Consider the following 70,665-nt stretch of genomic DNA (forward strand, 5'->3'; position numbering starts at 1 on the left):
TTCTCTGTAGGATCAACTGTTGTCTCATTGCGTAAATGTATCTTGCTTTGCCAGATAATCGACTAATCATCTCATCTGATTGTTCCCCAACAGGACATCCCTTCCTCCTCAAGTATATTCTCATCAACTCCTCCCATTCATGAATGGAGCATTTGTCTGTACCATCTCCTCTATATGTAGGAGGTTCCTTTATGTCTGATTGCATGATGAACTTAATTTGACTGAGATCTACATATCCTACTGACTCTGAATGATGATCACTTATCTTTTCTGTACTTACTGGTGGCTCATAAGTACTGGACCTGCCACTCTGTAGTTCTTCCCTAATGGAGCTCCCTATTTCCCGGGCTAGCTGAGTGACCAGCTCAGCTAGACCATCTACAGGGGCATTTGGATTAACACTAGATGAAGGGCTTTCATCCAATTTTTTTGTGGAGCAAAACATGGGGGAACCTCCTGCACCTACACACTTTACAGGGGTTTGATCAGAGTATGAGAAAAAACTCCCCCTCCCAGCAGTGAATTTGGGTTCATCACCATTATAAGATGCCATGCCACTAAAGTTACATTAAAATGTCTGTTGATGAACACACTTCTATGTTGGTTAACGATAAACAGCGCTCTCAATACATCGTTGTCAAAAAAATATAAACAGGAAAAAAAGACTGTAGTTCCATTTTTTGCCACAAGGCGGCAAGAGTACTTCAATGATATAATTAGTCTCTAGAGCAGCAGCGCCGCGGTGATTGAGCTGACGTCGATCAACGATGAATCCGTGTCACGGCACCAATGTAGCCGGTGCTATACTGCACCGCTGTAACTCTGCGTTGTGTGTGGTTGATTGAGACTATAAACGTGGACTTTGGAGATCAGGTAGTTTTAATCAAGCAGAACTGACTCTGCATCCTGCATCTGCATCCAAAAGGAAATAAAACATTTGTAGAGCACATATGTTCTGAGAATCGTCGCCTCTTTCTACAACAGATGCACAATAGGAGGGACTGGGATCATTCGAGGAGCTAGCCATCGTTCACACATACAATAGCCAGCTAATACCTTAGCTAGCTATTAACCACATGTTGAATTCAGAATATTGATATCATCCTAAAAAGTACAATTACAAGTGCATCTTAACAATACCATCCACTTATGAGTAACCTCTAAATATACATCATTATTCATGAACAGAACACTGTGTATGACTTTGTACTTAAAAGAATCAAACTTTTCTGAAGACAGAAAAAGCGTACCTACCTCTCTCAGTGCATCAAAATGACTTGAGCACGAGCACGCAGGGCAACACGTAAGTACACCTCCCCTTCTCCCAGGATGCAGGCATGCATAACAAATCAACACAACATATTGATATATGAACCTGGTGAAATTCACATAGTACTTTAACAACTGTTACATATACTCGTCAGACGTCATGATATGTCATCAGAAGTGTCCACTTAATTTGATGGCTGAGGGGAGAGGGTGTGTCTTAAGTGTTTTGAATGCAGCCAATGAGATGACAAGTTATCATGCACATTTTTTTCACTTGAGAAATACTGCACCAAGCATCTTAGTCGCACAATTGTACATTAAGAACTCCTGGGAAAAACATAGAAATGAATTACAGATTTCTTGATTTATCTTAGATACATTTGGACTATTTTGAGGAAGTGTTTCTGGCGATGTTGTTGCCATGGTTGCTCAAAAGGGACAAACAGTAAGATGGCCGTTTTTTGTTTTTCAAGCAAAGGTCTTTAGGGAGTATTTGTTTATTTTATTTAAGTATGCGAGCACAGGTGTTCGCTTTATGGAACGCTGTTTGAGTCTTTGCAAATAAAAGCTTACAGATACAATAAGCTTTTATTTGACAAGCGCCACCATGGGGCTCCCGAGTGGCGCAGCGGTCTAAGACATTGCATCACTGTAGTCCCTGGTTCGAATCCAGGCTGCATCACATCCTGCCGTGATTGGGAGTCCCATAGGGCAGCGAACAATTGGCCCAGCGTCGGCCAGGGTAGGCCGTCATTGAAATAACTATTTGTTCTTAACTGACTTGCCTAGTTAAATAAAGGTTACATTTAAAAATAAATGATTAAAAACCATTTCGATCAGTAGCGCTATCAAAGATATACAATACTGCATTGGTAATAAGGTATTATTTGTTAAACCGAATGAGAAAACATATTTGTTTTGACATTAGATCAAGATCAAATGAACAGGATCAAAAATGTTTGCAAATATCTTTGATACAGATGTTATTAGCAACTTCTGTGGTAGGTAGCTTTAGCATGGTACCTAGCTAGCACAAAAGCAATCAGCCTGAAAACAATGACCAGTAGAAACTGCAGTCATTTTCAATATTCTTAGCAATGATTTAGGAATCCATGTGCGTAAGTATTAGCTAGGTAGCCACTTGTTGTTCTCCTATTGAAATAACTGGCTAGCCAGCTACTTAACCCTGTTGCCCAAAACTAACTGTTATAAGCAGCCAGCTTTCTTCATCTGGCTAGTATGGCTTGGCCAGACCGGGATGTGTGTTGTGAAGTTAGCCACAATAATGATTAGCCACAATAGTGGAATTTGCGTTTTGTCTTCAAAATAAAAGTCCCTATTTGAAAGTGATGCAGAAGGTTACAATTGGTGGAATCATGACATATTTAGACTAGATAATGTTGAACAAGTTTGGAGTGTTGGAATGTGGAGCAATGAAATGGGGTATCAGTCTACTGGGTGAAACCCACAGAACAGAACTGTGAAGTGTTTATATTAGTATCCTGGCTCTTATTGCAGGACTGTAACTGTGTGAAATCAACTCTCCAGTCAGCCTATTGTGTGTATTGACATTCATATTGCACTGTACAGCCTTACCTAAGGATTGGGGATCAATGAAATGGGGTATCAGTCTACTCAGTACCCAAGTGCTTTTTTTCCCCAAAGTCCTTGAGTTATCAAGCTCCAAAACATCCACATTGTATTGTTTTTCCTTATGGAATAGTGTTCAATACAAATGTGGCTCAATTCAGTGGTTTCAATGTCCCACAATAAGAGCTACGATGTTAATGTTCTGTGGGTGTCACTGTGTAGACTGACACTCCATGTCATTGATCCACAATCCATAGGTAAGGCTGTACAGTGAAATAAGTATGCCCCCAATGCAATTCTAAAGTCTAATACATCCAGTTGATTTAAACAGATTTTTTTCTAATTAAGAAATGATTGTCTTTTGCTTAATTTATATAAGAACATTCCAAACTTGTTTAGCATTATCTATTCCATTATGTCATGATTCCACTATTTGTATTCATTTGTATCACTTTGAATGAGGTACTTTTATTTTGAAAGTGAACCGCAAATTCCGCCTGTGTGTAATACTTATTGTGGCTAGCTTCACATATGTGGGTCCGACCACCATTAATCAAATACAAACTTTCTTAATAATTAGGAGTATTTTAGATGATGGCACCTAGCTAGATATTTAGCTAAAACTGTTTTTGGGGAAGAACATTGTTTGCGTCCATCAGCTAGCTGGCTTTTTTTATGACCAGCACTGTCCAGAAGCTTGGGGAGACGTGTCTGCGCTCGTGCGGCAGGTCCGTCAAAACTTTACCAGCGTCATAGCATACATATCGGTGATTCGCTGTGACATGTGTAACAACTACGTAAAAAATCATGAACGTGTTAAATTATGTGACGTGCAGTCATTCAGGTCCTGATTGGTCAAATAGTGTTATTTGACGTATCTTTTTTGACACGCAAAGACCCAAACAGGGTTCCATATCGCTTCGCCTAGGAGCAAAATGAGTTATGCTAGGAGCAAACAGAGCCTATGTATGCGGACCCTTTCGTCACGGTCAGAGTTGGGATGATGCAGCAGGAGAGAATAGAATATACATATTTGACACTTTTCACAATACTGAGCCAAATTAAGTCAAGCTGTAGGCCTACTCGGCTGGATATCTGTTCACTCTAACCTCTCCCAATCTTATACTATTTCTGCTTCAGAAATGTAGCGTGAACAAACCCTTTCTTAAAATGGCAGATGCCTTGTCTCATTTTCTTTATCCAGGGCAACAGATAGGATCTGACACGCGCATGTGTGAACCTTTAATTGGTGTTGCTTCCATTTACTGCCCGTGTCATATACCCTGCAGCTCTTGCGCATCACGTTTTCTATAGGAAATCAGACCTTGGTAAAAAATGTTGTGTGCGTTTTCATGACCATTATTAGCCTAAAACATTGGAAAGAAGGGATAATCCGATTTCTGCGTGAAACGGAAGTCTGAAAGAACCTGTAAATTGCATTTCAATTAATCCCACCCCAGAAATGGTCAATTGCAGCACCTTGACCAAACGACTACATAAGGGACTATAATAGCCAGCCTGGGTAATGTAATTATAAGTCAATGGTCACATATAAAAACACATCTAGTGCATTAAGCCCAGGCTATTGCTACACGTTTTCCCAACGACCACAGGGCTCCATAAATATAAAATATAAATATTTTTATGGAGCCAAACTGTGTGCCTCAACAGCCTCTGCAGGCATAACCATGCATGTGGCCCCTGTTTGCCGTTAGCCCCAGGAGTGTGTGATTGCAGCTGCAATTGGGGTGTTTTTGCTTGGGAGCATTCCTGCTCCTTCATGAACGCCCCCTGCCTCAAGCATCTCATTGGTTCCTGCATGAATACCTGCCTTGAGAACTACATCTTCATGCTTGTGTGACACTTTTGAATGTTGGTAAAAAGAGAAATAAAAGTATTATCTGAGTTTTAGGCCCCCGACTCCCCGGTACAGGAATTCTGCTAGCTAGCTAGCTAGCCTACAGCGGGAGACACCAGTAGATCGTGTCCTTTGCTCCCGCCTGCTCTCACCATCATTAACAGAACTGCGGGGAAACGGTGCCCGACAGGCGGGGGGAGGACACTTTCTACCGTTGTTGCCCTCGCCTCTTCTTCATATTCTGTGGGGTTTATCGGCAGTTGGCATCCAACATTATGCAACCTACTGTACTGGAACACCCCCACCTCCTGCTTGACTAGCTTAAAAATGGAACAATAGAAGTATAAAGAGGGATTCCTGCAGATGAAGGAATGCCTACATGCAGGAACTCCCCAAATCGTGGGCCACAATTGCACCATTCTCTCTAGCTCTACACCAGGGCCTAAAGCCTGTTTGCCCTTTGGCTTCTTTCTTGTCAGTTGGTCTCTCTCAACCCTTTTAATGTTCTCCATTGTGGGAGTATTTTCCCCAACATCTTTATCATAGACCCTTCTGCTGATTCTAACAGCTTGTTGTTATTTGATGTTTCCTCAGCTCTATTTTTAGTCTATGAATAAAGGCTGTGTGTGTGTGTGTGTGTGTGTGTGTGTGTGTGTGTGTGTGTGTGTGTGTGTGTGTGTGTGTGTGTGTGTGTGTGTGTGTGTGTGTGTGTGTGTGTGTGTGTGTGTGTGTGAGAGAGAGACAGACCACTGACCAGACATGCGTACACTCTGATGTAAATAATGACGTAATGCAGTGCTTTCGGGTGCATGCCTGGTACGTGTGCTCTTCTGTGACTTAAACTCATAGACAAACCAAGCCAATATGGATTAAACTGTCATTAGCAAAAATAAGCTAATTAAAAATAAAAAGAGGTCAAGTTCATCAGATGGCAGGACTTCAATTCCATTCGAAGACAGTCAAATATTAACTTCTCCTGTTGGTGTCTCTCTTTTTGGCATCCCTCCACTCTCCAACTCTGTTTCTCTGCCATGTATCTCTCTCTGTACGGTTTTGCTGCAGTCGTATTCAGGCTGATTTGATTTGTTACTGCTGTTCTGCAGCGGCCGGCAGGAATCAGGAGGCATCCAAACACAGGAACAGACACAGGGACAGGAGTGGAGGGAACAGAGATGACCACAGTCACACCCGGTGCTCAGCACGAGGTGAGATGATGATGTTGAGGGCTCAGGAGTTACAGGCGGGTGTTTTGAGACTAGTCTTGGGATAACAATATTATTAGGGGATACTTTTTTTCTCTATTAAATTGCTCTTCTTGTGCTGTAGCCTAAATGCTTTAAATTGAAATGAAATATGTCTGTATTGATTAAAGCATCGGTATGTTTGTGACTAGAGAATGTTACTATAACTCACCTGACACAGGTAGTGTTTAGCAAATGTTTGGATGTCTTGATGTTAAAAGTGTGTGAGTTATCTCTTACCATAAGCTGTGGGGCAGATCTGACTCTGCATGCATTTACATATCTTATGAAAGTAAAAAAAACACTAGCTCATTGCGTGCTGTGTGCATATAGTCTGCATATATAGTAAGTGTGCATCTCTCTGTATGTGTGTGTTTGAGCATAGACAAGACCCTCCAGCTCCTCTTGTTTCGTAGTTTATATGTTGATTAACAGTGTTTCAGATAGGTAGACATAAACCACACACAATGCCCTGACCTCTGACCTCTAGCTACAACAGATTGACAGCAGGTTTATAGAGCTGTCTGTCTGACCCTGACATGGATGGATGACCCCCAGGTCAGCTGGATGTGTGTCTCTTCCCCCTTACACACAGACAGGGTCAGGAATCATCTAGGGAAATTTGATGTCTTACTGACCGGAAATCAAACTTAGAAAATATATTTCTATGGAATCGTACCCTTGTCACATGCGTGTGTAAAGATCGACTGTGTGAGCCCACTGAGCAAAAGCCTAAGCATTAGCTCTGGCCTCTGTGTGTGTGTGTCAAGTGTGGTACTGATTCTACCCTCCAATGAGCAGTCATGACCCCGCCTTACATCACCAGGACAAGGCCACTCACCAATGGGCACATGTCCCCTTCTCGCCTGTCGTCCAATCGCAACTGTCCAGCAAGTAAGCCACCTGTAGCATCATACTTATCTGTTTCTTAACAGAGACCAAGCTAAGCTACCTACTCCTGGACTAAAATGCTATCCGCGTCTGTGTAGCTACCTCTAATACTGGCTGATCTACTGTAGTTCGTTGTTCATTCAGCAACAGTATACTTCAACCTCTCCACTGATGTTAAATAAGTATGAAACACATGCTCTGAGTTTCTCTTCGGTTCATAATTGCCTTCTATGTGCTCACTGACTCTCCATCTTCTCTCGTCCTCGTGTGTAAGGGTCACCGCGGATGGACAGAGTGCAGCTAGTGAGAGGGAGGAGACAGAGAAGAGTCAGGGTATGAGTCACACACACATTCAATAAACCAATATGAACTGTGTGTGTAGAGACCTAGGAGAGTTCCTGTGTGATAAAGAGCAGCAGCTGGAGCGTTTTTCGGAGGGAGGAGGATGGAGGAGCAGAAAAAAAGAGAGGAGAGGAGACAACAGTAGGAAGAGGAGGAGAAGGTCAGAGGTCAAACTACTATGCACCCTCGTTTTTTTTGTCCTCAACGACTCCTTCCAACTCCCCCACACCCTGTTTACCTCTCTCTCGCTCTCTCTCTGATTTGGGTTGAGTATGGTCTGCCTGTTGGGTTAGATTAGATGTGCTTTAATGGTGAACATCTCAACTGATGATTTGAAATTGATTGGGAGACAGCCCATCATTGCAGACAGACTCTCCCGTTTATGTTAATAGATTAATGATTGGGCGGTCTCTGTGGCTGCACCATGATGTCATCGTTGACGTATCATGTGTCATTTCCTGGAATCAGACAATACATGATATATATCTGTCACACGCACATGGATATGAATATTTGATTATGTGTAGGACCAGATAGAGTTTCCATATGATACAATAGGATGTGATAGGATATGAGGCCAGTTTTAGCCTATAGAATTGATGTTGGTTTATTACTGCAGAATTATCAATTAGATATGCAAACAATATGAGTTAATGTATTGATAAAAAACACTGTTGATTAATCTGTCTCTGGTTATTTAGGCGTGTGTGTGTTCTGCTGTAGAACTCTGTCTCTGGTTATTTAGGTGTGTGTGTGTTCTGCTGTAGAACTCTGTCTCTGGTTATTTAGGTGTGTGTGTGTTCTGCTGTAGAACTCTGTGGAGGTTCTATTTTAGTCCTGGCACCGGTCGGGTTCTGGGTTGCCGTAGCGATATTGTCCGCTATCACCTCAGATGACTCTCTCTCTCTACCTCTCCTCCCCCTCTGCCTCTTTCTCCCTCTCCCCCACCCTCGGCTTCCCTCTATCTCTCTGGATCTCTTTATCGCTATCTCTCTCTTTTCTTCTCTCTTATTGATCTTCATCCCCCTCACCCATCCCTCCCTCCTCCCCTTCTCCTCTCCTGCAGTGGTGTGTGTGAGTCCCTCTTTCTCTCCCAATCTGAGGTGGGGCTTTCCCTTCCTCACAGAGAATACTGCAGCCTTTCCCCAACATACTTAAGATACCCAACAACTTATACAGAAGATTTATAGCAGCTCATGCAATGCATGTGAATTGAAATATGTATAGGAGATTGATTGAAATGAGAGTGGGTGTGTGTGTCTGTCTCTGGTAAATGACATCAGAGCCTCTGTCTCTCTCTCTCTCTCTGCTGTAGATCTCAGTAGCTCAGACATGCAGGAGTTAACCCAGCAGAGAAATACAGTCACTGAGCAGATGAAGAAGGAAGGAGGGATAGATGGAACGATGGAGGGAGGGTTGGAGGAAAGGAGGGAGTGAGTGGAGAATACAAAGGAAAAGAGTGGAGAAAACAAAGGAAGAGAGTGGAGAAAACAAAGGAAAAAAGAGCATCTGCAATGTGACAAATGCAACCTGTGTCAGTACCATAGAGTACCCTCTGTGTGTGAATATGTCCCTATGACGTGTCTGTGTGCACTCAGTTGGGTGTCGTCAACAGAGGGGAACGGAGTAGAGGTTATATGTTGTCCCTCTAGCTGGCTAAATGCTTCCTCAAATAGAATCAGTTATTAAGGGGGGGGGGGGGGGGGGGGGGGGGGGGGTGGGGGGGGGGGGGGGCAAAAGGGGAGTGGGAAGAGAGAGAAAAAAGGGAGGGGAAGGAGAGAGAATCTAGGGAGAAAGAGGTGAGCAGAGAGAGAAAGGGTGGAGTGAACAAGTGAGGGGAGGGAGAGAGAGTGACAGAGCAAGAGAGAGAGAGAAACAGAGCTACCTAGAGGGAGCGGCAGACACCGGTGGAGACAGGGATAGATAGAGAGGGATAGATAGCGAGTCTGAGACTCTGGTATATTTATCAGTGAGCAGCATACAGTGTGAGTGATTGAACGAACTGACACACTTGGAAGAGAGAAAAAGTGGCGAGGCTGCAGTTGCTCTGGTAACCATGGCGCAGCCGTCTCCATGTGCATCACCGGGTGTTCGTCGCCGTAGCGACGGCTCTGTGAGAGAGTGTCTATTTTTCCCCGTTTTGGAACGTAACGAACAGGAGAGACTGGAGGCCTTGGTGAGAAGACGGGAGAGAGGGGGAGAGAGGGAGAGACCGATGGGGGAGGACAGCAGAGACTCTATGGAGAACAGGCCTAAACGCTGGACCTGGGGAGGACCGCCTGGAGGGGGAGAGGGTGAGTACACTGGGGAGGAGGAGGGTGGGGGCATGGGAGTCAAACCGGAGGGAGAGACCGGGAGGGGGAGGGGAGAGATTGACAGGAGGTATGGAGGTTTAGGAGGTATGGGATGACGTGTGTGTGAGGGGGGACAAAGGAAGAAAGGAGAGGGGTTGATGGGATGTGTTCAGGATGGGGGAAAGGGTGAGGACAGTTTAGGACAGCTACACGGAAAAGGAAACTAGAGAAGAGAGGGGAGGGATGGATGAAGATAAAGATAATGGGGGCAGGTGAATGAGAGATAAAGGACAATAAGGAGAGAAACGAGGGGTGAGAGAGGGAGGACAGAGACCAGAGGGGGAGGACAGAAAGAGGAAAAGGGTGTGGAGGCTGCAATGCAGGGGAGGACAACGCTTTGTCTTAAACTCATCAGCTTGGGAGAGGCTGCTGTGTGTGTGTGTGGGCCCATAGTATTATGGCTCATAACATCACTCTGTGATGATAAGAGAATTCTGTCTGTGTCACTGTCGTTTACCCTGCTGTTACAGGTGTGAGTTTAGCCGAGGAATCCTGTGTGTGTTGGGTATATCTCTGTTTCTGTGAAATGCTGCTACACTCCCTCAGTAGTGTGTGTGTGTTTGCGTGCGTTGGGAAACAGGCCTGATTCCTGGGAGGGGCCTGAAATACGTATCTAACCACACACACACACATTGACACTATATTTACTGCGTATGTAAACATCCATTGTTGCATTAGTGTCTGTCTCTCTTTGTCTCTCCACACACACCCCTTGTCATATGTGTAGGCCTGATGTTATGGCACTGTTAAGGCTAAGGGGATTATAGGATTTGCAATTGCATTTGTATCTTTATCTGTGTATTTTCATGGTATGTGTGTGAGTGTGTGAGTGTGTGAGTGTGTGAGTGCGTGCGTGCGTTTATTTGTTTTCAGCGATGACGCTCCCATCAGTGAGCAGTACTGGAGCAGTAACCAGACTCTGTGACGCATTCATAATGCAATCAATTATTCACACACCCCATCAGGCCTAGGATGAAGTGGAGAATCGGCCCCTCTTATAGAATACACAGGCTACCACATTCTTCAACAATACCTTATAGAATCCTACAGAATAGCGTCTCTAGAGTACAAACGCTGGTAAAGCCTGGAGTATCAGCACCCATTCTATTCTTCTTCAATTACTGATCAAAACATGACTATATTTCACTGGGGTGATAACCAGTGGATGGACAGTAGATCTGAACTGAGATCAGTTGATGCTGCATCATGCAGGGTATTAGATTACACAGCTCCAGTCTGACTGCAGTGCACCGGGTGCGTGTGTCAGAGACTCATAGGTCTGTGCGTGTATACAAATGCTCCACGTAGGTTTGGGTACGCAGTACATAAGTGAGTATAAATTCAACACTCGGGTGTGTGTGTAACGCTTTGCTTTCTCCGCTCTGACACACCTGCTACCAGGTCACTCTAAGACCCCACCCTCTCATGCTATTGGCTCAGCTCTGCCTCATCATCCCGCCTCCGCTGCCAGCCCCAACCAATCCAGGAACGGTACAGACCACCTGACACCCTTAGTGTGATCCGCTGCCTGCATGTGTGTGTATATACCGTACATGTGCTGTTGTTGTGTGGCTGCATGCATGTTGTGCTTTGTGTTGCCAGTGCAAGACCGTTATTCCCCCTTCTGGGCAATAAAATATTACATTGTATTCTATTGTCCGTATTCACATTTTTGTATATTTTGGCCCAAGTAGCCTATGTCCCATTTCATTGGTATGCTATGTGTTTTGCAGTGAGTTCTGCTGCCTTCCTGCATGGGAGTGTTTGTGAATATGGTTATGGTTGTGTTCCCCACACATCAAGTAAATGTGTGTGTGTGTGTGTGTGTTTGTTGTCTCCCTTTGGTCTTTGGGGTCCGTCAGCCCCCAATCCTTGCCCAATCAGAACAAAAAGTTGATGTACTTCCTGTCTGTCTGGCCTATGGCGATGCTTGGTGATGCACAGTGTTCACAGTAGGGGGTCCAACTACCCCCCCCCCCCCAATCAGGATCTGTAGCAGACTGCCCCTGTAGCAGTCTAACCAAACACACACACTTTATAGGATATGCAGCAGTCTGGTTAAAACCCTCCTCTCTCCTTTGTGCTAGACGGTCTGTGTATCCTTGTTTATCCATGTAAATATGGAACATGCATTAGTCTCTTAATATACAAGACTGAAGTCAAACTGAAGCCCAATCAGTGTGTGTTTGGTGGGATTGATGGTTTGGTGTGTGTGAATTTGTGGCGTAGTTGTGTGTTTTAGATAGTGAGTGTGTTGTGATTTATTGGTTGAATGGTCTGTTCACTAACCAGAGTGACATTTTAGTTGGAGTGTTCTGGTGGTATGTGTTTGTAAAGCGTGTTGTGTGTCTCGTATTTGTGTGTAATGTGATTTGTGTCACTGTTGCACCAGGTACAAGTTGGCCCTAATCACAGATAGACATATCTGACCTTAGCTATTTTCTCTACCTACCTCCCTGAAGTGTGCACTCATCTCTCTCTCGTGAAGATTGGTGTAAGCAATTAAGACTTTCCACCATATTTCAGCCCATTCCTAACCTTCCCCATGAGCGGAAGTGAATGAGTTCACACATCAAGGATGAGGGTAGATAATGTGAATTCAGTATTAGTGGTTAAAGATGACTTGTACCTCTTCATGTCCCTATGGGGTGGAACGTCTGACTCTTTCTCCCATCATGCATCTCGCTGCAGTGTGTGACTTCCTGACACCGCCCTCCTCGGACCAGCCAATCACCAAACGGCTCTCCAACTCTTCAGCCTCCCTGCACTCACCAGATAGAGGTGTGTGTGTGCGCCCGCGTGTGTCTGTGCGTGTGTGTGTGAGTCGATTCATGAGGACGTGTGTCTAGTGTTGCCAAGCAACAGTATATAATATGACTCTCTTTTATGTATTTCTCTGCACCCCTCTGTTGGTGTGTTTCTTCGTTGTCCGTCTCTTTGTTTGCCCTATGACTATGCAGTGTGTGGTGTGTCCCCTCGTTTAGCGTCCCCAAGCCCCCAGCGGCCGGCCTACAAAGGTTCCCCCTCCAGGAAGACCAGTAATGGGCCCCCGGAGGACAAGACCCCCAAAACACCCACAGTCGGTACCATGTGTGTTTGTACATGCATTTATATTACCACATTAGAATTCTGAGCAAAACCTGACTTCTTCTGTTGTGTTTTTAGACAGAGAGAGGCCCCGCCCCCTGTCTGACTGACTCTTCAATGAGACGCCTTGAATCTCCAACCACTCCGACCCGAAGCTCCTCCCCCAGAGCCCAGAGCAAAGGACTGGGCACGCCCAAAAGGTACAGAAATGTGCAGTTGCACACACATAGGTTATCTGAACATTGTGGGAGTGTTGTGGGCCATTGCTGACCTTGTTATTGTGCTTATTGTTAAGTACTGCAAGGTTGTATGAAAGGTTCAATTAAAGCAGTAAGGGTTCTTGGGTAAAATCCCTGAGCAAGCCAAGCCAGTAAAAAAAGCCATAATACAACCTATATTGTGATAATTGTGTTATTTGTTCATACGCCACCATGATATACAATAAGGTCGTCACAGCAAAAAGACAAGTCAACTACACATATGTTTGTTTCATCAAAAACCAGAGAGCAACATCTGTCCGGTGACGTCCACAAAGCAAATAATGCATGAAACAAACAGTTATATGACCTGCAGCATGGTCAAGCATGTTAATGTTTCCGACAGTTTACTAAACAACTACTGATTTAGAACCACAGAGTTACCGCAAGTCAGCAAGAAGACAACAGGAGCACTGCCTCCACTATTCCAGCACAATTTAAATTTAAACATCAACAAGGCTATATATGCTTAGTTTAATACACTGAAAACAAACTTAAAAATACCAAAAACAATTTTGTCCAAACAATGTTTCTAAATATCATGTGGCTGTCCATGGTAATGATTTCTGTCCGTGTGTATGCACACGTGTGTTGGCAAAACGGTCTATGTTCTATGGCTCTGTCATACAGTATACTTTTAGTTTTTGTTTTCATAGGCTACCTAGCTAAAATATTTGCTAGCCTAACTTCCTGGCATGGGCAACAATGAACCAGCTAAGTTAGCTAGCTAGTTAGTCTACTAGGCTACATATTGAACTTCAATCGTCAGGCCAGTGGCACAACATGTTCATTTATGGTTAGATCAGAATCACCGTCATAATCATTGGCCTGTACAAAGGATTAAGTCAAAACCACAATCCAAATCCACATCTCCATCCATGGCTTAGGAAAGGGACGATTTAGCAAGCTAGCTACTGCAGGACATCAACACAAGCAGACCAGAAACACATTGAAAATGACGTTTTGCTTAGGAAGTTTTGCTTAGGATTGGTGTGAAGCCAAATTCACACTGGCCTCCCTTGGGGTGTTTTTCTGCACCAGGACAACCCACAGTTGAGCTCAGCTCAATGCTGATTGGCTATTTTCTAATGTTTTTTATCAAGGAAGGCATCAATCAATCAAATGCTACTGCAGCAACATGTTATACTCTTTTGGTCCAGACAGCATCAGATACATGGGCTATACATACTGAGACAGAGGGGCACTGTTTCCCTCACTTGGATGATTTCTCCGGTGAGATTCAGAATCGAAATGTATTGTTTTTATTGGTGAAATATTTGGGGAAGCCTGGCTTCCCTTGGCACCCATGAATACTCACCACTGAATGAAAGTTGATTGTTATTACAGGGTGAGGTCAACTAAGAGTCGCGCCCAGTCCCCCTGCTCTCCAGGACAGTATCCTCCCTCCCCCCTCCGCCAGCGAACCCCGATAACTGAGGGCAACCAGGAGGCCAGGGGTCATGGAAACCTAGAGAGGAAGTCCTCTAAGCTGGACACACCAGAGAAGAAGACCTCCAAGTCCTCCAGCAGAGACCTTGCGGCAGGTAAGGTGTGTGTGTGCGTGCGTGTTTGAGCAGTTAGAGAGATGATCAGTGAGCTCAGAATTCACTACTGATATGCTCTGCCCTTGAGAGGAGAGAGAGGTGGATGGAGAGAGAGGTCTGTAACCTGAGCCACCCTAGACGAGAGAACAGAACGCTTCAGAGAACTGCTTTCATCAGTGTCTGCTGTACCCCAAGTCATCTCTGTCTCTCTCCCCCACTGCTTCCCTCCTTCTCCTGTCAGAGTCTCCAGGTACGCCCACAGGCAGGAACGTTGCCGGGACAATGGATGCGGAGGAGGCTTCTAGGCTGTTGGCTGAGAGGCGTCGTCTGGCCAGAATACAGAAAGAACAGGAGGACAAACTACGACAGGAGGAGGAGAGGTGTGTGTGTGTGTGGAGTATTTTTATTTTATTTTTGTTCTCCCCAATTTTCGTGATATCCAATTGGTAGTTATAGTCTTGTCCCATCGCTGCAACTCCCCTACGGACTTGGGAGAGGCGAATTTCGAGAGCCACGCGTTCTCCGAAACAAAACCCTGCCAAGCCGCACTGCTTCTTGACATACTGCTCGCACTTGACACACTGCTCGCTTAACCCGGAAGGAGTCGCTAGAGTGCAATGGAACAAGGAAATCCCGGCCGCCAAACCCTCCCCTAACCTGGGAAACGCTGGGCCAATTGTGCGTCGCATCATGGGCGTCCCGCTCATGGCCGGCTGTGACACAGCCTGGGATCGAACCCGGGTCTGTAGTTACGCCTCAAACACTGCGATGCAGTGCCTTAGACCGCTGCGTCACTCGAGAAGCCCATGTGGAGCAGTGTTCCCCAATTGGTGGCCTGAATTTAGGCCGCGGGTGATTTTATTTGCCTCCCAATGTTTTCTGAGCAAAAAAGCAAACAAACTATTTTTTTTTTTTTTGTAGGACATTAAAGAATGTCAAAACCCCAGCAAATCATCTCCAAGTGATTGTAATTTTGGAAAAATGTTCCAAAATATTTCAACGCATAATAGAAATATATATGTGATTGTATATAAATGTAAGCAAGGCTTGAAATGAATATGTTTTAGCCAGATATTATATCTTGTGGCCAATTTGCAGACAACACATGATTTGAAATGATGTTCCGGCCCCCTGACCATCCACTCCAGAAAGAAATCGTCCCGCAGCTGAATTTAGTTGATGATCCTTGGTATAGAGCGTCTGGCAAGAAGGATGTGGGTATTTAGAGTGTATAAGGTGTGTGCGTTTTCTCACTGAGTGTGTGTGTGTGTGTAGGCTGAGAGCGGAGGAGGAGCAGAGGAGAGAGCAGGAGGCACTGGAGCGGCAGGCAAGAGAGGCACAACAAGCGGAGGAGGAGAGAGAGAGATGGGAGGAGGAGAGGAAGACCAGAGAGGACGAGGAGAGAAGGACAAAGGAGAGACGTTGGAAAGACATGCAGGATCAGCTGGACCGAGAGGTCAGGGGTTAAGTCTCAGGGGTTAAATGTCAAACCAAAGAGGCATTACTGCAGCATGTAGGCCTGTCTAAGATGTCTAATGACAGATAGTCAATAAAAAAATATAGATCTCCAAGGCCATGTTGCTAGCAGTTTCAAATCCATGTGGTTTATATATATTGGTCTGTCTGCTACATTATGCTTTTAGCCTTGAATAACCTCCCTACTTCTGCTGATCTCATGCAATCTGACCCCACATTATGTCTGACCCACAGCTTCCTTAGTTCTTATCAGTTCAGGGCATTAATGTTTTGCTTGTGTTTGTGTGCAGAGAGAGGAGGCGTGTCTGCGTGCTCACAGGGAGACAGATAGGAAGAGGCAGGAGAGAGAACTGTTGCAGGTACAGGAGGAGCAGGAGAGACTGCAGAGGAAGAAGGTTAGCACACCTACCCCCCCTCCCCCGAACGCTGCCATTTAAGCTGTTTTCCTAAACTCCTGTGTGTGTGTGTGTCCACAGCGGATTGAGGAGATCATGAAGAGGACACGTAAGAGTGAGACGGACTCCTTATGCCCAGGTATATACAAACAAGAGCGTGCGCACACACACACACATACACAGGGTGTACTGTCTGCAGGGTGACTCAGCAGACAGTGAACCGGCCAGGGTTACAGCTCCCCCATGTGGTGGAGAGGGGGGTATGTTGGGTTGTATTGTTTGCCTTACAGTATATATGACTCTTGACCATTAATGCATTAAGGTTTTAAGCTACTATTAATATGGTGTGTCTAACCCCCTCCTCTCTCTCAGGTGTGTGTGAGGTGAACGGGGGCCAGGCAGGACATGTCAGGGAGTTGGATCAGGACGAGTCCCCCATCATCACGCTGGGACCCCTGGAGAGTAAGAGCTGTGGAGGGGACGAGCTGTCTGACGGGGTGCAGTCTATGGACGTCAGGTGAGCTGCACGCACACACACACAGGTCCCCAATTCTTAACACTCATTTTTCATACTGTGTGTCTTCCCAGTCCAGTGTCCAGGGATGAGTTGGGTAGCGTTCAAGAGTTCTCTCCCATCAGCGATGGGTTAAACAGCATGAGTAACACCCAAACCCTTGAGCACCTCCTGGATCTCACCGCCCAGCCAGAAACGTCCCTTTACCCCATGCTGCAGGCCGGCAGTGCTGCAGCCCTGGGAGACCTCAACAAGAACCTGCTGATACAGGATTATAACCCCTCCTCCTTCACTAGCTCCTCCCCAAGCTCCGCCCAACTTCTCCACAGCCTCAGCTCTGGCAAACTGGACATCTAGTAACCAGGTAACGGGTTTGGCCCGGGGAAGGCCGTCATTGTAAATAAGAATTTGTTCTAAACTGACTTGCCTGGTTACATTTTAAAAACTCACAAACGAACACACACTATACAGCTCTGCTCTAATATTTATTCTCCTCTTCCTCCAGGGCGTTGGGTAGGACAACTAGCTGTTGGGTGCAAAGAGGAGCTAGGAGCAGCAAGGGGGTCTCTCCTCTCCTCCTGCTTCCCCCCATCAGAGAGAGACCAGCTCCTTGCACCTCCGCCCTCACCATGCACCCCCGGCTTCCACAGAGAACAACAACCGCTCAATGTATGGCTCGCCCTCATCTATACAACTCAACCACAGGAGGCTGCTGAGGGGAGGACGGCTCATAATAATGTCCGGGAACGGCACAAATGGAATGGCATCAAACACCTTGAAACCATGTGCCTGACGTATTCGGTACCATTCCACTAATGCCGTTCCAGTCATTACCATGAGCCATTCTCCCCAATTAAGGTGCCACCAACCTCCTCAACATATCTACCGCTGAATTCCCCCTTCACACACACTGACATGTACACACATGGTTAATACTCTCCCGGTAAAGTAAAGCTTTTTCTCTGTGTCCTGGCTGTATGATATTGTGCATAAAGGTGTGTCAGTGTTGAGAGGAGGATGACGTAATAGTATGGTTGTGTTATCCTCCTGTAGCATTAATTATGTGGTTAACACTGATCATGTGACCCTGTAGCAACTTCATTGGAGAACACCTCTCCTCCTCCTGTATATACTATAGTCACACAGCTGTTAACTAGCTCTAGGTAGAAGTTGCCCCTAACCACAGATCTAGGATCAGATCTTTCTAACCCTCAATGACTTTAACTATTGGGGAGATTAAAATATAGTCTGACCCTGTATCAGTGGTTAGTGGCAACAGTCGTTAGAACGTCAGGTTGTAACGACTTTGTTTGGAGTTTCTGTCTGTCAGTGTTTCTAGTGGTGGAAGGTTATATCCCACCACCACTGATGTGCTGGACTACTGTTTGCCAGAACTCAGGAGTCTATTCGACTACTATTGGTACTTAGAACTCAGCTAGCCAGTCTAGATATGTTAACCTCCTGCAACTGGAGAAACCTACTCATCTACAGATGTGGATGATATAGTAAGACAAAGGTCTGGCCTCAGTTGATATGCTTTTGTCCACCACCGCTCCACAGTGGTGCATCAAAACACATGTGGAAGACTGGAGCATCTCTGAATATAATCTCTGCAAAAACAAATGAAAACTGTGAATGGTGTCGTATTTTTTAGCTATCTACAGGGTTGGGGGATATTGAAAAGATGTGGCGTGTGTTTTTGGCTCGCTGTGTGTACGCTAGCTGTGGTGTAGTTAGTGTGCACGGTGTGGTTGTGTAACAGCTCTGAAAACACTAATCTCTGCTTTGGAAACACTGCTCTCCTTATCTTGCCTCTGCTCTGAACTGGACTGTTTATGCTGCAACTACCAGTCAACCTACAGCAGGGGTCTTCACCTGCAGTCCTGGAGGGCTACTGCGTGTGCAGGCTTTCGTTCACACCTGATTCCACTGATCATGGTTCATACTGAAGACGGTGATTAGTTGAATCAAGCGGGTTTGGGACAGGGCTGAAACAAAAGCCTGCATAGCCAGGTCAGTAGTTCTCTAGCACCAAAGTTGGAGAACCCTGTCCTACAGTATCTCACCAGTCTGTGTACTCACTCAGTCAGTCAACTCTGTAACAGACTCTGGTGTGCAACCGCTATATTCACTATGACTGTGGCTTTAACTCATGGAGATTTATCTCACTACAGAGGACAATTCACAGTCTGCTGTCTACTACTGCTGTGAATTCTATAATCATACATTCTCGCTGTACTGTAACTGTCTGGTTCAGGTCTTACTGTAACTCTTGCCTATGCTTTGCTCTGGGGTAAGGTGTAGCTCAGCATGTGCGCTCCCTCTCCTCGCTGATTCAATCTCTGTTTCAGTTCCCCCTGAAGGGCAGTGTAAGGTGTCAATCATTCCTCATGACCCAGCTAACCCTGTGAGGGGGAACACTCTGAATTGTGTGCATTAATGGCTGTAATAATGATGCTGTATCTCAATTACTGGACTAGAGTAGGCAAAGGCCTGGAATGTCCACTTATCTTTGCTATCTTCAGTGCATTGGACTCTTGATTTAGCTAACATGTATTTCCGTCCATCTCTCTTCCTGTACTCGTTCATTATCTCATGCGTTCAGAGGCTGTTAACATTCATTGTATCCTAAGGGAAAATGTAGTTAAACTTAAGACTTAAGGTCAGAATGTTATTCACTAAAAGTCACTTAACACAGATGTCACTGCAGCTTGGCGGAATATATAACTGTAGATGTGGTGCATGGTTCTAACTGCTGAAAAACAACAATAAAACATCATCAAGCCATGTTTGGGACTTTGTTTATCAACCAATGGCACAAACAGATACCTCTGCATTGGTCCGTCTCACATGGTACACCTTGATATAAAACATATTTATAAAGATATGAGATATAGAATACAGTAATGTAAGGAAATATGTCTTGTGAAAAATAAATTATTTTACCGTGAGGTTTATTTCGAAATTGTACGGGACACACCATAGACTTAGTTAGACGACTCATCTTTGTATCGGTCCCATTATTACATCTGTGAGAGCACGGGCAGCGCCATTGAGGCCATCTCCAGTACATTTTCTTCTTCGATTGTGTTTGGAAAAAAGCATAAAGCTTATAATGGTGATTTACCGCCACCTGCAGCGCTGGACCAAATAGTGTGTGTCATTAATTGACTGTGGCCACTAGATTGGCAGTGATATAGCTTAAAGCCATGTTCAAACCAGTTAACCCAATTTGAAGAAAAAGCTCTGATCATTGGCTGATCCCTCCCAACCCATAGGAATCACCACCCCCAGTTGACTACTTTACAAAATGGTGGAAGCCCTCAATGGCAATGTCCATGCAAAAACAGGTTATTTCTAGGTAAAGTATCTCTATGGGACACACCTAGCGTGTATTCATTCTGCCTGATTCTGTTGGAAAATGTTTATTTAACAGAAGGAAAGTGAAAGAAATCGGACAGGCCCTACCAGAATTGGTCCAATAAAAACTATTGTTTTGCTCTTTGCTTCTTAAACGGTTTCTGTAATGAGTACACCCCTAGTCTTGGGCTATGAAGAAACAACTTGCATAGAGTTTCTGGAAACATTCACGCTTACTTCCAGTGTCAAAGGCAGATGTGCTGTTGATGTTTTTGGAGTTATGAGCACGTTGTTTTCAATGTAATCTACTCACATTCGCATACAGCGTTTCTGGCTGTTGCCATCTTTCTAGATCCGGTTTAAAAGCGCGGATAATGCCTGCACACGAGCACTTTGCGTGATGGAAAAAACGGCCTCTGAAACAATTACTTGAAAAACGTAATTGATGTTTTGTGTGCAAAGGTGACTTGAAATAAGACGTTTTGGACGTCATTGATCACGTGCCTCTGTATTATTTGTCGCAATGGTCGTAAACTACAGCACAAGCGAATAAGAAGTCTGCAAAAATTGGAATCGTTGTGAATGCAGATTAACGTTTTTGGGGTCATCATGATTTCACAGCCGAGGCTTTGCAAGAAATCCTGTCAGTGAATGTTCCGCTATTACATGCCCCTGGGCCTGTGTAGGAATGTAGTTTGGAATGGACTGTGATTGAAGAAGTGGGATGGGTTTTGTTTATTGACGTGTCTATTTTCTGTATTTTGTATGATGTCGTTTTTCTCCTTTGCCCGCATTTATTTTTATTTAATAGTTCCTTACCCCATCCAGCTGGGGCTCCCGAGTTGCGCAGCGGTCTAAGAAACTGCATCTCAGTGCTAGAGGTGTCACTACAGGCGCAGGTTTGATTCCAGACTGTATCACAACCGGCCGTGATTGGGAGTCCCATAGTGCGGTGCACAATTGGCCCAGCGTCATTAGGGTTTGGTCGGGGTAGGCCGTTATTGTAAACAATAATTTGTTCTTAACTGACTTGCCTAGTTAAATAAATAATAAAGCTGTTGTCGGTAATGCGCCATTAAACGTTGGATGCCGCCGTTTAACCACCGTTAAACCCAATGGAAGAAAAAGTGCTACAGGCATCAATACACTGCTAACCTAAAATGTTTTACAACTAACTAAGACCACTGCTTGTCATTTCCAACGGGAGCAAATTAGTCGTAGTGGGCAGAACAAGCACGAGCTAGCAATATTCTATTGACGCGTTCTAGCATTATCTGCATATTTTCGTCAGGGAATGCCTACCTTATCCTTCTAAACAACGTGATTCTTAAAAACGTTTGCAATGGTAAAACATAGAAAACTTTGTTCAAAACATATTTTAGATTTGGCAAACTTTGTTCAAAACATATTTTAGATTTGGCAACAGAAAAATGTATCGAAATCAAATGTTTCATGGATGAGAAAGTGGGAATGTCTGTCTGTCTGTCTGTCAAAATCTATCGCGTTCACCTTCTCCCACTGTCGGAACAGGTGTTGTGCAGAAAATCCACCCCTTCTAATTTCCTTAATTTTGTGGCTGGAGTCGAACAACTATGGCTTAATTATTACCCTTATGCCTTCAAAAATACTAGTAGAATAAGACAAGGGAGAGATGACTAATTTTGGCAAAGATATTTATTTATATACTAATACAAATCAGTAGCGGATTTAGGTACGGGCGGCATCTTGCCGGGCCGTACCTAAAAGCTAGAACCGCCACATACACTTGAAACAAATGGCCAAACCGAAAACTGCAGACAAAAATGATTTCTGCTACTAAGATCAGTGAAATGTAGTTTAAACGGACAACGGAGTGAAGAGCAGATATCTCAACTAGCAAGCAAGTCGCAGCAATGTGGGGGGATTTTCGGCACAACACCCGCCAGTGGGCTTCCTCTCAAAACGCCAAGCGGATGCTTCACATTTATACATCCGGTGAAATATCTGTCTCATTGTTCTATCTGCAGCTTAGCGATTTCGACGCATACATCGGTGCTCCGGTGTCAAACGTAACATCACTACGTATTACTTCTGTCTAGCTAGTAGTGTAATCGTGTGTGCGAGACTGGTGTTTTGTTGTTCGTATCTTCTAATTTCGACAGAAACGTGCAATCGGGTAAGTGCCATGCTAGCTTGCTACATTGCAATATTAGCAATGCTAGTTAGCTAGCTAGTTGGCTACAACGACAAAATAGTCCCCAATTAACCATTCAGATGTTTAGCTATTTGTGTCAATCTTCAGTAAACAACTGCACTGTAAAAAAGGTCTATTTTGAGCTGCTCTCATCGTCCCCAGTGGTTTTCTTCGTGGTAAGTTGGTTTTTAGCCTGGTCTAGATAGCTAGCGTAACGTGGCTTTGGTCAAATCAAATTTTATTGGTCACATACACATGGTTAGCAGATGTTAATGCGAGTGTAGCGAAATGCTTGTATTAATGCGAGTGTTATGATGTTATACATTTCAAGCCCTTTGTTGCCTGCCCTAAGTTAAGCAACATGGGAAAGAAGGAGACTCTCATAACCAGAGTTTTGGTGGTATTATCTTGCTGTATCAACTGCCAAAATGTAAACAAATCTGATGTTGATGTATGGTGTCACGGCTAGGCAACGGTTTGTGGTGGTCATTTCACTATCTCAGTATGTTACTCATTCATACTCTTTCTCTTTGTCCACTGATTTCTCAAGGTGGAGAGAATGTCAAGGCCACGATCGCCACATTATTCTCACAGGTGAATACCTTGCACACTGTTCATTTGACATGCTAGTCCAGTGTGTGGGTCAATACATTTCCTTCACAATGTTGGCTCAACTCGGCACACTGTATGAAGGGTGCTTTACAGTTAAAATATATGATTGTTTTTTGTGTTATTACAGAGGCAGTCCACGGAGGCAAGATGCCCGGAGGTTCCCTTGGGACGACCCAGACTTCGACCCCCAGCAGGTTTTGGCTGACCTGGGCAGGCTGCCCTGGGAAGAGAACCGCAACCCTGGGGAGTCTCACGAGGACCAGTGGGTCCGCTTCATGGACGAGATCCACCCAGATGGCCACAGAAGACCTATGCCTAGAGGGAGCCTTCGGCCAAAGGGCCACAGAAGACCTATTTCCCCAGGTCTCCACAGGCCTGACCAACACCTCCCCCCAGAGGACTTCCACCATTGCAGGACCCCACCGCCCCCCCACGAGCTGGGCTACGCCGAGCGCAGGAGGCTCTCCCCCCATGATGGAGGAGGGGGTGGCAGAGGAAGAGTGAAAGAAGAATTCCAAAGATGCGAAGGAAAGCTGCCCCCCTCCCCGCAGAGGCTACCCAGAGAGAGGCTGCCATCACTGGCCCCGCAGCACACTCACTACAGTCCTAGCCACCACCAGAGAGCGCCCTCTGCAGGTTGGAGGAGAGAAGAGGGGGACTATAGCCAGGAGAGGTCCAGGGACCGCAGCCCCAGGGAGAGGGTTCAGGGTGGGGGGAAGTGGGAGAGGCGGGGTGAGGGTGGAGATTCTCCCGGTTCCTATAGAGACAGGAAGAGAGACGACATGCAAAGAGAGTGGAGCACCATCTCTGACCGGAACCGGAGGGAAACTGTTGAACCGGTGAATCCTGGGTAAATTTGAACAGTGTTCCGCTGGAATTTTATGACCAAAAGCCTGAAGAAAATTGGAGAGGAGAACCCAGCTTCCTGTTTTTCTAAGTGCAAACTTCACCCTGCTAATATGTCCCTTCTGCAATAGTGTAACGAGATAGTAGTTGTAGATTTTATTGCATGGCTTAAAATGCATCGCATGTTATTGTCTCTGTGATCCTCGAGAACCACTTAAGTACATGACATAGCTGAAAACGTTACTATTATTACCCGCTGCAATCTAGAGGCTGTGCGAGCCTGTGATCTATTGGCCCTTAAATTCTATTCCTATAATACATTTTTTCCTAAATAAATCAAAAGCTACATTACAAATCAATCCAACTATTAGCTGTAGTCAGCGTAATTGTATGTCATCTGTCAGTGCTGAACCATGTCACCTGCTCTTTATGTCGACACAGGTACGGGAGGGAGACAGAGTTTAGGGAGCGCCGCCCCTCGTTGGAGAGGCCCCGGGAAGGGTACGGAGGAGGGAGGCCACTGGGGCGCAGTGGCCCCCTAGGGGGCCACAATGGCCGGGGGCCTAAAGCCCTCATCGTGGAGCATGAACATGGTATTATGAACAGCGGAGGGCCAGAACCGTACCACAACCACAGCCACGACCGGAGCCACAGCCACGACCGATTCAGTCACCATCACAACCGGGTCGGAGCCTCTGAGGATCGGTTCAGGAAGTCAGGCAGCAGGTCCAATACTAGAGAGGAGGCCAGGCGCCAGCCTGCACATGAGAGGAGGGGGCCTATACATGAGTCCAAAAGGGGCCCTGTCCATGAAAATAGGAGGGGGCCTATACATGAGTCCAAAAGAAGCCCTAACCGTCAGGGGAGAGCCCGGCCTATAGGCTTCCAGGATAGAGGTAGTCCCACGGATCCCAAGGCCAGAAACAGTACATTCTGTGGGGCAAGGGAGGCCCCAGCCCGGGGTGGCAAGAGACAGATAGGGCCCTCCAGGAACCAACCCCAGCCTCTCCTCCAGGGACAGCAGGGGTACCAACCACGGGGTGCCAACTCCCAGCACTCCCCTCCGGCGCACCAGAGGTACCAACCCAGGGGAGATGACTGGGACATGGAGCCCAGAGAGGAGGAGCCCGGCTGGGCAGAAGAGAGCGACATGGAGCCCCGCTGGGAGCAGGATCAGGGACAAGGGCCACGAGGAGGCCGGCCACCGGCACGGTGCAGGATGGGACCCAGGAAACCTCAGCTTAGAGATCTCAACCCCAACTGGAACCAGCAGCAGAACGACATGGCAATGCCTCGCATAGGCGCCGGCAAGGAGGAGACACTCACCATCAAAGTGGACATGAAGCGCACCATGGGCCAGAACAGGTAAGGTGTTTCGGGCAGCAACGTTTAGGGGTCAAGGGTGAAAGGTCATGCTTCTTTTTAGTGCTTGCTTTCGACTGCAGGAAGACATATAGTCAGAAGCTCTGAGGATATTGACAGCTAGAGGAGGAAAGATTCGTCAAACTGATTTCTCGATTGTACAAAGCAAGGATTCTACAAGGCAAGTATTCTACTGTGATGGGATGCAATTTATATACCTACGTCAAACTAATCCTTCATGGTGTTGGGCATCACTCAGTGATAAACATGGAGAATTGCCAAAGCCTTCTTTCAGCAGAGTGGCCATTTTACATTATTGTCCGACACATTCTCAAACGCGTTATATGAAGGTGGAATCAATTCTTGACAGCAACTCCGAGCATGCAGTTAAGAACAAATTCTGGATCTCCTGAAAAATGTGTTCCTTGCTCATCCAGAGGAGCAGAAAATGTTAGACCAGCTTCACAACAATAGAGAACAGCGATGGTACAGTAGAAGGCTACCTATCGGCTGAATAACCTAATGGACCTGTAGTTCTACTTCTAACACTCATCTGCTCAGGGGAGAGGTTTTCCTCATCAGTTCTTCAGAAATCTCCCTTTCATCCAATTCAACATGATTGGCAACTCACAAAGGGAGTGGTTGCAACTTCCCTAAGAGCAGCCCTGACAACCAAGAGACCAACCAGCTGACGTGTGAAGAGACACCAGCTGTATGTTTGCAAAGATTTACTGTCATCAGACCCATCTCATCCTACACAACTGAAATGATATTAACAAGCACAAGGGAATTATACAGAGCAAGGAGCCTGCATGGTGTAACGTGCTGAAGGACCTCTGGGAGGTTAAGACTGGATGAAGAGGAGTGGAGAAGACCTTTCTGCTACTCACGCTTACTGGACAAAATGGAAAGGTCTTGCTGCTAACCGAACTGCGCTAACTGCAGAAGCGTCTTTCTGTTATAGTGAAGGATTGCACATATACATATTGTGTTGGTGAGCCTGATAAGATGTCAGTCACTGACCCACTGCATGGCCGGATCAATGTCTTGGTCTGGGGCTGACTGAAGACCATTTGGGTGGGGAAAGTGCCCTGAACTTCAGGAACATCCATTTGGAAACACCATGTTTGTTTTCAATGCCTTGAAACACTTGGAATGATCAGCTCTTTTTTTTTCTTCTTTTTTTTCTTCTTTTTACCTTTTATTTAACTAGGCAAGTCCGTTAAAAACCCTCCCCAACCCGGACGATGCTGAGCCAATTCTGTGCCGCACTATAGGACTTCTGACCATGGCCAGTTGTGATACAGCCTGGGATCGAACATGGGTCTGTAGTCACGCCTCTACCACTGAGATGCAGTGCCTCAGACCGCTGTGCCACCCGGGAACTCTTGATCAGCTAATCAGAGAAAGACCCCTGTGAAATGACTTATTTCAGAAGCACAGTGTTTTAGTGCTAGTCACTGCGATAAGCAATTCCCCTTCTCATGTTCTGCAAGATGATACACCAAAACACCAGCTCTAGTCAAGACAGTCAAATAGTTTCAACTTTTGTCTTTCATTCAGATCAGTGTTTAAAGGTAAGTCAACATGTTCTTTCCGTCATTGAGTGTGTATTGTATCCTGCAGGCTCCTAGAGGATCATTATACTTGATCTGTTAAAGAGGCAGGTTTTTTTCTAGGACAATTTTCATTCTTCATCCAAAGTGGTTCATGCGAGATGGACTCATTCCCACTGTGAAGCTTTCCAAAGACTTTAAGCGACCTCAAGCCTGGTATTGCTCACCCTCATCAACCATGATGCTCTTGAGTGTCAAAGCCTAAAGGAGTTTGAGAAATGTTAATAATAGACTGGGACTCGATGCAACCACTGCATCACAAAACCTTTAATTCTGAGGCCAAAATCGATCCAACATTCCCATAACGTTTACGCCACAGATCCTCGGATGCCTGGCCCCTGATCTACTTGGCTTTTTTGACCACAGTGTGTTTCAACCTGCTCTCCTTTAAACAGAACTGTTCACTCAAAGAAATTGAAAGCACAGCACTGAGTTGATCTCACCTCTGAAGGACAATCCAAAGTAACGATGTTGGCCTTAAAGCAACCGAGCGCTACAGGTTCATACTACAACTCGCTTTGAGTTCTACCAGACCAGAGTTCACCGCTTGATGCATGACGACAAGTAAAGACTGGATGCTACAGCTTAACTCATAGGGAGGTGAACAGACGAGGGAGAATCCAAGTCAGTGGATAGAGAAGCACAGTCATTAAACCCTTCAAGAGTAATCCATGAAATGAAGGCTTGGGTGACCAAGCAAGAGTGGAGAAGAGCAGAAGGCAATGTGAAGGTCTGGCGATGATCAGGATGATGTCCAGTCAGAAAAGCAGTGCTTGATGAATGTCTGCCGATAACCACCATGATGAAGAGTGAAAACGACTTTGGGACTTAACACGTGAAAATAAAGCTTTTGGTTTGACCCTTAGAAGCTATTCCACTAACTGTACCACCACTATTGACAGTGGTACTTGTGGACTTCTCATGCAGTAAGAATCATCAAGCTCTAAGAACGTCTCTTCTCCAAGAGGCTCTCAGAACCATGACTATTGATGAACTGTCATCCATTTTGCACCAGGGAAACGGAGCTCTGTCAAAGTACTATGACAGTGAGGGGAAACCCAACCCAGTGAGGACTAAGGTATTCCTGACAGCGAAACTGGACTCAGCCTAGTGAAATGGCCCCAGAATTAACACTTGGAAAAAAATAACTAAAACCAATGGTTCAAACCTCAAACACAGCCAATGCATCAGCCAATAGTTAGTACAGTGTGGATGAATCCTTATGAAAACAGAGTATTGCTCTCAAATAGCCCTTAGTAATAAGGTCTCCTATACTGATGGGATCTGCCCTTCGCAGTCTACACTACATACTCAAGATGCAACCTGTTCACAGCGATAACGACTCCTTTAAGAGACCATACTGTCCACATTGGACCATTCAAGGACGAGCCATACTGTCCAATTTAGACCGATCAAGGACAAGAACCACAATGCTGACCTTTCACCACAGCAAGTGGATCACTAACATCCAGAAGTTGATTGACGAGAAATGCAGAGTGAAAAAAATGGAAGAAGCATGAACTTTCACCTTTGACCCATGCCAGTGTCCTTTACACAACCTCACACTGGCACAGGAAGTGGTAAGGGATGTAGTCGAGGTTAAATGCTGTTCACTTGTAAAAAAAAAAAAAAAATTGCAGGGCGATTTAACACACCTTTTACGCCACATACGCTTTTAGCATAGGCATTTACGTTACCACCCGTTATCTCAACTGACATTCAGCGTTTCGCTAATACATCCCTGGAGACGAGAAATGTCTCTCTTCCTGTTGCGTTTCAAACTCCTATAGGCCTTATTTGGACTTACAAATAATTCAAACCAACAGCTCTTGTAGATGGTGTACTTAATCAGCCATTTTTCCTAAAGCTTTACAATGTAAAGGTAAGTATAGTGTGTTTTACAGATACTTTGGTCAAGGTAAGGTTGTTCAGTACAATATTAAGCTATATTTATGTAAGAGATCCAGCAGATAACCACAACTCCCTACAGCAAATTTAATTAAGAACAAATGACTGCTGTCCCAAACTACAGTTGTTACTTAAATCACACCCTTTCCACATGTTCCATTAACCAGCTACAGCAGTACACGCTCCATTAACCAGCTACAGCGGTACACGCTCCAGTAACCAGCTACAGCAGTACACGCTCCATTAACCAGCTACAGCAGTACACGCTCTCATTAACCAGCTACAGCAGTACACGCTCCATTAACCAGCTACAGCAGTACACGCTCTCATTAACCAGCTACAGCAGTACACGCTCCATTAACCAGCTACAGCAGTACACGCTCTCATTAACCAGCTACAGCAGTACACGCTCTATTTATCCAGCTATAGCAGTACACGCTCCATTAACCAGCTACAGCAGTACACGCTCCACTAACCAGCTACAGCAGTACACGCTCCACTAACCAGTTACAGCAGTACACGCTCCACTAACCAGTTACAGCAGTACACGCTCCAGTAACCAGTTACAGCAGTACACGCTCCAGTAACCAGCTACAGCAGGACACGCTCTATTTATCCAGCTACAGCAGTACACGCTCCATTAACCAGCTACAGCAGTACATGCTCCATTAACCAGCTACAGCAGTACACGCTCCATTAACCAGCTACAGCAGTACACGCTCCATTAACCAGCTACAGCAGTACACGCTCCATTAACCAGCTACAGCAGTACACGCTCCATTAACCAGCTACAGCAGTACACGCTCCATTAACCAGCTACAGCAGTACACGCTCCATTAACCAGCTACAGCAGTACACGCTCCAGTAACCAGCTACAGCAGTACACGCTCCAGTAACCAGCTACAGCGGTACACGCTCTATTTAACCAGCTACAGCGGTACACGCTCCAGTAACCAGCTACAGCAGTACACGCTCTATTTAACCAGCTACAGCAGTACACGCTCTATTTAACCAGCTACAGCAGTTCACGCTCTATTTAACCAGCTACAGGAGTACACGCTCTATTTAACCAGCTACAGCAGTACATGCTCCATTAACCAGCTACAGCAGTACATGCTCCACTAACCAGCTACAGCAGTACACGCTCCACTAACCAGCTACAGCAGTACACGCTCCACTAACCAGCTACAGCAGTACACGCTCCACTAACCAGCTACAGCAGTACACGCTCCACTAACCAGCTACAGCAGTACACGCTCCACTAACCAGCTACAGCAGTACACGCACCACTAACCAGCTACAGCAGTACACGCTCTATTTAACCAGCTACTAGTACTATTATGAATTAGCCTTGATTGTCCAACACAGTTAAGCCCTGGTATTCAGGCCTGATCCAAGAGGGTAAAGGGACTACTGCTTTTTTCCTCTCCATTGCTCATCTCGCTCTCATCTACCCTACAGCCAGCTGTGCTACTCTTCAGACCGCCAGCTGTCGTTGGATCTGGTCAATGTGGGCCGCCAGCGCCTCGACTTCCTACCCATGCTAGAGCATTCTGGGACTTACCGGGAGTCCACAATGCACTCTGGGACTTTTGCCCAGGAGATCATCACCCTGGTGCACCAGGTCAAAGGTTAGGATGCGAAATGCAGAAATACTATACACAACACAAATATGCGCGTGCACACAGTCACTTGTACACACATGCACAGCCCATAGACGCTCCTTCACACACATTTAAACAGAACCGAAAGATATTTCTCTCTCTCCCCCTCTCCAGAGCATTACTTTAGGGGTGATAGTGTAAAGCTGACCGAGCGTTTCTGTGGCGCCCAAGATGGTCTGCCTGAGGAGGAGCAGGAGGAAGAGAGGCCTACTCTGAACAGGTACACACATGCCTGGGTACCACGGTGATGAGACTCTAAGAGCCATGGCTTTTAAGTCTTCAATGTGCTGTTTATAAACTGTATCTATATTCTATTCCTTCTCTCCTCTCTAGGCGGTTCAAAATGAGTCTGTCAGAGCCAGAGATGGAACCTCTCTTCTCCAAAGTTGGCCGCATGCAGGTACAATGCATGTTTTTAAATGGGGAATGATTGATATGTCGATGGATGGATTCATTGGCTGATGGATTTATTGATGGTGTATTAATGTGTGTGTGTGTGAGATCAGAAGCAGCAGCAGGCGGTGAGTGACCCAGGAGACCTGAGACATGACCTGGAGAGGAGGAGACAGGAGAGGCTGGAAGGGGTGAAGGTCACCATCCCTGGAGGCAGGCTCTCACAGCGCCCCCTGGTTGCTGGGAGGTACTACTACACACTAAAACACAGTGACGCCATGATGGGGTTTGTGGTCCTCCACAATGAAATCGGGGAGCGGACAGTGGATCTGTCTTTTTACTATAGTACGCTCGTACATTCGTCACGATTTTTCAGAGTGCACTGTTGTGATTTTAACAGCTTGAGTGAATGATGCGTCTTGCCATAGAGATCTGACATTTACAAAATTACATTGACTGGCCAGATGGTGGCACTATAATAAGCGATTGCATTTTCAAACTTTAAAAGGTCACGCCCCTCACCTCATTTGACCTAAAGTCATACAATTTGGTACATAGGTCCCAAGTTTGCCATGATGGATTTTCTGCCATTTTGAATTTTGTGCAAAACACTTAAAACGTTACGCTGACACCGAATGAACGATCTGCATGAAACTTGATACAGTATGTGGCATCTATGGAAAAATATTTTCCAGACTAGTACCTAAAACAACATGGCCGCTGCATATAAATCAGTCACACAGGTTGCAAACACCGTCAAGACTCAACATATGCAAGAACTTTAATGTCGACCACACGGTGGCGCTAAAACGGGCAGATGTTTTACTGTCAGTATATTCTAGTTTGAATTGTCACTCAGCCGGGGGGCTGCGTCATTCATGGGGGACGGCATGTCTACAGTTGCCTTGTTTGAGTACGAAAATGATTCCTTTCTTGGAGTTTTCACTGATCTATGGATCCTTGTGTTCACCCAATCTGTCAGATCAGTGATTACCTCAAGAAGTAGAGGAAGGGTGCGTTTTTACACTTCACAGTCTCGTCATTCTCCCGCCCTCTCACACCTTCTGTCACAGTGACCATCATGAGGAGTATGGTAGTGGGGAAGAGGAGGTTCAGGAGGAAGAGGATGGCTTCTCTTCAGGATGGCCAGGCCTACCACAGAGAGGAGGGAAGTGGCCCGGAGAGATGGTGAGAACTGTGTGCATGTATGTGTTCACATTTAGTAGGGGTGTAGGTGGAACAGTGGAAACTCTGTCTTTCTCTGAAATATCTCTCAGGCTTCTGACTTCTCTCGCTCTCTCTCTTGCTCTAACTCTCGGGCTCAGAGGAGAGGAGGCATAGTTAGACAAAACATGGGCGGCCAGCGGAGGAACAACCGGTCTCCTAATCTCCCCGGCAACCATCTGGGACCAATAAGGCAACAGAACCGCAATATTAACGGTCAGTAAGCACCCCAAAACATAAATATATAGTGAGTTCAAAACAAGGACACAAGCTTTTTCTTTGTGGAACAGCTTAATATTGCAGAAAGATTGATGGAAGCAGTAATGTAATTGTCTGCATCATTTCCAATCCCCCATATCTTTTTTTGGTATACACACACACACACACCCGTACATATTCATATATACACTGCTCAAAAAAATAAAGGGGACACAATGTAACTCCAAGTCAATCACACTTCTGTGAAATCAAACTGTCCACCTAGGAAGCAACACTGATTGACAATGAATGTCACATGCTGTTGTGCAAATGGAATAGACAACAGGTGGAAATTATAGGCAATTAGCAAGACACCCCCAATAAAGGGGTGGTTCTGCAGGTGGTGACCACAGACCACTTCTCAGTTCCTATGCTTCCTGGCTGATGTTTTGGTCACTTTTGAATGCTGCCGGTGCTTTCACTCTAGTGGTAGCATGTGACGGAGTCTACAACCCACACAAGTGGCTCAGGTAGTGCAGCTCATCCAGGATGGAACATCAATGAGAGCTGTGGCAAGAAGGTTTGCTGTGTCTGTCAGCATAGTGTCCAGAGCATGGAGGCGCTACCAGGAGACAGGCCAGTACATCAGGAGATGTGGAGGAGTCTGTAGGAGGGCAACCCAGCAGCAGGACCGCTACCTCCGCCTTTGTGCAAGGAGGAGCAGGAGGAGCACTGCCAAAGCCCTGCAAAATGACTTCCAGCAGGCCACAAATGTGCATGTGTCTGCTCAAACGGTCAGAAACAGACTCCATGAGGGTGGTATGAGGGCCCGACGTCCACAGGTGGTGGTTGTGCTTACAGCCCAACACCGTGCAGGACGTTTTGCATTTGCCAGAGAACACCAAGATTGGCAAATTCGCCACTGGCACCCTGTGCTCTTCACAGATGAAAGCAGGTTCACACTGAGCACATGTGACAGACGTGACAGAGTCTGGAGACGCCGTGGAGAACGTTCTGCCTGCAACATCCTCCTGCATGACCGGTTTTACGGTGGGTCAGTCATGGTGTGGGGTGGCATTTCTTTGGGGGGCCGCACAGCCCTCCATGTGCTCGCCAGAGGTAGCCTGGCTCCCTTTTGGTACCGAGATGAGATCCTCAGACCCCTTGTGAGACCATATGCTGGTGCGGTTGGCCCTGGGTTCCTCCTAATGCAAGACAATGCTAGACCTCATATGGCTGGAGTGTGTCAGCAGTTCCTGCAAGAGGAAGGCATTGATGCTATGGACTGGCCCGCCCGTTCCCCAGACCTGAATCCAATTGAGCACATCTGGGACATCATGTCTCGCTCCATCCACCAACAGACTGTCCAGGAGTTGGCGGATGCTTTAGTCCAGGTCTGGGAGGAGATCCCTCAGGAGACCATCTGCCACCTCATCAGGAGCATGCCCAGGCGTTGTAGGGAGATCATACAGGCACGTGGAGGCCACACACACTACTGAGCCTAATTTTGACTTGTTTTAAGGACATTACATCAAAGTTGGATTCGCCTGTAGTGTGGTTTTCCACTTTAATTTTGAGTGTGACTCCAAATCCAGACCCCCATGGGTTGATAATTTTGATTTCCATCGATAATTTTTGTATGCATTTGTTGTCAGCACATTCAACTATGTAAAGAAAAAAGTATTTAATGAGAGTATTTAATTCATTCAGATCTAGGATGTGTTATTTTAGTGTTCCGTTTATTTTTTTGAGCAGTGTGTGTGTGTGTGTGTGTGTGTGTGTGTGTATATACATACATACTTTTTTAGAATATACCTTTATTATTCCCCGCAAACCCTACAACCCCTCCCCCAATTGGAGTAAACTAATAAACAATAGCACTTAGGCTTCTACCTTCAGTTTCTACATACCGTAATTTCCGGACTATAAGCCGCTACTTTATTCCCACACTTTGAACCTCGCGGTTTATACAATGACGCGGCTAATTTATGGATTTTTCCCGCTTTCACAAGATTCATGCCGCCAAAAAACTGAGCACCGTCACATAATGTGACGTAAATCGAGCGTGCCCAAACTTCCCATCATTCTGATTACGGTAGTCATTTTGTCACCCTCATCATGGCAAAGACACGGAGAAATGCATATGATGCAGCTTTCAAGTTGAAGGCAATAACTCTGGCTGTTCGAAAAGGAAATAGAGCTGCTGCATGGGAGCTTGGCCTTAATGAGTCGATGATAAGACGTTGGAAACGGCAGCGTGAGGAACTGACTGCAAAAAGACAAAAGCTTTCAGAGGGAAGAAAAGCAGATGGCCCAAAGTATTTGCAGCCACTCGACATCAGTGTAAATCGTGCATTTAAGGTGGCGCTCCTTGTACAGTGGGAGGCTTGGATGACAAGTGGGGACAAATCCTTCACTAAAACGGGCCACAGGCGAAGAGCATCTTATGGTCAAGTCTGCCAGTGGGTCCTGACAGCGTGGAGCATTGTCAAAAAATCCACTATCATCAACGGGTTTGGAAAGGCTGGACTGCTGCGTGTTGAAGGGGCAGCATGCGCTCAGCGGGGAATTTGCCTCCGGATGAAAGTGACGAGAGCAACAATGAAAACGATCCAACATCGGATGAAGCAATTCTGAGGCTATTCAACTCCGACACCGAAGGAGATGACTTCAGTGGTTTCAGTGCACAGGAGGAGGAAGATAGTGACCAATGACTTTCTTGGTAGGCTACTGTTTTTAATTTTTGTTACAAGCCGTGTTTCGTTTAAAGGCTGTGTAAAGTTCATTTGTTTCAATGTACCGGTAGGCACCTGCGGCTTATAGACATGTGTGGCTTATTTATGTACAAAATACATATTTTTTTTTTATAATTTAGTGGGTGTGGCTTATATTCAGGTGTGCTTAATATTCCAGAAATTACAGTATTACACACATTTTACAATCTATTTTACAATAGTTATATTGTTTGTTTTATTTATATTTCTATTTGTAACTGCTATTTCACAACATTTCTGAACCTATATACATTTTACAGACCCCGTATGTTTTACGTTCTTTATCTTGTTATTAGTCCCACCCTTCAGCTCCATTCAACCTCTCCCATCTATCTTTCAACACCATCCATTTTGGATTTCTAATTGCCATATATTTTTCAACTGTGATGTTTCACAAAAGTACTCAAAAGGACACAGAAGTTAGACTGTTGTAACACACAGACCTGTTCAGACGAGCAGAACTTCCCATCCATGTTAAGTGACCTCAATCGATCACTGATTGGTTGATTGATTGATTGATTGACTATGTAATTCCTATGACAGGGTCTTGACTCTGTTTACCTTCCTGTCTGGTTACATTGTTAGTCTGTTCATCTGGTTCCTAGATCTCATTCATTTCCATGTCTGACCCTGAGCGAATCAAATCCTCCCATTTAGCCATCTTGTCCACTAATGGGACCATTACAACCATAGCGGACCTGCTGTTTTTAACTTAACACCTATATTCTCTTTCTCGCCCTCTCAGGTGCCAACTGGTGAATGGACTCTTGGATGGAGCCTGGGGTTGTGTGAGGTTAGCTGTTGAGCTCAGAGGAGTGACCAGGCCAACTGTATATACAAACGTATGTGGACACCCCTTCAAATTAGTAGATTCAGCTATTTCAGCCACACCTGTAGCTGACGGGTGTATAAAGTCGAGCACACAGCCATGCAATCTCCATAGACAAACAATGGTAGTAGAATTACCTTATTGAGGAGCTCAGTGACTTTCAATATGGCACTGTCATAGAATGCCACCTTTTCCAACAAGTCAGTTTGTCAAATTTCTGCCCTGCTAGAGCTGCCCCGGTCAAGTAAGTGCTGTTATTATGAAGTGAAAACGTCTTGGCGCAACAACGGCTCAGCCGTGAAGTGGTAGGCCACACAAGCTCACAGAACCGTCTGTCCTCAGTTGTAACACTCAATACAGAGTTCCAAACTGCCTCTGGACGCAATGTCAGCACGAGAACTGTTTGTCGGGAGCTTCATGAAATGGGTTTCTGTGGTCAAGCAGCTGCACACAAGCCTAAGATCACCATGTGCAATGCCAAGCGTCGGCTGGAGTGGTGTAAAGCTCACCGCCATTGGACTCTGGAGCAGTGGAAATGCGTTCTCTGGAGTGATGAATCATGCTTCATCATCTGGCAGCCCTACGGACGAATCTGGGTTTGGAGGATGCCAGGAGAACCCTACCTGGCCAAATGAAAGCAAGGTCCATACAGAAATGCTTTGTCGAGATCGGTGTGGAAGAACTTGACTGGCCTGCACAGAGCCCTGACCTCAACCCCATCGAACACCTTTGGGATGAATTAGAACACGCCTAATCGCCCAATATCAGTGCCCAACCTCACTAATGCTCCTGTTGCTGAATGGAAGCAAGTCCCCACAGCAACATCTAGTGGAAAGCCTTCCCAGAAGAATGGAGGCTGTTATAGCAGCAAAGGGAGGACCAACTCCATATTAATGCCCATGATTTTGGAATGAGATGTTCGATGAGCAGGTGTCCACATACTTTTGGTCATGTGGTGTATATTATAACACACGTAGACAGCCTGACCTTAGAACCGGCATCTCTTATTTTCTGCTGCTTGATTACCTGGCACCTTTTCCATTATCTGACCTACACCTGTACTGACACTGGCCAACAGAACATGTAAAGTCTCCTGACAAAGTAGTGTTGTGGGGAAGTGATGTCATAATGCAGGGGGGGAGGACCCTGAGCCAGAAGGGGAACATCCTGTTAGTGAGGAGCCACCTAATTCATTCATTGGTCCTTTCATTCATGAAGTATATTCTGAGTAAGTGAACGCTGCTTTTTGTTGGCTGTATGCATTGCTTACCGAAGGAAAAAAAAATCAAATAATAGATTACTTCAAATACCATGTTGGCAAGCGTGTTAGTGTAAGGTAGTAAAAGTCCCTCTTGAGCGTAGTAGTAAAAATGCATCTTACATGAGTACAGACAATTTGGTCATTACCTGTATTAATACTCAGTATTCCCCACAGCTCTCACCTGTACACCTGTGTGTGAGCGCTTAAGGTCAGGTACAGAGGTGATCCTTGCTGATATTTAACAGGTGCCTACTTCCACCTAGGCCAAATTTGTAGGTAGTTACGGATAGGTCAGACTGCTATTCTATGGTCAGTGGAGACTGACCGGTGGATTGATGCCCGCTGGACTAACCAGAGCTGACTGGGGAAGAGGATGCCCAGCTCTACAGGTGGATATCAAGTTGGGATAGTGCTTAGCAGAAACACAGGCAGGCCTTAACCTTTAACCCCACAAGAGCAAGCAGAGGTGATATGGGATCTGGCAGAGAATCCAGTCAGACGATCACAGTGAAACGCACACAGCATTTATTTCAAATGTAGGTAGAAATACAAAGTCCATAAAAAATGTCTTTACACCACAGTACCACAGACTTTTACACAATAAAAACATCTTGACTTTTTAATCAATTTCCATTATTTCAAGTCTTTCTTTTCAGCTGCTCAGTTATGTCAGAGTTGCAATACAAATGGACAATATACTGACTCCCACACAAACCAGGAGCTACACTGAAGTTATAAGAGCCTATGACTGGCTATAGCAGGTTATGAATGCCCTCTGTCTGCATTAAAATACAGAAATGTCATAGCAACATGACCATCCTTCGTAAGGCAGAGAGCAGTCCAAAAAACCCTCATGATAAGTTAAATCCCTCTGAGCAGCATCATTATTAATGACTTAAATAATGTCTGAATGGTCCACCAGTGTTCTGTTGTCCTCCCAAAGAACAATCGGAAGGCCCTCTGTAATCATCTGAAAGAACTGGAGAGCAGTCAGAAACATGGTGATGGCTCCACCTAGTCTTCACCTTCTATGACGTGTCAACTTGTTCCACGGAGGGCCGAGTGTCTGCGGGTATTCGCTCCTCCCTTGAATTAAGGTCACTGATTTTGTAAGAATTCAAGACCTAAACAGCAGACACTAGGCCCCCCATGGAATGAGTTTGACACCCCTGGTATGCCAAAGCCTGTGATCCCGCAGCTTGGCTAGACAAGACGGGCAGTGTGAGGGTGAACGCGGTCAACTTTCTGCCCCTTTTGGTTCTGCGTTTGACTGGGGAGACCCTGGAGGCCCTGTGTGTATGTGAGGGGAGCGGTCGCCGGTGATGGCTCAGAGGCGAGGGTCGCAGGGCAGTGGGCGGAACGCCACCTCAATATTCTCCTCCATGATGATGTCATAGCGACACATCAGCGGGCTGGAGGGATGAGAGAAAGTTATAGTTGGAGAGAGAGGCGGGAGGGAGGATGACTGGGGAGAGGCGGGAGGGAGGATGACTGGGGAGAGGCGGGAGGGAGGATGACTGGGGAGAGGCGGGAGGGAGGATGACTGGGGAGAGGCGGGAGGGAGGATGACTGGGGAGAGGCGGGAGGGAGGATGACTGGGGAGAGGCGGGAGGGAGGGAGGATGACTGGGGAGAGGCGGGAGGGAGGGAGGATGACTGGGGAGAGGCGGGAATGGAGGATGACTGGGGAGAGGCGGGAGGGAGGGAGGATGACTGGGGAGAGGCGGGAGGGAGGATGACTGGGGAGAGGCGGGAGGGAGGGAGGATGACTGGGGAGGGAGGATGACGACTGGGGAGGGAGGATGACTGGGGAGAGGCGGGAGGGAGGGAGGATGACGGGAGAGGCGGGAGGGAGGGAGGACGGACGACTGGGGAGAGGCGGAAGGGATTGAGGACGATTGGGGAGAGGCGGGAGGGAGGACGACTGGGGAGAGAGGCGGGAGGGAGGGAGGGAGGACGACTGGGGAGAGAGGCGGGAGGGAGGACGACTGGGGAGAGAGGCGGGAGGGAGGGAGGGAGGACGACTGGGGAGAGAGGCGGGAGGGAGGGAGGACGACTGGGGAGAGAGGCGGGAGGGAGGGAGGGAGGACGACTGGGGAGAGAGGCGGGAGGGAGGGAGGGAGGACGACTGGGGAGAGAGGCGGGAGGGAGGACGACTGGGGAGAGAGGCGGGAGAGAGGGAGGGAGGACGACTGGGGAGAGAGGCGGGAGGGAGGGAGGGAGGACGACTGGGGAGAGAGGCGGGAGGGAGGGAGGGAGGACGACTGGGGAGGGAGGACGACTGGGGAGAGAGGCGGGAGGGAGGGGGGGGGAGAGAGGCGGGAGGGGGGGGGGGGGGGGAGAGGCGGGAGGGAGGACGACTGGGGAGAGAGGGGGGGGGGGGGGGGAGAGAGGCGGGAGGGAGGACGACTGGGGAGAGAGGCGGGAGGGGGGGGGGGAGAGAGGCGGGAGGGAGGACGACTGGGGAGAGAGGCGGGAGGGAGGGAGGGAGGACGACTGGGGAGAGAGGCGGGAGGGAGGACGACTGGGGAGAGAGGCGGGAGGGAGGACGACTGGGGAGAGAGGCGGGAGGGAGGACGACTGGGGAGAGAGGCGGGAGGGAGGGAGGGAGGACGACTGGGGAGAGAGGCGGGAGGGAGGGAGGGAGGACGACTGGGGAGAGAGGCGGGAGGGAGGACGACTGGGGAGAGAGGCGGGAGGGAGGACGACTGGGGAGAGAGGCGGGAGGGAGGACGACTGGGGAGAGAGGCGGGAGGGAGGACGACTGGGGAGAGAGGCGGGAGGGAGGACGACTGGGGAGAGAGGCGGGAGGGAGGGAGGGAGGACGACTGGGGAGAGAGGCGGGAGGGAGGACGACTGGGGAGAGAGGCGGGAGGGAGGACGACTGGGGAGAGAGGCGGGAGGGAGGACGACTGGGGAGAGAGGCGGGAGGGAGGACGACTGGGGAGAGAGGCGGGAGGGAGGACGACTGGGGAGAGAGGCGGGAGGGAGGACGACTGGGGAGAGAGGCGGGAGGGAGGACGACTGGGGGGAGAGGCGGGAGGGAGGGAGGGAGGACGACTGGCGAGAGAGGCGGGAGGGAGGACGACTGGCGAGAGAGGCGGGAGGGAGGACGACTGGGGAGGGAGGGAGGACGACTGGGGAGAGAGGCGGGAGGGGGGGGAGAGAGGCGGGAGGGGGGAGGACGACTGGGGAGAGAGGCGGGAGGGGGGAGGACGACTGGGGAGAGAGGCGGGAGGGGGGAGGACGACTGGGGAGAGAGGCGGGAGGGAGGGAGGACGACTGAGGAGAGAGGCGTGAGGGAGGGAGGATGACTGGGGAGAGAGGAGGGAGGGAAAAGTGTATGTGTGTGTGGGGGGTCTCACCTGTCGGGTTGCTCCAGGGGGGTGAGGCGGATGTGGAGTAGTCTGATTTTGTAGCGAGGGCCTATCATATTGCCGCTTGCGATGCGGAGGGATATCTTCTGGACGGGCTGCAGGTGCTCATCAAACTGGACCAACAGACGGGTGGAGGTATACTGCTCAAACTTGAACCGCTTACTGTGGAGGAGAGGAATGGAGAGGGTAAGTGGGATAGAGAGTTAGAGGTCTTACTGTTAAATGTGTATATGTGTGTGTGAGAGACTTACCGGTCTATGCGTGCCTCACTGAAGTTCCTGCCACTGTGTAGTCTGAGGATGATGACTCCCCAGCGCAGGTACTGGTTCCATGTCACCATGTCCACCCTGTAGCTGGTCTCTACACACACAGGACACACACTGTGTTATACACACACAATTCATATTTGAGAAATCACTGCTATAGAAGCATTATGTATGTTAATCACTGATTGATAGTAAGGGGTGTGGGACTTACTTTGATAAGGTAATGTGGCAGTGGTGGTGAAATAGGCCTTGGTCTGACCCAATCGCAACAGAGTATCCCTCCACCTGCTGATGTCGTAACCTGCGGGGTAACCATGGATACATCATTCAGGATGGTTGGTATGGCAATCAAACTACTTGATAGAAGATTTGATGACAAACACATTTTCCCATGTTTACAGATTGAGTGAGATTCTGGGTTTAGTTGGAAGGTTGTCCTTTCACCTAGCATGGGACAGGGGGCGGGTTTAAAGGCTTCACACTGCAGACACCGCCCATCCAGGAAGTCGCTGTAGGAGGAGCAAGGGTAGCCTGTGAGGCTGCAGGTCCGGTTGAGAGCACACAGGTACAGGAACACAGAGCGCTGGTGGTCACACACGAAATACGACTTCCCTACGAAAGAGAAAAGCTTTGAGTTATAACATGAGTTATTGTGTGTGGTGTGTGTGTGTGTTAGTCTCACCTGAGAAGATGGTCTTGGGGCAGCCTGGCTGATCAGATCCTCCGTTGGCATAGTAGTCAATATGGCCATGTTGACCTCTGAGCCCAAACGCTACGTGAAAAAAATAGGAAGATCCCAAAGTTACAGATAATACAGGACATGAAATTATCACAAAAACACCTAGAGAATCCCTCGCCCCCCACACAAACACACAGCATGTCAGTACTTGCAGTTCATGTCAGTGTGTAGTACGTCTACAAACATGGCATCTGAAGGGTCTAGTCTCTCCTCAGCAGTCGCTCCAGTGAACATGGGCCCTGCTGGGTCCAGACCTGGACAACAATGAATCAATTAATACATTCATTAATGCATCAATAAATTAAGTCAATCAATCAATCAAATAGTAGCTTTTCAGTCACAAACAGTCTCTCTCTCCTACCTGTAATGCGGCCAATCTTGCCCTTCAGGTTTGCTCCTACAAACCCAGCTAGGTGAGCTCCTAGACTCACCCCGATCAGGTGGATTGAACTCAGAGGCGCTCCCTCCTCCTAAACACACACAGTGAACAATTAGCAACATTGACACAAGACTCATAGAACAACTGATTAATGAGTCACAGAAAACTAGCAATATCCCCCTCCCCCCACACACACACCTGCATGCTGAGTATGAAGCCGGTGAGGTTGTTGGCAGCCTGTCGGGTGTTGGCCACAGCAGTGAAGTAGTTAAGGTTAGCAGCTCCTCTGTTCCAGTCCACCACCAGGATGTTCATGTCCTCCTGCTCAGACAGCAGCTGGACGATGTGATCCACCCAGACCGGAGGGGCCCCAGTGGGCCGGTAGCCATGGATGACGAAGGCCGTGGGCAGGGAGAAGTTGAAGAGTGGCTGGTAGGACAGGTGGTGGTGGTTCACCTCTCTGCCGCAGCGCAGGTTAGACCTAGTGGAAGGAGGGGAATACTTTTATGTGGAAAATGTGTCATTTTTACTTTTTAACCGAACCACAGGCACACACATTCATGTTCACACACACACTCTAACCTACTTGGTATAGAGCAGCAGCTTAACATTCAGGGTGGTCCCAAGGAAGCACTCATGGAAGTCCAGGTCTGTAAAGTCATCACACAGTTCACCTACACCATTATTCTGGCCTGGGGAGAGAAGGGGAGGATGTGTACATGTGCTCATTGATACCCTGCTAGGTCGGCATCAGGTCATTCTCTGATCTTACTGTGAACCCCAACGCATTCTTCTTTCCTTATGCATTTAAACATGAGCAGACAGCTGGTGAATGAAGACAGAGTGAATACCAAAGATTTGCATTTATAAAAGATAGATAAGCACTGGCCTAACTCTGACCTCTTTACATTGCTATTCACCCCTACCATTCTGTCTCACTTTCTCCCCCTCCCCTAGCCACTGTTCTTTGTCACAGGTGAAAGGTTAAAGGTGCCGGTCTGAACCTTGCTCTGGAAAATTATCCTCCTCTGTGGTTTGTTTTGCTTTGTGATACTGTAGTGTCCCTCCTTGACTGCAGCCAGGCTTTGACTGTATGGCGCTAGGGGCTTTAGCCTTTTACCATGTAGCATTAACTACAAGACTGCATCATGAGTTTTACCATGTAGCATTGAGTGTCATGATTCGGTAGCATTAGCATGTAGCATGTTAACGTTCAAACCACATAGGTTATTAGTGTTAGCATGTAGGCTAGCTCTCAGTGTCATGCTAGCGGCTTTAGTGGTGATCCATGCTCTCTAATTAGCAGATTGTCCTCTGCTGTTACTCTCAATTGGATCAAGGTGCTATAAAAAAAGCAGCTCATCCTGTCACAGCTTTCTATCTTCCTCTGTGGCCCCAATCCCCTTTCTCAACAATCTTCCTGTCCTCAATTCATGACCCGTGACCTCACAGAAGTACACACACACACACTTACGCCCATGCACACACACTGCACACTCTAATTTCTCCACTCAGGGATAGTTGGGGAAGAGAAGGCACATACATGCCAGTTATTTGAGTCTGTTCTGGAGGGAGTGTAGAATGACGTCTGAAACCTGGAGTCTGCTAACACCGTGGTTCTCAAAACTCCTCAGTGACCCCCGTTGTTTTAACAAATTTGTTGTAGCTCTGAACTAATTCAAAATGTGGCCAATGGCCAATGTGCTCAATGCAGTTTCACGTAGAAATGTGACTCATTTAACCACCCCCGCACAGGACTAAGATTTCAGATCAAAGGCCTGATTACCTGCATGCCCACCAGTGCTGTTTACATGTTGAAATGTCCCTGTGGTCTGTCTTGCATAGGGAAAAGCCGTAGAAGCATTAAGACGCGGATCAGTGAGCACCGCCGCATATACGGACAGGTGAGACAAAAAACCCTGTTGCTGTTCATTTTGTTCAAGCTGGACATCCTGTTAGTTCTCTGAGATACATTGGAATAGAAATGGTCAAGATGTCACGGAGGGGAGGAAGACGGAGAGGAAACTTCAAAGGGAATCTTTCTGGATCCACAGTCTCTTCTTGGCCTTAATTCGACTTAAAACCATTTTTATAGTTCCAAAATGTCCAAATGATTTGTGTACTTTTTCACCCAAATTGAATATTCTGTGTGTGTGTATATATTTTACTGTAAATATATTTTACTGTAAATATTGATCACATTCCTGGTGTATGGTCATATGTCCTGTTTCAGGAAGTATCACTGAGTACTGCCCATCTGGGATACGGATGCCTGATGAAGACCTACGTGTCAAAAACATTCTTATAATAAAATCACCTGGGAACATGAGCAGCAGTGTGCTGTGTTTAATTTTTTTAAAAATTTTTTAAAGCTTTTTCAGCTCTGGTTCACCTAGTCAAGGGCTTGATGATTAGTTGACAAGTTGAATCAGGTGTGCTAGCTGTGGAATAGATGAAATACATGGAACGGCTGGAAGTCCCGGGGGAGAGGTTGGAGAAACACTGTGCTAACAGATGCGAGACAGAAAACAACACTTTTCTCTCTCTGTAAACTGTGGGATAGAGGGGTGATAGGGTCAGAACAGGCAGACCTCACACAACTAGCTCAACACCCACACACACACTTTGATCATGGAAATATGAATCTTACCTTTGCAGAGCATGAGGGAGCCCACCAAACCGAGGAGTTGCCAGAGTAACATCCTTACAACCAAGACAGAGGGAAAGAAGGAGGGAGATACTAGAGGGAGGTTTGTCTGAGAGAGGAAAGAATGGGAGCTCTTAGTAATACAGAGAGCGGGAGGGAGGGAGGGAGCAGGGGAGGGAAGAGCTAACTGACCAGAGCAGAGAGATGTTGAGGTGACTAGGTGTGTTGGTATCTGGGTGAACCAATAAAACTCTTGAGTAGAGCAACACGCTCACTGCCAACTAAACACAAACACACTGCCAACAACACCCCACTCATTACACATCTCACTGTACACAGAGGAGAAGGATCGATGGAAGGAGAGAGACGAAGTACATCAGTATATTATAGTCATTCTAACTATTTCTTTATTCCTACTGGATCCCATACTTTTTTGTCTTTGGTAATATTTAGTGCTAATAAAGCATTATTGACTTGTACTGCAAGAGGGGAAAGAGAAGGCTCGAGACATGACACTTACTATTATTATCCTCTGTTTCCAATGAGTCACCATATACCTCCTAATCAGTCTTTCTCCATCTCTCCTTCCTTGCCTCTCCTTTATGCTCTATTCTCTCCATCCCTCTCTCATACTATCTGCCTCTATGTACTCAATTCCATCAATCGCAACTCTCCCATACATGTGAGGACCGGGGTTGTCGCTGGCCAGCCCAGGCAGGAGTGCTATCTGTGGGGCAGCTGTGTTCTGACAGGAGCATCTCCCTATGGAGTTCCACATGAGCAGGGTTATTAATAGCATCAGAGCTGTGGTAACACTAACCGGCCCTGCCTATACCCACTATTTACTGACTACTATTTACTGACTACAGCATTAAATGTACAGTATGGGCTTTAAATACATATAATTTAAAGGCAGAGTACAGGGCAGAGGCATCAAAAGCAACAAATCAGAAGCTGTCCAACCCTGGTTGGACATTTCCCTGGTTACCTCTGAGAATCTTTCATAATGGTCCAGGCTGCAGGGCATGTATACTTACACATTTGTAATGTATACTTATGAATACTTATTGTATGTCCCATTGCTGCCTGGTTCAAAGTTTCCCATCTAGTTGAACTTCAATTGTGTAGGCTAATGCCAGTTGAGATGGTTTAGTTCAGGGGCCAATGCAGTGGCCTTCTGTTCATTCTGTAGACTTTGGGGGGCGATGATCTGGACCATGGACTGGGTAAGGGGTTGGTCTATGGAGTCTTAGACCACCAAATTTAGGGCAGGGTCAGCCAACATTCCTCCTGAAGAGCTACTCTCCAGAGGACCTTGATTCTCCAGGTGGGGAGCCAGGTCCTGATCATTCTCCAGGTGAGGAGCAAGGACTAGATCATTCTCCAGGTGAAGAGTCAGATCCTGATCATTCTCCAGGTGAGGAGCTAGGACCAGATCATTCTCCAGGTGAAGGGTCAGATCCTGATCATTCTCCAGGTGAGGAGCCAGGTCCTGATCATTCTCCAGTTGAAGAGTCAGGTCCTGATCATTCTTCAGTTGAAGCGTCAGGTCCTGATCATTCTCCAGGTGGGAAGCCAGGTCCTGATCATTCTCCAGTTGAAGAGTCAGGTCCTGATCATTCTCTAGGTGAAGAGTCAGGTCCTGATCATTCTCCAGTTGAACAGTCAGGTCCTGATCATTCTCCAGGTGGGAAGCCAGGTCCTGATCATTCTCCAGTTGAAGAGTCAGGTCCTGATCATTCTCCAGGGGAAGAGTCAGGTCCGGATCATTCTCCAGTTGAAGAGTCAGGTCCGGATCATTCTCCAGTTGAAGAGTCAGGTCCTGATTATTCTCCAGTTGAAGAGTCAGGTCCTGATCATTCTCCAGTTGAAGGGTCAGGTCCTGATCATTCTCCAGTTGAAGAGTCAGGTCCTGATCATTGTCCAGGTGGGGAGCCAGGTCCTGATCATTCTCCAGTTGAAGAGTCAGGTCCTCATCATTCCCCAGGTGAAGAGTCAGGTCCTGATCATTCTCCAGGTGGAGAGCCAGGTCCTGATCATTCTCCAGTTGAAGAGTCAGATCCTGATCATTCTCTAGGTGAAGAGTCAGGTCCTGATCATTCTCCAGGTGGGGAGCCAGGTCCTGATTATTCTCCAGTTGAAGAGTCAGGTCCTGATCATTCTCCAGTTGAAGAGTCAGGTCCTGATCATTCTCCAGTTGAAGAGTCAGGTCCTGATCATTCTCCAGGTGGGGAGCCAGGTCCTGATTTTTCTCCAGTTGAAGAGTCAGGTCCTGATCATTCTCCAGTTGAAGAGTCAGGTCCTGATCATTCACTAGGTGAAGAGTCAGGTCCTGATCATTCTTCAGTTGAAGCGTCAGGTCCTGATCATTCTCCAGGTGGGAAGCCAGGTCCTGATCATTCTCCAGTTGAAGAGTCAGGTCCTGATCATTCACTAGGTGAAGAGTCAGGTCCTGATCATTCTCCAGTTGAACAGTCAGGTCCTGATCATTCTCCAGGTGGGAAGCCAGGTCCTGATCATTCTCCAGTTGAAGAGTCAGGTCCTGATCATTCTCCAGGGGAAGAGTCAGGTCCGGATCATTCTCCAGTTGAAGAGTCAGGTCCGGATCATTCTCCAGTTGAAGAGTCAGGTCCTGATTATTCTCCAGTTGAAGAGTCAGGTCCTGATCATTCTCCAGTTGAAGGGTCAGGTCCTGATCATTCTCCAGTTGAAGAGTCAGGTCCTGATCATTCTCCAGGTGGGAAGCCAGGTCCTGATCATTCTCCAGTTGAAGAGTCAGGTCCTGATCATTCTCCAGGTGAAGAGTCAGGTCCGGATCATTCTCCAGTTGAAGAGTCAGGTCCGGATCATTCTCCAGTTGAAGAGTCAGGTCCTGATTATTCTCCAGTTGAAGAGTCAGGTCCTGATCATTCTCCAGTTGAAGGGTCAGGTCCTGATCATTCTCCAGTTGAAGAGTCAGGTCCTGATCATTGTCCAGGTGGGGAGCCAGGTCCTGATCATTCTCCAGTTGAAGAGTCAGGTCCTCATCATTCCCCAGGTGAAGAGTCAGGTCCTGATCATTCTCCAGGTGGAGAGCCAGGTCCTGATCATTCTCCAGTTGAAGAGTCAGATCCTGATCATTCTCTAGGTGAAGAGTCAGGTCCTGATCATTCTCCAGGTGGGGAGCCAGGTCCTGATTATTCTCCAGTTGAAGAGTCAGGTCCTGATCATTCTCCAGTTGAAGAGTCAGGTCCTGATCATTCTCCAGTTGAAGAGTCAGGTCCTGATCATTCTCCAGGTGGGGAGCCAGGTCCTGATTTTTCTCCAGTTGAAGAGTCAGGTCCTGATCATTCTCCAGTTGAAGAGTCAGGTCCTGATCATTCACTAGGTGAAGAGTCAGGTCCTGATCATTCTCTAGGTGAAGAGCCAGGCTGAGGCCACTACCAGGCCATTCTGTTTCCCCTCTGGATTAAGATCTTAACCCTGAAGCCACGCCCTCCTCTGTCATCTGGCTATGACTGGATAACACTGTAGACAGAGAGATTGTAGGCGACTGTGTGTGTCGAATCCAATGCATTTGTCACATGCTTCGTAAACAGAAGCTGTAGACTAACATTTAAATGTTTACTTACCATAGACTGGCTAAGTGGTTGGTCTATGGGCCTAACGGCCTTCCTTCTAGCTCTTACCATCTGTTCAGCACTGGTCAGAGACACGGTTACACACACACACACAGGTCAGAGAGAGTTATCCAGCAGGTCATAGCGAGGCTAACCTCTAACCTCAGTGGATGTTCTATGGTTAGTTAGTCAGTGATTAGTCTCATTAGGTGATTAGGTAATCAGAGATTAAACCTCTCAGAATATTAACCTCTCTGGGGAACTAGAGCATGAGATAACCAATCAAACAAACGGTGTGTTTGTGTGTTGTAGTTCACCCTATGATCTAGAAGAAAAAGAAATGCACACCTATTAAGACGAGGTGCTGGCTAGCGGAGTAGAAACTTGAAAATAAAAGAGAGCAGCACACTCTAGGAGCTCAGATGCAAAAATGTAATACCAACGTTTCGACAGCCAAGCTGTCTTCATCAGGGTATAATCACAAACATTGCGGGATGACTCGTTTATATAGTGTCAAAAGACACAGGTGTCTGTAATCATGGCCAAGAGTGGCCTAATAACATTGGTTAATAATCAAATATTAAAATGTCATACAAAGAACAGCATACAAACAAATGGATAGCATACGATCATAAATTAATTTGACTACACAAGTTTACAAACAATTACAATGGCAAAGTCACAATAATCACAAGAATGGCTTCAGATCAAAGTCTACGTTGAGACCGAAGGGCGCAAGGGTCTATAATTTAAAGATCCAGGCAGCCTCTCGTTTTAACAATAAATTATCAAGGTCACCCCCTCTCCTAGGGAGGGTGACATGTTCGATGCCAATATAACGCAGAGACGAAATCGAGTGGCCTGCCTCCAAGAAGTGGGCCGCAACTGGATAAGTAAAGTTTTTACACCTAATGGTGCTCTGAGATACGTACTTTTAATTCGCGCTTTGTTTTACCCACATCATTTTTACCACAAGGACAAGTTATAAGATAAATAACTGCCTTAGTGGAGCACGTAATAACACCTTTTATTGGGATTGATTTCCCTGTTTGTGGGTGTTTGAAGGATCTACATTTATAAGTGCCATTGCGTTGAGCACAGCCATTACATTTGTCATTTCCATCCAATAGGGGCGCAAATAGACGTTGTTCAGGAATATCTTGGGGTGGTATATCAGAGTGTACCAATTGGTCTCTGTGATTTCTGCCCTGCGAGAATACGACCAAGGGACGGTCCGAAAACACATTACCGAGACAATCATCGGATTTTAGGATGTGCCAATGTTTGTGAACAATTCCCTTAATTTGTTCAGAGCACTTTGAATAGAGGGTAGTAGTTCAGCCTATAACATCACCCACCCCTTTTGTAGGCCGTGATTCCATTTCCATTTATTTGGGGGGAACTCAGTTGGGGTCTCAACTTGCTGTTGAGAGTTAGAATAGTGCAATACACAAGGTGACATTTTTTATGTGGTTTTGCATCAGCAGCTTTTCTCTTGTTATGTCATTCACTGACAGTAACTCAATTAGCCCATGTCAGCTATATATTTTTAGATTAGTAAATTAGTACAGTGTCTAGCTATCTAAACTTGTAGTAATAATGGTCAAACTACCGACCGGGTGGCCCCCATTGATTTTGTTAGCCACTCTCACTCAGATATCGTTTTAAAAACTACAAACATTTCTCTCCACCCTATGGCAACATTTGTAGAGTTGCAGGAAATTAGTTATAAAGTTAGGACCCCCGAAAGACCCAGCTCTGATTGCATGTGTGGATGTGGGTACGCAGACCTGCGAGCCACTGCAGCCCATCATGATCAGTTCTGATTTTTGTATGCCCCCACCTCCATCAAAGTTGCCCATCTCTGCACTACATTACAACATGATATGATCTATCAACATGATTATATTATATATGTACAACATTTTCTAATGTCATTTTTGAAATAATAATCTCAGTGGGCTGATCCAGTCCTGTGGTGAATGGGAAGACCAAGGTGGTGCTGGTCTCAGATTTGAAGACTAGGCTGTAGCTCAGTGGTCTAACCCATGCTTGCAAAATTTTCAAAAAACCTATTTCGCTTTGTCATTATGGGGTATTGTATTGTCATGACTTTCCCTCTTGGGTGAGGATCATAGGCGCCAGATCAGCTCCGCACAGAGCTGACAGATAGACAGACCCTCCCTCCCACCAGAGTTTTATGACTTAACAACAGGGTCGTAAATACCTTGCAGGTACTCTCTCAATTCAATTCAAGGGCTTTATTGGCATGGGAAACATGTGTTAACATTGCCAAAGCAAGTGAGGTAGATAATATATAAAGTGAGTATATAAAGTGAAATAAACAATACAAATGAACAGTAAACATTACACATACAGAAGTTTCAAAACAATAAAGACATTACAAATGTCATAATATATATATACAGTGTTTTAACAATGTACAAATGGTAAAGGACACAATATAAAATAAATAAGCATAAATATGGGTTGTATTTACAATGGTGTGTGTTCTTCACTGGTTGCCCTTTTCTCGTGGCAACAGGTCACAAATCTTGATGCTGTGATGGCACACTGTGGAATTTCACCCAGTAGATATGGGAGTTTAAAATTTGATTTGTTTTCGAATTCTTTGTGGATCTGTGTAATCTGAGGGAAATATGTCTCTCTAATATGGTCATACATTGGGCAGGAGGTTAGGAAGTGCAGCTCAGTTTCCACCTCATTTTGTGGGCAGTGAGCACATAGCCTGTCTTCTCTTGAGAGCCATGTCTGCCTACGGCGGCCTTTCTCAATAGCAAGGCCATGCTCACTGAGTCTGTACATAGTCAAAGCTTTCCTTAATATTGGGTCAGTCACAGTGGTCAGGTATTCTGCCGCTGTGTACTGTCTGTGTAGGGCCAAATAGCATTCTAGTTTGCTCTGTTTTTTTGTTAATTCTTTCCAATGTGTCAAGTAATTCTCTTTTTGTTTTTTCATGATTTGGTTGGGTCTAATTGTACTGCTGTCCTGGGGCTCTGTAGGGTGTGTTTGTGTTTGTGAACAGAGCCCCGGGACCAGCTTGCTTAGGGGACTCTTCTCCAGGTTCATCTCTCTGTAGGTGATGGCTTTGTTGTGGAAGGTTTGGGAATCGCTTCCTTTTAAGTGGTGATAGAATTTAACGGCTCTTTTCTGGATTTTGATAATTAGTGGGTATCGGCCTAATTCTGCTCTGCATGCATTATTTGGTGTTCTACGTTGTACACAGAGGATATTTTTGCAGAATTCTGCGTGCAGAGTCTCAATTTGGTGTTTGTCCCATTTTGTGAAGTCTTGGTTGGTGAGCGGACCCCAGACCTCACAACCATAAAGGGCAATGGGCTCTATGACTGATTCAAGTATTTTTAGCCAAATCCTAGTTGGTATGTTGAAATTTATGTTCCTTTTGATGGCATAGAATGCCCTTCTTGCCTTGTCTCTCAGATCGTTCACAGCTTTGTGGAAGTTACCTGTGGCGCCGATGTTTAGGCCAAGGTATGTATAGTTTTTTGTGTGCTCTAGGGCAACAGTGTCTAGATGGAATTTGTATTTGTGGTCCTGGTGACTGGACCTTTTTTGGAACACCATTATTTTGGTCTTACTGAGATTTACTGTTACGGCCCAGGTCTGACAGAATCTGTGCATAAGATCTAGGTGCTGCTGTAGGCCCTCCTTGGTTGGTGACAGAAGCACCAGATCATCAGCAAACAGCAGACATTTGACTTTGGATTCTAGTAGGGTGAGGCCGGGTGCTGCAGACTTTTCTAGTGCCCACGCCAATTCGTTGATATATATGTTGAAGAGGGTGGGGCTTAAGCTGCATCCCTGTCTCACCCCACGACCCTGTGTGAAGAAATGTGTGTGTTTTTTGCCAATTTTAACCGCACACTTGTTGTTTGTGTACATGGATTTTATAATGTTGTATGTTTTACCCCCAACACCACTTTCCATCAGTTTGTATAGCAGACCCTCATGCCAAATTGAGTCGAAGGCTTTTTTGAAATCAACAAAGCATGAGAAGACTTTGCCCTTGTTTTGGTTTGTTTGGTTGTCAATTAGGGTGTGCAGGGTGAATACATGGTCTGTTGTACGGTAATTTGGTAAAAAGCCAATTTGACATTTGCTCAGTACATTGTTTTCATTGAGGAAATGTACGAGTCTGCTGTTAATGATAATGCAGAGGATTTTCCCAAGGTTACTGTTGACGCATATTCCACAGTAGTTATTGGGGTCAAATTTGTCTCCACTTTTGTGGATTGGGCTGATCAGTCCTTGGTTCCAAATATTGGGGAAGATGCCAGAGCTAAGGATGATGTTAAAGAGTTTTAGTATAGCCAATTGGAATTTGTTGTCTGTATATTTGATCATTTCATTGAGGATACCATCAACACCACAGGCCTTTTTGGGTTGGAGGGTTTTTATTTTGTCCTGTAACTCATTCAATGTAATTGCAGAATCCAGTGGGTTCTGGTAGTCTTTAATAGTTGATGCTAAGATCTGTATTTGATCATGTATATGTTTTTGCTCTTTATTCTTTGTTATAGAGCCAAAAAGATTGGAGAAGTGGTTTACCCATACATCTCCATTTTGGATAGATAATTCTTCGTGTTGTTGTTTGTTTAGTGTTTTCCAATTTTCCCAAAAGTGGTTAGAGTCTATGGATTCTTCAATTACATTGAGCTGATTTCTGACATGCTGTTCCTTCTTTTTCCGTAGTGTATTTCTGTATTGTTTTAGTGATTCACCATAGTGAAGGCGTAGACTCAGGTTTTCCGGGTCTCTATGTTTTTGGTTGGACAGGTTTCTCAATTTCTTTCTTAGATTTTTGCATTCTTCATCAAACCATTTGTCATTATTGTTAATTTTCTTCGGTTTTCTATTTGAGATTTTTAGATTTGATAGGGAAGCTGAGAGGTCAAATATACTGTTAAGATTTTCTACTGCCAAGTTTACACCTTCACTATTACAGTGGAACGTTTTACCCAGGAAATTGTCTAAAAGGGATTGAATTTGTTGTTGCCTAATTGTTTTTTGGTAGGTTTCCAAACTGCATTCCTTCCATCTATAGCATTTCTTAATGTTACTCAGTTCCTTTGGCTTTGATGCCTCATGATTGAGTATTGCTCTGTTTAAGTAGACTGTGATTTTGCTGTGGTCTGATAGGGGTGTCAGTGGGCTGACTGTGAACGCTCTGAGAGACTCTGGGTTGAGGTCAGTGATAAAGTAGTCTACAGTACTACTGCCAAGAGATGAGCTATAGGTGTACCTACCATAGGAGTCCCCTTGAAGCCTACCATTGACTATGTACATACCCAGCGTGCGACAGAGCTGCAGGAGTTGTGACCCGTTTTTGTTGGTTGTGTTGTCATAGTTGTGCCTAGGGGGGCATATGTGGGAGGGAATGCTGTCACCTAAAGGCAGGTGTTTGTCCCCCTGTGTGCTGAGGGTGTCAGGGTCTTGTCCGGTTCTGGCATTTAGGTCGCCACAGACTAGTACATGTCCCTGGGCCTGGAAATGATTGATTTCCCCCTCCAGGATGGAGAAGCTGTCTTCATTAAAGTATGGGGATTCTAGTGGGGGGATATAGGTAGCACACAGGAGGAAATTTTTCTCTGTTAGGATAATTTCCTTTTGAATTTCTAGCCAAATGTAGAATGTTCCTGTTTTGATTAATTTAATGGAGTGAGTTAGGTCTGCTCTATACCAAATTAGCATACCCCCTGAGTCCCTTCCCTGTTTCACACCTGGTAGTTTGGTGGATGGGACTACCAGCTCTCTGTAACCTAGAGGGCAACCATTGGGTCCGTCTCCTCTATACCAGGTTTCTTGCAGGATGACAATGTCTGTATTACCGATTTCTTTGGTGAAGTCTGGGTTTCTGCTCTTTAGGCCAAAGGCAGATGACCTCAGGCCTTGGATATTCCAGGATGATATAGTGAAGGCTTTTTGTTCCATAGAGTGTCCAATGTTGTTGGTCGTGGTTTGTCCTCAGGCCAGTAAGTGTGAGCAGAGCCTGCTGAGCATCTGGTACATGCCATTGGCTTGGGCGAGTGTGAGAGTGGGGGTTGGGACTGTTTGCCCGCTCACTACCTGGGCGTATGTGTGGCTTCCAAGTTGAGGCCCTCTTTGCGGGGGTGGGGTGCATGCGGTGGGCAGGAGTGGCATAGGTCTGATCTGAGGGGGCCTAAATGGGGTGTGGGCATGGTTGACATGGGGGGGTGTTGATTGGTTGGGGTAGGGGTGTGGATGTGTCTGGGGGTGCTGTGGTCTGGATGTAATTCCTCTTGGCGTAGGTCCTCTATGTGTAGGTCCAGGGCGGGGGCCTGCAGGTCTGGGAGGGTGTCTCGCTGGTCTGGGTGGGGTGTCTATTGATCTGTTGCTCCTGTGTGAAGTGTTGGGGATACGTTTGAGAGCGATGTCCTTTATAGTTCGGGCAAAGGTGGGCACTGCTGCCTTGTAGAGGTGGACCTGGTCATAGAGGCTGTTCAAGTCCAGGGTGGAGTGGTGGGCCAGGAAAACATTTGGTTTTGAGGCACAGTCATGAGAAATACTTGCGTTTACCTGCTGTATTGTGGCAGGGTGGAAGTCTTTTCGTGGTAGCAGGGTGGAGATAACCACTTGTGCCTTGGGGAAAGTAGAAGAAGCCTTTTCAATCACTCCCTTCAGTGCTGTGGCCACCCTTTCCTGCTGTGCTCTCAGGTCGTTTGTGCCTGTGTGTATTATTATGTGGCTAGGTGAGCCTAGTTGGTCCTCAGACAGAAGGGCACGCTGGGTGTTTGGACACCAGAGTTTAGACACACTGTGTTTGGGAAAAAGTTTTTTTATCTTCTATACATTTCCCATTTGAGTCCATAAGTAGTACAATCTGTGTCTTGTGTTTGTCCTCAGTGGATGTGGGGGGGTTGTCAGAAGGGCTATCAGGGTGGCTGACAGGGGGGGTGCTCAGAGGGGGTGAGAGCTGCTGGGCTTGGGGTTCTTCATTTGTCTGTTCTGCTGCGATGTCGACTCTATGGTCAGGGTCTGGTGTGGACTGTTCTGCTGTGGTGTCGAGACTTTTGTTGGGTGCTGATGTGGGCTGTTCTGCTGGCTTCTCTGTGGGGGTGGCCACCTCTCTAGTGGGTTGTTCTCTGTCACACGCCGTCCCCCTCAACCTCTCCTCCGTCCCCCTCAACCTCTCCTCCGTCCCTCTCACCCTCTCCTCCATCCCCCTCAACCTCTCCTCCACCAGCAGTCTGATCCTCTCCTCGAGAGCTCTGTTCTTCTCTTGATCCTGCTCTTTCTCCTGTTGAAGTTGTCTCACCACTGTCCAGAGTGCAGATATGTCTCTCTCCAACTCCAGCATTCCGGGTCTGGTTAAGGGGGTGTGGTTGTGCTGGACTGTTGTCTGGGTCTGTGCTGACTGAAGTGTAATCACCTGCTGTTCCAGCTCCACCTGCCTTACCTCCAGCTGGGTGAATTTGTCCTTCATTTCAATGAGGGAGTGGTAATCTGTGCTGGGAGGTTGACTCTCCGCTGGGGGCTGCTTGTCTGTGGGGTTACATAATGAAAAGGTCTGGTCTGACCCGCTCGGGGTGGGGGTATCTTTATCAAGGGAGAGCTTCTCCTGCTGGGCTAATTATTTGATTAGGTGAAAGTCCAGCTGAAACTGTTTGGGGTTACCCTGTACCATTAGTGTTCCGGACTTATAGATATTTATATTACCTGACTCGGAGTCCTCGTTATCAAGTATTCTGAGTTTAGACCCCTCGTTAACCCCCCCTCTCTTAACAAAGGGGTAGTGTGCTACTATAGCACTGTGCCATGCCAGGGGATGGTTTGTGTGGAAGATAAGGTTGCTGATGTTCCCATTTTTGTAATAGTCAGCAAAAAGTGTCTCTTGATTTTCCATAAGGAGCTTCATTTTGTAATCTTTTCTTGCCTTATCATTCTTTACATGCACAGGGTACTGCATTTTAATTACCTCTGAACAGTGGGAGGCAGCTTCTAAGGCCTCTCCATTTGGTTGGGGTAGACTGTGTGACTCTCCTGTCATTGTTGGGCTAATGGGCTTTGACACCTCTCACTTGACACGTCAGTGCTAGTTGAAGCTGTATCAAGCTTGGCAGAATTATGTTAGAATTCAGTCCTTATAAAGTAATGTTGTGTATTTTTTTTTTTGAAACTAAAATATAGTTTCAGACTAAACATTACTCACTCAGTTCCAGGTTGTATGGTGTTTTCAGGTTTCTGTTGTTTTCCAGAGAATTTGCTGTATAGAGTAAAAATCCTTGGTAGTTCCGTAATTCCGTCCAAAATCAGGTTGTAGGTTTTAAGTTTTGATTTGAAGTAGGGGTTATGTTGTAGAGGGTAGAATCCAGTATGTGTTCCTGACAAAAAATCCAAGTTTATCTAACTCCTAATCTATCTTTTTTTAAGAAAATGCTGAAAAATGCAGGAGCTCATCTGATCCTGCCTGACCTCTGCTCTGCTCTGCTCTCCCACTCTGCAGAAATGGAAGTTAAAAATGTTATTACCACAGAGAGAGATTTTGCAATATTGAAACAATATCTCTAACCTAAATAATGTGAGAAACGGTGGGAAGGACTTAAAGAACAATCATGTCAAAATCAGTAACTCTAAAAATGTATACGTTCCAGTTGTCAGGTTTACATCTAAATGTTGTAAAACGTATATGATTAAATATTAAACTATTTGTGAGAAGATGAAATGTGATTTTAAATACGAATGAGCGGTTGTTGGGGTGCTAAATATCCTTATTTACGACGAGCGTTTTATTCAACTGTATGTCAAATTGATTTATATAGCCCTTCGTACATCAGCTGATATCTCAAAGTGCTGTACAGAAACCCAGCATAAAACCCCAAACAGCAAGCAATGCAGGTGTAGAAGCACAGTGGCTAGGAAAGACTCCCTAGAAAGGCCAGCACCTAGGAAAAAACCTAGAGAGGAACCAGGCTTTGAGGGGTGGCCAGTCCTCTTCTGGCTGTGCCGGGTGGAGATTATAACAGAACATGGCCAAGATGTTCAAATGTTCATAGATGACCAGCATGGTCAAATAATAGTAATCACAGTGAACAAGTCAGAGTTCCATAGCCACAGGCAGAACAGTTGAAACTGGAGCAGCAGCACGGCCAGGTGGACTGGGGACAACAAGGAGTCATCATGCCAGGTAGTCCTGAGGCATGGTCCTAGGAATCAGGTCCTCCGAGAGAGAGAAAGAAAGAAAGAAAGAGAGAATTAGAGAGAGCATACTTAAATTCACACAGGACACCGGATAAGGTAGGAGAAATACTCCAGATATAACAGACTGACCCTAGCCCCCCAACAGAATAAATACTGGAGGCTGAGACAGGAGGGGTCAGGAGACACTGTGGCCCTATCCAATGATACCCCCGGACAGGGCCAGACAGGCAGGATATAAACCCACCCATTTTGCAAAAGCACAGCCCCCACACCACTAGAGGGATATCTTCAACCACCAATTTACCATCCTGAGACAAGGCAGAGTATAGCCCACAAAGATCTCCGCCACGACACAACCCAAGAGGGGGAGGCAAGCCAGACAGGAAGATCACGTCAGTGACTCAACCCACTCAAGTGACGCACCCTTCCGAGGGACGGCATGGAAGAGGACCAGTAATTCAGTGACTCAGCCCCCGTAATAGGGTTCTCTCTCCACTGGAATTATCTGCCTCTAACCCTAAGTCACTGTCTTACTGGTTCTCTTCCATGCCGTTCCTAGGAGGGGTGCGTCACTTGAGTGGGTTGAGTCCCTGACGTGATCTTCCTGTCCGTGTTGGCGCCCCCCCCCCACCCCCCCAGGTTCGTGCCGTGAGGGAGATCTTTGTGGATGAATTTGTTTTAAAAAATGTATAAATATGACAAATATTTGAAAACCATTGCTCTTGAATTTCATTTTAAAGACTGCTGGAATTTAAAATCTTACTGTATTCAAGTGATAATGAGTAACTGTACATAGTGGAGTGTAAGGAAAAGGTAACAGAAGAAAGATCATTTATGTGCAGGTGAGGTTTAAAAAAAAAACATGCCCCGGTAGCTGGGCAAAATGCTCCTTTCCTAAAAAATGTATGTAATTAAATAACTACCAAATAACTACCATCATCCACCTGAAACAAACTCTACAAACGTAGCTTTTTTGTGTGAGCAATTACAGGGCATGTTCTCTAGCAAGCGAGCTGTAAATTGCCGCGTGCTGCTTAGACCGCCCATTGTGACTCGATTGTGGGCGTGCTGGACGCATATGACAGCATATTCGATTGTGCGTCAAGAATTCAGCATAGCAAGTTTGTATGAAGGTCTGGTTATTAAATGGGTAAATATTTCAATAGTAATATGGTCTGTAATTCTGCCCTGTTTCCAATTGTCCACATCGCTGGGAGAACCTATTCAAGTATATAAATACATTTCGAAAATGTAAAAAAAAATATTATGTATTACTAGCCACAAACTCAAATGAGCTAGATAGTTGGCTAGCTAGCTATCTAGACAACTTTACACACTGTATAGATAGCTGGCTAAGTTAATTAAATATCACCAGCTACCTAACTTCATATTAGCTAGCTATCTTGATGCATTTATCACTGTAAATAACAAACTCCAAATGCATTTATAGGTAGCTAGCTAACAGCCATGGAGGAGGGTGAAAGGATCATGTTAGCAGCCCCAACTGCCAAAGTGAGAGAGTAGGCTATTCTGGATAGGGCAGGTACTTTTGTGTAGTTCCAGTCCCTAGAAGTGAGGATGGAAATAATAGTAACATAATATTCAGTGCAGTGTAATTTGAATATAAGAAAGTCTGTTTCTTGTGAGGTTTTCTGTCCTCAGATAAAGAGAGCTATGAAAGCCTGTCTACATATGAAGAGGTCCCAATGAAGAGCAGTGGTTCTCAGTCCTGGTCCTGGGGACTCAAAGGGCTGCATGTTTTTGCCTTAGTACTGCACAGCTGATTCAAATGATCAACTAATCATGAAGCTTCAAGTGGTATTTATACATGTATTCATTTGTGATGCTATCCTTGATCTGGTCCTGTTATTGTCACATGCTACACATGCACATGCATCTATCAATCCAATGTTATCATGATTTGTTATAAGGGATATATATATATATATATATATATATATATATAGGGATTAGTAATCCACAATTACCTGGTGATGTAAAAGTCTTCCATATTCCTACAGATACCTTGTGTACTGATCTGATTCTTTCAAACGGATTGCCTACAGTTACCATATAGGGCGCTGCAAGGTTGGGTGACAATGGCCATCTGGGACTGCCTCCTGGAGGAATTCAGGCTAGTAAAGGGTAACTATGTCCTGCATAACTTCATGAGGATGGACACGAGGATCAGGAGAGGATCTGCAGCTCACCGCCGTGTGCCAGAGGAGTAGTCTGCTGCTCTGCTGGATGTTTCAAGGATGGGGTCCAACAATGTAACAAGTGAGGCAATCCGTGTGCGGGAGATCTTCACCTCCTAATTCTTGGAAGAGGTTGCTGTTCCCCGGCAACACCATAGACTACACTATCCACAACCAAAGGCTCTTTTAAAACTTGTTGGGCTAAGGTCTAGTTTCCTGAATTTCCGCCTGACTGACGTGCCCAAAGTAAACTGTCTGTTACTCAGGCCCAGAAGCCAGGATAAGCATATAATTGGTAACATTGGATGTAAAACACTCTGAAGTTTCTAAAACTGTTAAAAATAATGTATGAGACAATAACATAATTGATTTGGCAGGCGAAAATCTGACCAGACATTTGATTTTCAGCTCCTAGGCTCTTATTATGGAAACCTATTGCTTCTATATATCTGTCACCCAAATTGCAATTAATTTGGCTTCCACTAGATGTCAACAGTCTTTATTCAAAGTTTCAGGCTTATTTTTTTTTAAACGAACAAGTATTTGGAGTTTTTGTGATAGGACCACCTAGAGCAAATCAGTCTTTCGGCGCAAGCTTATGAATTTTCATTTTGTAACGGCCGATGTTGGTGGAAGAAAGAAGAGGACCAAGGTGCAGCGTGGAATGTGTCCATATTTATTAAAATGAACACGGAAATAACAAAAATACCAAAGAGAAATGACCGAAAACAGTTCTGGCTGGTGCAGACACACAACAGAAAACAATCACCCACGAAACACAATAGAAAACAGGCTACCTAAATATGGTTCTCAATCAGGGACAACGATTGACAGCTGCCCCTGATTGAGAACCATACCAGGCCAAACACAGAAATAGCAAATCATAGAAAAACTAACATAGACAACCCACCCAACTCACGCCCTGACCATACTAAAACAAAGACAAAACAAAAGAACTAAGGTCAGAACGTGACACCTTTCCTATTGAACATAGTACTTTCCGTGTAAAATATTATAGTTTATTTACATTTTAGACTACCTGAGGATTAAATAGACATGTCGTTTGACTTGTTTGGACAAAGTTTACTGGTAGCTTTTTCGACTCCGTTGTCTGCAAGTGGATTACTGAAATCAATGGCGCAAACTAAACATAATTTTTGGGATATAAAGAATGATTTTATCGAACAAAACGACCATTCATGTTGTAGCTGGGACCCTTGGGATTGCAAACCGAGGAAGATCTTCAAAGGTAAGTGATTTATTTAATCGCTATTTGTGATGCCTGTGCTGTCCTCAAATAATCGCATGGTATGCTTTCGCTGTAAAGCCTTTTTGAAATCTGACAACGCAGTTGGATTAACAAGAAGTTGAGCTTTTAAATTATATAAGACACTTGTATGTTCATGAATGTTTAATATTACGAATATTTATTTGAATTGCGCAACCTGCAATTTCACCAGATGTTGTCGGCAGGTGTCCCGTTAACGGACCACCTAGCCCTAAGTTAAGAGCCATCAACATTGCAATAAGAATATTCTTCCATTTACTTAGCTATGTCAAATGCAGTTATTCAATTCCCAGCTACTCTCCCCTTGATTTCTATTTCTATTTTGAGGGTCCTGTTTAGGTAAGGGTGTGATGTCTGTACAAAAACAAAACCGGCTATTTTTTTTGTCATCCATATAGAACAAATGTAGGAACAATTAGACACCCTATAACCCACACCTACACACATGTATCAATCTGATTGATGGATTGTTGTGCAGTAAGAATGCTCAGGTGTATAACTGTGGCTCCTTCCACCTTCAACTAATAGGCAAGAGGGCCAGCCATGGAGAATAGTAAGACACTTCATTATTTCTATAACTATGCTATATTGTTTGTCCTCATGTGTCTGTGCATATTTTTCAATATAAAGTACTCTGCGAACCATCATACGCATTTGGTGTGTGTCATCATAGTGGTCTCTGACCTGTGGTCAGACTCCCTCAGGCAGAATACATTTGTATTTTTTTCTATGCTGATTTGAATATCATTGAGAAAACAGAAAGGTGTCAAATAATTGTTTCGCAAACATCCTTTCTGAATTTAAAAGTAATCCTAGGAGTATTCATCTAGTTTTTCTAAAGTATCGGTGATCTGATTACAATATGTTTGCTGGTAACATAACGGATTAAAGTTACAGTTTTTTGTAATCCATTACATGTAACATATGACATGTAATCTGTTTACTCACCAACCCTGTGCGCACATGCCGGCTTGTGGCAAACTTTAAACAACACTTTTTATGGATATCTTTAAGAAATGGCTTTCTTCTTGCCACTCTTCCATAAAGGCCAGATTTGTGAAATATACGACTGATTGTTGTCCTATGGACAGAGTCTCCCACCTCAGCTGTAGATCTCTGCAGTTCATCCAGAGTGATCATGGGCCTCTTGGCTGCATCTCTGATCAGTCTTCTCCTTGTATGAGCTGAAAGTTTAGAGGGACGGCCAGGTCTTGGTAGATTTGCAGTGGTCTGATACTCCTTCCATTTCAATATTATCGCTTGCACAGTGCTCCTTGGGATGTTTAAAGCTTGGGAAATCTTTTTGTATCCAAATCCGGCTTTAAACTTCTTCACAACAGTATCTCGGACCTGCCTGGTGTGTTCCTTGTTCTTCATGATGCTCTCTGCGCTTTTAACGGACCTCTGAGACTATCACAGTGCAGGTGCATTTATACGGAGACTTGATTACACACAGGTGGATTGTATTTATCATCATTAGTCATTTAGGTCAACATTGGACCTTTCAGAGATCCTCACTGAACTTCTGGAGAGAGTTTGCTGCACTGAAAGTAAAGGGGCTGAATAATTTTGCACGCCCAATTTTTCAGTTTTTGATTTGTTAAAAAAGTTTGAAATATCCAATAAATGTCGTTCCACTTCATGATTGTGTCCCACTTGTTGTTGATTCTTCACAAAAAAATACAGTTTTATATCTTTATGTTTGAAGCCTGAAATGTGGAAAAAGGTCGCAAAGTTCAAGGGGGCCGAATACTTTCGCAAGGCACTGTATGTACTGTACATATAGGTAGGAATAAAGTGACTAGGCAACAGGATAGATAATAGACAGTAGCAGCAATGTGTGTGAGTGTGCGGCGTCAGTATGCATGTGTGTGCATGTTATGTTTGTGTGGGCGTATGTAGTGTGTGTGTTGGGTTTCAGTGTAAGTATGTGTGAGTTTGTGGGTAGAGTCCAGTGTGTGTGCATAGAGTCAGAGAAAAAAAGGATCAATGCAAGTATTCCGGTAACCATTTGTTTAGCTATTTACAGTACCAGTCTTGTATAGAAGTCTTATGGCTTTGGGGTAGAAACTGTTCAGGGTCCTGTTTGTTTCAGAATTTGCGCATTGGTACTACTTGCGGTGTGGTATCAGAGAAAACAATCTGTGACTTGGGTGGTTGGAGTGTTTTACAATTTCTTTGGCCTTCCTAAGACACCGCCTTGCATAGGTCCTGGATGGCAGAGAGCTCGGCCCCTTTGATGTACTGGGCCGTACGCACTACCCTCTATAGCGCCTTGAGGTGGGATGCCAAGCATTTGCCATACCAAGTGGTGATGCAGTCAGTCAAGATGCTATCGATGGTGCAGCTGTGGAACTGTTTGAGGATCTGATGGTCCATGCCAAATCTTTTCAGATTGTGAACAGAGAGGAACTTGAAGATCCCGACCCACTCCACTACAGCCCCATTGATGTGCATGGGGGGTGTGCTCGGCCCTCCGTTTCCTGTAGTCCATGATCACCTTTGTCTTGCTGACGTTGATGGAGAGGTTGTTGTCTTGGCACCACATTGCCAGGTCTCTGACCTCCTCCCTTTAGGCCGTCTCATTGTTGTTGATGATCAGGCCTACCACTGTTGTGTTATCGGTGGTGTTGGAGTCGCGCGCGACCACACAGTTGTGGGTGAACAGGCGGTACAGGAGGGTACTAAGCACTCACCATTGAGGGGCCCCCGTGTTGAGGGTCAGCGTGGTGGATGTATTGTTGCCTACCTTCAACACCTAGGGGCGGCCCGTCAGGAAGTCCAGGATCCAGTTGCAGAGGGAGTTGTTCAGTCCCAGGGACCTTAGCTTAGTGATGAGCTTTGAGGGTATTATGGTATTGACTGCTGAGCTGTAGTCAATGAACAGCATTCTCACGAAGGTGTTCCTCTTGTCCAAGTGGGAAAGGTCAATGTGTTGGGGCGGTATGCAATTTGGAGTGGGTCCAGGGTGTCTGGGATGATGGTGTTGATGTGAGCCATGACCAGCCTTTCAAATCATTTCATGGCTACAGATGTGAGAGCCAAAGGGTGATATTCATTTAGACAGGTTACCTTGGCATTCTTGGGTACAGAGACTGTGGTGGTCTGCTTTAAACATGTAGCTATTACAGACTGGGTCAGGGAGAGGTTTAAAATGTCCGTGAAGACACTTGCCAGCTGGTCAGCGCATGCTCTGAGTATGCGTCCTGGTAATCTTTCTGAATCTGAATATTAACCTTTTTTTAACCTTTATTTAACTAGGCAAGTCAGTTAATTATTATTATTTTTATTACCTCACCAGTTCTCATTACTGAACGTCGTAAACCCTTGGATATCTGCACGAACCCTAGCCTAAATCAAGAATCAGCAATATACAAATTGGCTTAATTATTTATTTACTAAATAACTAAATAATCACACATAATTACATAGCAAACACACAGTAGATATTTGGGTTTCTACATGATACAAAGATAAAGTCCCTAGCGGACAAAACCAATATGACGGCTTGGTAGATAGACAAAGGAAAGGGGGTGGGGACTGAGAAAGAGTGGGAAAGACAAAATGGATTCACTACACAATTATATTCATTGAAATGCTAATCCTTTGCATGTGAACGGCCGCACTTTCGAAAATAATTGCAATGTATATATTTACGCCCATATATCATTGTTGTCTTCTCTGTTGGAATCGCCAGTCTGTCTGCTGGAGAGTCAGTTCATCAGAGAGTCTCTGGTTAACTTCCCCAGAAGTCACAATGTCCTTAGTGGTTGTAGCTTTCTTCACGGCTCTGGATTTTCTATTTATTTTACCTTTATTTAACCAGGCAAGTCAGTTAAGAACTGATTCTTATTTTCAATGACAGCCTAGGAACAGTGGGTTAACTGCCTGTTCAGGGGCAGAATGACAGATTTGTACCTTGTCAGCTCGGGGGTTTGACCTTGCAACCTTCCGGTTACTAGTCCAACGCTCTAACCACTAGGCTACCCTGCCGCCCCTTGGATAGTGTCTGTTGTGTTGCATACAATACAGTCGTATGAAAAAGTTTGGGCACCCCTCTGAGGCTGCATAATAATTTACTGTCGTCACAGAAAATGATCACAGTGGCATGCCATTCATTTTCTAATAAAAGCTGAGTACTGGGGTATTGTCCAGACAAAGATTTTTAGCGTAGCAATATTAAGTTGTATGAAATTTGTGAAAAATAGGCTATGCAAAAATGTGGGCACCCTTGTCATTCTGTTGATTTGAATACCTGTAACTACGTAGCACTGATTAATTGGAACACACAATTGGTTTGGTGAGCTCATCAAGCCTTGAACTTCATAGACAAGTGCATCCAATCATGAGAAAAGGTATTTAAGGTGGCCAATTGCAAGTTGTTGTTCTCTTTGACTCTCCTCTGAAGAGTGGCAACATGAGGGCCTCAAAACAACTCTCAAATGACCTGAAAACAAAGATTGTTCAACATTATGGTTTAGAGGAAGGCTACAAAAAGCTATCGCAGAGATTTAAGCTGTCAGTGTCCACTGTGAGGAACATAGTGAGGAAATGGAAGACCACAGCCACAGTTCTTGTTAAGGCCAGAAGTGGCAGGCCACGTAAAATATTGGAAAGGCAAAGGCGAAGGATGGTGAGAACGGTCAAAAACAGCCCACAGACCACCTCCAGAGACCTACAACATCATCTTGCTGCAGATGGTGTCACTATGCATCGTTAAACAATTCAGAGCACTTTGCACAAGGAGAAGCTGTATGGGAGAGGGATGCGGAAGAAGCCTTTTCTGCACACACGCCACAAACAGAGTCGCTTGAGGTATGCAAACGCACATTTGGACAAGCCAGCTTCATTTTGGAATAAGGTGCTGTGGACTGATGAAACAAAGATTGAGTTATTTGGTCATAACAAGGGACATTATGTATGGCGGCAAAAGAACACAGCGTTCCAAGAAAAACACTTGCTACCCACAGTACAATTTGGTGGGGGTTCCATCATGCTGTGGGGCTGTGTGGCCAGTGCCGGTACTGGGAATCTTGTTAAAGTTGAGGGTCGCATGGATTCCACTCAATATCAGCAGATTCTTGGGAATAATGTTGAAGAATCAGTCACAAAGTTGAAGTTACGCCGGGGCCGGATATTTCAACAAGACAACGACCCAAAACACTGCTCAAATTCTACCTGGGCATTTATGCAGAGGAACAAGTACAATGTTGTGGAATGGCCATCCCAGTCCCTAACTGGAGATGTTTTGTAAGGAGGAATGGTCCAAAATACCTTCATCCAGAATCCAGACACTCATTAGAGGCTATGGGAAGCATCTAGAGGCTGTTATTTTAGCAAAAGGAGGCTCTACTAAATATTGATGTGATTTTTCAATTGGGGTGTCCAAATTTCTGCACCTGTCTAATTTTGTTTTGATGCATATTGCACATTTTCTGTTAATCCAATAAACCTCATTTTACTACTGAAATATTACTGTGTCCATCAGTTATTTGATAGATCAAAACGAAATTGCTGATTCAAACACCCAATTATTTATAAATGGAAATCATGAAAATTGACAGGGGTGCCCAATCGTTTTCATACGACTGTAGATGCTTCCACGGTTGTCAGTATTCTTGTACTAGATTCATGTCATTTCTAGCTGCAGACTAGTAGAGATTTGCTCTTATTCTGTAGTGATCAATAGTCTCAGAGTTGAACCATTTCCAGCCATGTAGCCAAAACTAGAACTGTATGGTCTAATGGTCTATAGAATTGTAGCTATTCCAACGTGGGGACTCGGCGTTCTCTGACTTAATCTATATTTTGTATGAAGTGTGCTTTATACTCTGTGGAAGAAGGGGCAATCCATGACGTCTGATGCAATGTCTTGTCTCATGTGGGCGTGGCCACTGACTAGTTTAAACTTTATAACTAAACAAGTATCTCGTTTAGAAGGTCAACATAACATTACATCTTCTCACAAATAGTTTCATATTCAACACAACACAACATTCAGATAGAAAACTACTAACTGATAAATGTACACTTCCAAAGCTACCGTTATTCTGTGCTACCCTCTTTCCTGATGTCACAAAATAAAACAACTTCTACAGGATTATTCTTTAAATACCCACGGACCATTCCCACATTCTCAAAATAATAAATATTGTTTAATACTCCAATTTTGGGGATTAGGAGTTGAACAAAGAGAGGCTCTTTGTTCCATATGTTTATTTCCCCTCTCTTTCTGCATGAACAGGGAGAGAGAGTCCCTGCCAGGAACTTATGACCTGTCGTAAAATCATAAAACATGTGATGGGAGAGAGAGAGTGAGAGAGCCACGGTATATACCCCAAAGGGCCACGTCGTGACAGATGAAATCTATGCAGCCTACTCAATAATTTTGTATAGCTACTGTTTACAGGCCTCCTAGGCCATATACAGCGTTTCTCACTGAGTTCCCTGAATTCACATCTGACCTTGGAGTCATGACGGATAAAATTCAAATTTTTGGTGACTTTAATATTCACATGGAAAAGTCCACAGACCCACGCCAAAAGGCTTTCGGAGCCATCATCGACTCAGTCGGTTTTGTCCAATATGTCTCCGGACCTAGTCACTGCCACACTCATACTCTGGACCTAGTTTTGTCTCGTGGAATAAATATTGTGGATCTTAATGTTTTTCCTTATGATCCTGGACTATCGGACCACCATTTTATTAGGTTTGCAATCGCAACAAACAATCTGCTTAGACCCCAACCAAGGATCATCAAAAGCTGTGCTATAAATACTCGGATAACCCAAAGATTCCTACTGTAGATGCCCTCCACCTACCCAAGGACGTCAGAGTACAAAAATCGGTTAACCACCTAACTGGGGAAATAAATGTGACCCTGCGTAATACCCTAGATGCAGTCACACCCCTAAAAACAAAAAACATTTGTCATAATAAACTAGCTCCCTGGTATACAGAAAATACTCAAGCCCTGAAGCAAGCTTCCAGATAATTGGAACGGAAATGGCGCTACACCAAACTGGAAGCCTTCCGACTAGCTTGGAAAGACAGTACCATGCAGTATCGAAGAGCCTGCTGCTCGATCATCCTATTTTTCCAGCTTAATTGAGGAGAATAAGAAAAATCTGAAATATATTTTTGATACTGTCGCAAAGCTAACTAAAAAGCAGCATTCCCCAAGAGAGGATGGCTTTCACTTCAGCAGTAATGAATTCATGTACCTCTGAAGAAAATATTATGATCATTAGAAAGCAAATTATGGACTGCTCTTTAAATCTGCATATTTTTCCAAAGCTTGGTTGTCCTGAGTCTGCATAACACTGCCAGGATCTAGGATCAAGGGAGACACTCAAGTTTTTTAATACTATATCTCTTGACACATTGATGAAAATAGTCATCGCCTCTAAACCTTCAAGCTGCATACTGGACCTTAATCCAACTAAACTACTGAAAGAGCTGCTTCCTATGCTTGGTCCTCCTATGTTGAACATAATAAACGGCTCTCTATCCACCGGCTGTGTACCAAACTCACTAAAAGTGGTAGTAATAAAGCCTCTCTTGAAAAAGCCAAACCTTGACACAGAAAATATAAAAATACTATCGGCCTATATTGAATCTCCCATTCCTCTCATAACTGTTAGAAAAAGCTGTTGCGCAGCAACTCACTGCCTTCCTGAAGACAAACAATGTATATGAAACACTTCATTCTGGTTTTAGACCCCATCATAGCACTGAGACTGCACTCATGAAGGTGGTAAATTGCCTTTTAATGGCGTCAGACCAAGGCTCTGCATATGTCCTCGTGCTCCTAGGCCTTAGTGCTGCTTTTGACACAATCGATCATAAAATTATTTTGGAGAGATTGGAAACCCAAATTGGTCCACACGGACAAGTTCTGGCCTGGTTTAGATCTTATCTGCCTGAAAGATACCAGTTTGTCTCTGCGGATGTTTGTCCTCTGACAAATCAACAGTAAATGTCGGTGTTCCTCAAGGTTCTGTTTTAGGACCACTATTGTTTTCATTATATATTTGACCTCTTGGTGATGTCATTCAGAAACGTAATGTTAACTTTCACTGCTATGCGGACGATACACAGCTGTACATTTCGATGAAACATGGTGAAGCCCCAAAATTGCCCTCCCTGGAAGCCTGTGTTTCAGACATACGGAAGTGGATGGCGGCAACTGTTTTACTTTTAAACTCGGACAAAACAGAGATGCTTGTTCTAGGTCCAAAGAAACAAAGATATCTTCTGTTGGATCTGACAATTCATCTTGATGGTTGTACAGTCGTCTCAAATAAACTGTGAAGGACCTCGTTGTTACTCTAGACCCTGATCTCTCTTTTGACTAACATATCAAGACTGTTTCAAGGACAGCTTTTTTTCCATTTATGTAATATTGCAAAAATCAGAAACTTTCTGTCCTAAAATTATACAAGAAAGTTAAACCATGCTTTTGTCACTTCTAGATTAGACTACTGCAATGATTTACTTTCCGGCTACCCGGAAAAAGCACTAAATAAACTTCAGTTAGTGCTAAACACTGCTGCTAGAATCTTGACTAGAGCCAAACAATGTGATCATATTACTCCAGTGCTAGCCTCCCTACACTGACTTCCTGTTAAGGCTAGGGCTGATATCAAGGTTTTACTGCTAACCTATAAAGAAGAACATGGGCTTGCTTTTCCCTATCACTCTGATTTGGTCCTGCCATACATACTGTTACAGGAAATAAATTCCTCTATGTTTTAACACCCAATTAAAATTAAACACTCTGTCAATTCATAACACCCATGTATAACCCTTATTAGTATAAAAATGGACAGAGCCCAGTCTTATAGTCAAACAGCAGCCTTTATTCACGAGAGTACTGAACACGATACAGTTTACCACAGGTTATAAACTGAAAATGACGTCATTAGTTTTCGAACTGTCCCGTCTCTTCTCCCACCCTGGTACAAAGGCAGTATCTCAAGCCTTCCCACATCGTCTCCCTACCAATTTAATATAATTTATGACCGAGCCAAGGTCTTCTTGTGTAGATAAGCATTCTAGCCAGTCTGAAGATATAGTTAATTCATTTCTACCAAGGAACAGACAGTCATTGTTCTAATTCTTGATTATATTTACACACATTATATTCAGTACTAGGATTAAGAAAGAAAATGCATACATATACAGTAACATAATAGTATTCTGATTAGTACATATACAGTAACATAATAGTATTCTGATTAGTCAGTCCTGATTGAAATGTATACATAATTAGTCATTATTGATAAAAATTCCCTTAACACATACCTACAAGTACGCTACGGTCACAAGACGCAGGCCTCCTTACTGTCCCTAGAATTTCTAAGCAAACAGCTGGAGGCAGGGCTTTCTCCCGTAGAGCTCCATTTTTATGGAATGGTCTGCATATCCATGTGAGAGACACAGACTCGGTCTCAACCTTTAAGTCTTTATTGAAGACTCATCTCTTCAGTAGGTCCTATAATTGAGTGTAGTCTGGCCCAGACGTGTGAAGGCGTCACTTGAATGGGTTGAGTCACTGACGTGAGCTTCCTGACTGTGTTGGCGCCCCCTCAGGTTCGTGCCGTGGGGAAGATCTTCATGGGCTACGCTCAGCCTTGTCTCAGGGTAGTAAATTGATGGTTTGAAGATATCCCTCTAGTGGTGTGGGGGCTGTGCTTTGACAAAGTGGGTGGGGTTATATCCTGCCCGGTTGGCCCTGTCCGGGGTATTGTCGGAAGGGGCCATGGTGTCTCCTGACCTCTCCTGTCTCAGCCACAAGTATTTATGCACCAATTGTTTGTGTGTCGGGGGCTAGTGTCAGTCTGTTATATCTGGAGTATTTCTCCTGTCTTATCCGGTGTCCTGTGTGAATTTCAGTATGCTCCCTCTAATTCTCTCTCTCTCCCTCTCCTCC

The 70,665-nt window shown here is 45.4% G+C and overlaps 4 protein-coding genes and 1 long non-coding RNA gene across 10 annotated transcripts; 3 read left to right on the plus strand and 2 right to left on the minus strand.

Moving 5' to 3' along the window:
- Positions 1-3,387: 3,387 nt before the first annotated feature.
- On the plus strand, positions 3,388-8,199 carry LOC110535386. Its single transcript, XR_002475246.2, has 3 exons — positions 3,388-3,587; positions 5,821-5,922; positions 7,232-8,199. It is a non-coding gene; the product is annotated as an uncharacterized LOC110535386 (long non-coding RNA).
- A 783-nt stretch (positions 8,200-8,982) lies between these two features.
- Positions 8,983-19,605, plus strand: LOC110535385 (MAP7 domain-containing protein 2). Of its 4 annotated transcripts, none has more exons than XM_021620357.2 (13): positions 8,983-9,485; positions 10,947-11,036; positions 12,237-12,326; positions 12,506-12,624; positions 12,711-12,832; positions 14,237-14,433; positions 14,675-14,813; positions 15,709-15,889; positions 16,200-16,304; positions 16,386-16,443; positions 16,677-16,821; positions 16,893-17,182; positions 17,324-19,605. In XM_021620357.2, exons 1-12 carry the CDS (start codon positions 9,248-9,250, stop codon positions 17,173-17,175), a joined length of 1,767 nt encoding a protein of 588 aa, XP_021476032.2. In that variant the 5' UTR covers positions 8,983-9,247; the 3' UTR covers positions 17,176-17,182; positions 17,324-19,605. The 4 variants fall into 4 exon arrangements, with proteins under 4 accessions (XP_021476032.2, XP_021476035.2, XP_021476037.2 ...); XM_021620360.2 differs by having other exon boundaries at positions 12,530-12,624; XM_021620362.2 differs by lacking the exon at positions 10,947-11,036.
- A 2,423-nt stretch (positions 19,606-22,028) lies between these two features.
- Positions 22,029-44,130, plus strand: LOC110535387 (BCLAF1 and THRAP3 family member 3). Of its 3 annotated transcripts, XR_002475247.2 has the most exons (13): positions 22,340-22,527; positions 22,902-22,945; positions 23,091-23,813; positions 24,251-25,174; positions 30,157-30,326; positions 30,474-30,579; positions 30,693-30,759; positions 30,866-30,999; positions 31,826-31,940; positions 32,078-32,192; positions 35,694-35,790; positions 43,644-43,702; positions 44,032-44,130. XR_002475247.2 is itself a non-coding variant. In XM_021620364.2 (11 exons), exons 2-11 carry the CDS (start codon positions 22,911-22,913, stop codon positions 35,705-35,707), a joined length of 2,403 nt encoding a protein of 800 aa, XP_021476039.2. In that variant the 5' UTR covers positions 22,029-22,333; positions 22,902-22,910; the 3' UTR covers positions 35,708-36,047. The 3 variants fall into 3 exon arrangements, 2 of the variants coding, with proteins under 2 accessions (XP_021476039.2, XP_021476038.2); XM_021620364.2 differs by lacking the exons at positions 22,340-22,527; positions 43,644-43,702; positions 44,032-44,130 and adding an exon at positions 22,029-22,333 and having other exon boundaries at positions 35,694-36,047; XM_021620363.2 differs by lacking the exons at positions 43,644-43,702; positions 44,032-44,130 and having other exon boundaries at positions 35,694-36,047.
- Positions 37,541-44,515, minus strand: LOC110536562 (lipase member H). The gene is made up of 11 exons (XM_036935052.1): positions 44,449-44,515; positions 42,385-42,490; positions 41,997-42,279; positions 41,781-41,889; positions 41,572-41,673; positions 41,363-41,452; positions 41,125-41,292; positions 40,892-40,981; positions 40,666-40,774; positions 40,403-40,576; positions 37,541-38,450 (listed from the first exon to the last, which is right to left on the minus strand). The coding sequence occupies exons 1-11, from the start codon at positions 44,498-44,500 to the stop codon at positions 38,366-38,368; spliced, it is 1,368 nt and encodes a 455-aa protein (XP_036790947.1). The 5' UTR covers positions 44,501-44,515; the 3' UTR covers positions 37,541-38,365.
- Positions 44,516-45,694: 1,179 nt separating this feature from the next.
- Positions 45,695-49,906, minus strand: LOC118937469 (involucrin-like). The gene is made up of 2 exons (XM_036936646.1): positions 49,888-49,906; positions 45,695-47,808 (listed from the first exon to the last, which is right to left on the minus strand). Exons 1-2 carry the CDS (start codon positions 49,904-49,906, stop codon positions 45,695-45,697), a joined length of 2,133 nt encoding a protein of 710 aa, XP_036792541.1.
- Positions 49,907-70,665: the final 20,759 nt, after the last annotated feature.

This window comes from Oncorhynchus mykiss, chromosome 11 (genome assembly GCF_013265735.2).
Source record: "Oncorhynchus mykiss isolate Arlee chromosome 11, USDA_OmykA_1.1, whole genome shotgun sequence".
NCBI classification, from domain to species: domain Eukaryota; kingdom Metazoa; phylum Chordata; class Actinopteri; order Salmoniformes; family Salmonidae; genus Oncorhynchus; species Oncorhynchus mykiss.

Bases quoted from the DNA above. Each gene is read 5' to 3' on its own strand.
- LOC110535385 (XM_021620357.2), top strand. From the start codon at position 9,248: ATGGCGCAGCCGTCTCCATGTGCATCACCGGGTGTTCGTCGCCGTAGC. The intron at 12,625-12,710 runs GTCGGTACCATG...TTGTGTTTTTAG, and splicing joins AGACCCCCAAAACACCCACA to ACAGAGAGAGGCCCCGCCCC. The intron at 14,814-15,708 runs GTGTGTGTGTGT...GTGTGTGTGTAG, and splicing joins CTACGACAGGAGGAGGAGAG to GCTGAGAGCGGAGGAGGAGC.
- LOC110535387 (XM_021620363.2), top strand. From the start codon at position 22,432: ATGTTTAGCTATTTGTGTCAATCTTCAGTAAACAACTGCACTGTAAAA. The intron at 25,175-30,156 runs GTAAGGTGTTTC...TCTACCCTACAG, and splicing joins CGCACCATGGGCCAGAACAG to CCAGCTGTGCTACTCTTCAG. The intron at 30,327-30,473 runs GTTAGGATGCGA...CCCCCTCTCCAG, and splicing joins CCTGGTGCACCAGGTCAAAG to AGCATTACTTTAGGGGTGAT.
- LOC110536562 (XM_036935052.1), bottom strand. From the start codon at position 44,500: ATGTTACTCTGGCAACTCCTCGGTTTGGTGGGCTCCCTCATGCTCTGC. The intron at 42,280-42,384 runs GTAGGTTAGAGT...TCCTTCCACTAG, and splicing joins AAGCTGCTGCTCTATACCAA to GTCTAACCTGCGCTGCGGCA. The intron at 41,890-41,996 runs GTGTGTGTGTGG...GTGTGTGTTTAG, and splicing joins GCTTCATACTCAGCATGCAG to GAGGAGGGAGCGCCTCTGAG.